This window comes from Lithobates pipiens, unplaced genomic scaffold, assembly GCF_037356315.1.
Source record: "Lithobates pipiens isolate NorthernLeopardFrog02 unplaced genomic scaffold, aLitPip1_a1.2 Scaffold_19, whole genome shotgun sequence".
NCBI lineage: Eukaryota > Metazoa > Chordata > Amphibia > Anura > Ranidae > Lithobates > Lithobates pipiens.
In genome coordinates, this window is record NW_027507764.1 from 518,746,484 (window position 1) to 518,799,840 (window position 53,357).

The following is a 53,357-nucleotide window of genomic DNA, read 5'->3' on the forward strand; positions in this document are numbered from 1 at the left end:
ATTGGGAAGGGATATCACCGGGTTTGAGAGTGAGAATAGCAAGTCGTCAGCGTAGGCTGACACTTTGTATTGAGTATGCTTAATCGGTATCCCCGTTATGTTCTGATTTGATCTGATGCGGCATAGGAATGGCTCTAGTGACAGCGCGAAAAGGAGGGGTGAAAGTGGGCATCCCTGTCGCGTACCGTTGGTAATCTGAAAGGGTTCGGAAATTACCCCATTAGCCCTAACCCTGGCCGACGGTGTCGTATATAGGGCGGAAATCCATTGCAGCATGTTATTACCCAGTCCTATATGGCGTAGTGTGGCCGACATGAAAGCCCAGTTCACCCTGTCAAAGGCCTTCTCAGCATCTGTGCTGAGAAAGACACATGGCTTGTCTCCCAAGATGGCAGCATGCAGCAGGTTCAGGACTTTGGTGGTATTATCCCTAGCCTCCCTGGTGGGGACAAATCCTACCTGGTCTAGGTGTATCAGGTCGGGGAGATATGGCTGCAGCCTTAAAGCTATAATTTTGGTAAACAGCTTAAGATCTGTATTCAGTAAGGAAATCGGACGATAGCTCCCACACTGGGACGGGTCCTTGCGGATTGGGATTGGGGATCACTGCTATATGGGCCTGCAACATGGCCTCATGGAGTTTACTTCCCTTCGGAAGGTCATTAAAAAGATGAAGTAGATGATGCCCGAGGGATGGGAGTAAAGTCTTGTAATATTGTATTGTTAAGCCATCAGGCCCCGGGGCCTTCCCTCGCTTGGTATTACTTATTGCCAGTTGGAGTTCGGACAATGTTATAGGTGCTTCTAGAGTGTCCTGGATTTCCATCGTCAGGGTGGGCATGTTGGAAGAGGTTATGTAGTCGGCTATATGTTCTTGGGTAGGCTGGGTCACGTTTAGGTTGTATAGAGTCTCGTAAAAGGACTTAAAAGTGTTGGTAATTTGGTGGGGCAACGTTTCTCGACTCCCGGAGGAAGAGAAGACGTGAGGTATATAAGAAGCTGTCCGTTGGGCTTTCAGGGATTGCGCCAACAGTCTGCCACATTTATTGCCCGATTCGTAGATTCTTTTACGGGAAATCTGGAGCGCTGCCTTAGCTTTAAAGTGGAGAAGGTCGGTTATTTGAGTTCGTATCGTGTCCAGGGCACTACCTAAGGGAGTAGTCGGCGTCTGTTTGTGGTTTGCTTCTAGGATCTGAAGTTTATGGAATAGCTCGGATAATTGAGCGGTTCGTTGTCGTTTGATCCGTGCGCCGTGTTTTATCAATACCCCTCGAATCAGCGCCTTATGCGCCTCCCAAACTAGGCCCGCGTCGCAGTCCCCCGTGTTGTTAGAGTGAAAGTAATGTGATAATTCTGTCGTTACGTCTGTTAGAACCTCTGCGTCCTGGAGGAGGCCTTCATTTAGCCTCCACGGCTTCCTTTGCCCCCTATAAAATTCGGTTAAAGCGTAGTGTAATGTTACAGGGGCATGATCTGACCACGTGATAGACCCGATAGTGGAGCCTTTGACCACCTGAAGTTGGTTATGTGGCATCAAAAAATAATCGAGACGTGAATAACCGAGGTGCGGCCTAGAGAAAAAAGTGTAGTCCCGTTCGCCGGAATGCAAGAGGCGCCAAACATCCACTAGTTGTGAGGCATGTAGGGCAGTCTGTACAGCTTTCCGTGTGCTACTGGGGGCGGAGGACAGCCCAGTAGAGGTGTCCTCTGCGGGTATTAATGGGATATTTAGGTCCCCGCCTACGATCAGTTGTCCTTCCGTAAAGCCTTGAAGCAAGTTTAACTGTTTTTTCACAAACCGGTCCTGTCTGCTATTAGGGGCATAGAGATTAGCGATGGTAACCTTCACACTACCTATCAGGCCTTTGAGAAATAAAAACCATCCCTCAGGGTCTGTCATTAGAGCTATCAGAGTCCGTGGGACCTTGGCAGATATTTGAATGGAGACCCTCTAGATTTGGCCTCAGAGTATGTGGAATGATAGACTATCGGGTAAAATCTGTTTGTTAGGATAGGGAACCTGTTCTCCCTAAAGTGCGTCTCCTGTATCAAGACAATATCAGCGTTTTGCCGTTTCATATCGTTTAGCAGCATGCGTCTCTTCTCTGGGACATTGAGTCCCTTTGCATTAAGGGTAACAATTTTAAGCACGTCCATGATCGTGACAGGATGGATGGTATGGGAAGGGGGAAGAGAGGGAGGGGAAAAGCGGAAGGGAGGAAGAGTGCAGTATCGGGGTGTGAAAATGAAAGGTTAAAGAAGTGGGGGATAGACTTTCCAGAAAATGGGTTTCGACTGAGAGGGAAGGACTCCCAGCCGATACTGTCCAGCGGAGCTGGATCACTAAAGTGCAGCCAATTGCCGCTTCAACGCCCATCTGGAGTGCCTGGATGAAAAGCGTCAACCTAATTGGGGGAACGATCAGTGCGGGCCGACGGGGAGCTCCCGGAGCCACCCCAAAGCCACGGGCCCTATGTGTATATGTAGATGTGGGCAATAAAGTGACGTCTGTATAGGCAGGACAATATGCGCAGAAGAATAGGGGTCGTCCAGGATTCATGAGCACAAAACATGTCATACAATTAAACACATTATAAAGTTGCACAGGCGTCTACAAGGTAACTACACTGGCTGGAAACACATTACGCTAACTAAAGCAAAAAAACATATAACAGCTACAAACAAACATCCCCCATACATTGCCCCATATGTGGCACTGCGACACATCCCCCCCCGCCACCCGGGGAGCACCCACATGTCCCGGAGAGAGGGAGATAGATAGAGGGGGGGGCGGGAAGAGAGGACGGGAAGAGAGGAAGGCTGGGAAAGAGGGGACGGAGGAGGGAGGAAAAACAGGCCCCACCCCAACAGCCCCCACCCCACAACACAAAGTCCAGAGCCACCACCCAGCCCCCCCCAACTGCTGTGCAGGGCCCGCCACAGTAATCTACCCGGATCCCCAAAAGTTCTGATATGTCACCCCACTCCGAGCCTCCGCAGGAGCACCATAGTCTTGGGGTCCATGTGGATGGGTCGCGGAAGGCCCTGAGGGTGGGGGCCGCCCAGGTCCACCGAGGGACCGAAAGCGTCTCCCCAGGGCATTGCAAAAGTGACCCCGCCCTCTCCCCGGATGGTGACACACATATGGAAGCGTCCAGGGATGGCACAGCACGTCTCCTCAGGTCCCCAGCATGCCGCCAGGGTCCAGGACAGCCACACGGCCGGGGATAATCCTGATTGGGGGGGATGTAGAGCACAGGAAAATATCGTGGATGAGCGGTGAAAAAATCAGCCAGTGTAGAACAACATAGTAGGTGCTGAAGGGAGCTGTTATGACTCACGTGACCTGGTCACTGAAGCGGACGTAGTGCGGGATCGACCTCTGGACCTCTGGGAGCTAGCCGGTGGGGCGGCGCTGCCCGACGTTGGGCCCAAACGGCCTGCCGGGCGCGGGATCCTCACCAGCCAGTTTGGCACCTGGACAGGATCTGTGCCCAGGAAAGCAAAGAGGGCGGGGAGGTCCGCCGGTGTGCGTAATGTAAAGGTGCCGCTATCCGTGTGGAAGATGACTGTTAGGGGGTAGCCCCATCTGTACGTGCAACCCTGGCGTCTAGCAGCTTCCAGAGCCGGTTTCAGCATGGCGCGGCGTTTTAGCGTGGCCCTGGAGAGATCCGGGAGTATCTGAACCTGTGCACCGTCAAAGTCAATGGCCCCGTGGTCCCATGCCCTCTTTAGAAGCGCTTCCTTCTGTACGTTTCTGTGTAAACGGCACAGAACATCACGAGGTCATGCCGGATCGGTGGATCTGGGGCCCAGCGTCCGGTGAACACGGTCAATTTCCAGGGAGGGAGGCGGGTCACCCAGGAGCCTGTGAAAGATAGCAGTGACAGTCTCTGCCAGATCTTCTTGACCCATAGCCTCTGGGATACCCCGCAGTCGCAAGTTATTGCGGCGACTACGGTCCTCCATTTCCTCCAGATGGAGTTGCATCTCCTGCGCCACCACCGCCTGGGTATTCTGTGCGTGTTCCAGTGCTTGCACCCTAGACGCCAATGAAGTGAGCTGGGTTTCCCCTGAGGAGACTCGGTCTTCTATGGCATGCAGCTCAGTCCTCACCTCTTGGATATCCCTGTTATGTGCCTCCTCTATCCGCAGGATCAGGGTTTCGATGTCTGCCCTCGTAGGGAGGGCCTCAATGTCCGCCCTCGTAGGCAGAGCACGCAGCATACTGCGGAGGTCGTCATCAAGGTTTTCCTGGTTTGAGGAAGAGCCTGCCATCTCCGATCTGAACACCGCCGGAGTCCCTGAAAGATAGTCTGATGCGGGTGTACCTGGGAGGTTCTGCGTCCCAGTGGGGACTGTTTCCAATCGGGGTACCCGAGGCGTATCTGCGGTGTCACCAGGTGAAGTGCGTGGGTTTCCCCTGAAGAAACGTTGAATACCGGGCTGTGAAGGTCGATTAGGGGTACCGCGGGTTGCTGATCTTGTCCTGTAACTTTTGGGGGTGGTCATGCCGAGGTCACATCAGATGAAGTTGCGTTGTGGCCCATATGGTCCGGGTCAGGCATGGGGTCCCCCCAGGGCTTGTCTTCACCCAGCCATCTTCAAGCCACAGCCCCCGGGGAGGGGAGCTGTCATGCTATGGTCCACAGGAATTCCTCTGGGAGCGCCCCCTCTCTGCCGCACCCGGTCCCGGGCTGTTGTTGGGTGGCAGTCGGGTAGGTCGCTAGGCGGCCACAGGCCCACCAGGGCACGCTAGTAGGCCCGAGGAGACGGCCAGGCAGTAAGGCCCCAGGGCTGGGATCTCCCCAGGAAACAGCGGGGATCCGCAGGCTCCACTAGGCAGCACTAGGCCGGACCGGGCCGCGGCGTCCCCGGGACCCGGAGAGGCCCTCCTGTGATGCCTGGACAGTCCCCTGACAGGGTTGGGGTGAAGAAAAGGTCCCCTACCTCCAGATGAGTGTCGTTGTCCCCGGGAGGCCTGGGAGTAGCAAGATGGCGGCGGCCGCGGGAGTACCGGTGCGGCCTCTCCCAGGTATCATCAGCCGAATCCTCGGACAATAATCACTCTGGGCACCGCTGGGGAGCCCGGGCTATCGTGCAGGCAGGTTTTTATGCAGCCAGCCGCTGTGTAGGAGCCCGATGGCGGCGGATAGGCACCGGTGCACTCGGAGCCCTCCAGAGAGACGTCCGCCATCGTCCACGCCCAGACACGCCCCCTTCCCAGTCCCGTTTTTTAAGCAAGCTCAACCCCTGCTCACTCAATTTAACTGGGCCCACAAAAATCCCAGACTTAAGTGGTCACAGCTGACATTGTCTAAACAACAGGGAGGGTTGGTTCTCCCTGACTTGCGATGCTACTACCTGGCCTCCCATCTGGGGCGTGTATTGGACTAGAATGGACACAAACTTTCTAAGCTCTGGGTGCAAGTAGGACAATCTCACTCCCGAATTCCGCTAAGAAGCGCCATGTGGTGCTATAAGGGTTTACCCACAGAATTGACGTCACATCCCACTATAGGGGCTTCATTGAAAGTCAGTCACCTGATCGCTACCCAAAACACACTCACGTCTTTGACTTCCCCCCTATTCCCTATACGTGACCATCCGAACTTTGAACCGGGGACCCAATTAGAAATTCCAACCTAGACCATGCGTCTAAATTCGTCATTGATGGAAAATGGCCTTCTTTCTCAACCCTAACAGATCCGACAGGGCTTTTCCAACTGCCTTTTTGGAGAGCGGCGCAACAACTTCATTTTCTCCATTCCATCCCCAATCCTCAAACTTTCGCCTGCCCTCAGACGGAGTTTGAGACTCTATGCAGGAGCGAAGGCCCTTTGGTCCACATTCTCTCTCAACAGATCACCCACACTTAACCTGTCTGTCCAACTGGGAAAAGGACCTTAATTGCTCGTTTTCCCCAGCACAGAGACAACGCATTATCACTTTGCCTCTCAAAACCTCGCTGTGCACGAAGATACAGGAGACAAATTTTAAACTTCTCACCAGTTGATATTTGACACCATCAAAGCTGCATAAATGTTTCCCCTCTTCCTCGAACATATGCTGGAGGTGTGGAGAAGAAGAGGGCACGTTGCTCCACATTTTTTGGTCCTGCCCCAGCTTCGTGGACTTCTGGACAGAGATCCGATGCATAACACAAAAATTCACAGACTTCTCCATCCCGAAAGAGGCTGCATTCTTTCTCTTGCAACATTCACAGACTCCCATTAAGAAGTACAAAAAATCTATTTTACGGCATGTGATAAATGCGGCGAAATCCTGCATCCCTCTCTATTGGAAAAAATGTTCCCACCCTTTCATTACTCACTGGCTTAGGAAAATAGAGGACATTAAAAAAAATGAAGGACTTGATCCTCACATCACAAGGTAAACAACATTTTTTTAAACAAACCTGGGACATCTGGAATACCTTTATATTCTCGCTGGAAGGATGTCGCCTGCTATCGCCTTAGTGCTCTGAGCATTCCTTGACTGGCCCCTTGGACAGTGGCTGCCATCGTGTCTCGTCCCCTCTTCTCCTTTCCTGATCTTTCACCCCTTCTCTTTTCTGCCTTCCTCCCCTATCTCTCACCCCCTCCACTCCCTCTCTCTTTTGGAAAAAGTGGAAAATTGGGAATGACGGCCCCACACCCCCCTCTGGATAGATTATGCCGGAGGGACCTGGGGTTTGTGTGACCCTGGATCTTGGTACAGTACTTTATCCGTGCCTTGAATCATTATGATTGATGGAAGGCAGACTCACAATTGCGAATATACCTGTATCAAGTATTGTTCAGCTGCTTTTTGCTCTGTAATTCTTTGTTGCATTATGTACTCGGTGGACCGTCTTCCCCTGTTTGGAGAAAAAATTATATTTGAAAAAAAAAAAGAAGCCTACGACACCTGGAATTCCCAGGCGGTCTCCCATCCAGGCATTAACCAGGCCCGACCCTGCTTAGCTTCCAAGATCAGATGAGATGGAACAGATTCAGGGTGATGTGGCCATAGCCAATATCTTCAGGCACTCTCAACTCTCTTGACAAACGCCAAGATCGTCACCTTGGGAACAAGCGGAAAAAAATAGGTCAACTGCAACAACATAAAAAGAAGCCTACGGCATCTGGAAATCCCAGGCGGTCTCCCATCCAGGGATTAAACTGGTCCCAACCCTGCTTAGGCCTCTGAGATCAGATGAGATTGGGCTCTTTCAGGGTGATGTGGCCGTAGGAGATTTCTTCAGGCACTCTCAACCCTCTTGACTAACGCCAAGATGGTCACTTTGGGAAACAAACAAAAAAAAACAAGTCAATGCCAACAACATAAGAAGAAGTCTACAGCACCTGGTATTCCCAGGTGGTCTCCCATCAACGCCAACAACATAAAAAGAAGCCTACAATAACTGGTATTCCCAGGTGGTCTCCCATCCAGGTACTAACCAGGCCTTACTCTTCTTAGCCTCCAAGATCAGACAAGATTGGGTGCTTTCAGAGTGATGTGGCCATAGGCAATCTCTTCAGGCAATCTCTTCAGGCACTCTCAACCCTCTTGACAAACACCAAGATGGTCACCTTGGGAAACAAGCTAAAAAAAAAACAGGTCAACGCCAACAACATAAAAAGAAGCCTACGACACCTGGTATTCCCAGGCGGTCTCCCATCCACGTACTAACAAGGCCCGACTCTTCTTAGCCTCCAACATCAAACGAGATCGGGTGCTTTCAGGGTGATGTGCCCGTAGGCAAACCCTTCAGGCACTTTCAACCCTCTTGACAAATGCCAAGATGGTCACCTTGGGAAACAAGCAAAAAAAAAATAAGCCAATGCCAACAACTTAAAAAAAAAGCCTATGGCATTGAGAAATCCCAGGCGGTCTCCCATCCAGGTATTTACCAGGTCCCAACCCTGCTTAGCCTCTGAGATCAAATGAGATTGGGCTCTTTCAGGGTGATGCGGCCATAGTAGATTTTTTCAGGCACGCTCAACCCTCTTGACAAACGCCAAGATGGTCACCTTGGGAAGCAAACAAAAAATCAAGTCAACGCCAACAACATAAAAAGAAGCCTACAGCACCTAGTATTCCCAGGCGGTCTCCCATCCAGGTATTAACAAGGCGCGACCCTTTCTAGACTCTGAGATCAGAGGAGATTGGGTGCTTTCAGAGTGATGTGCCCATAGGCAAGCTCTTTGGGCACTCTCATCCCTCTTGAAAAATGGCAAGATAGTCACTCTGGGAAGCAAGCGAAAAAAAAACAGGTCAACGCCAACAACATGAAAAGAAGAATACGGCACCTGGTATTCCAAGGCCGTCTCCCATTCAAGTACTAACTAGGCCCAACCCTTCTTAGCCTCCGAGATCAGAAGAGATAGGGTGCTTTCAGGGTGATGCTGCTGTAAGCGATCTCTTTAGGCACTCTCAACCCTCTTGACAAATGCCAAGATGATCACTTTGGGGAAACAAGCGAAAAAAAACAGGTCAACACCAACAACATAAAAAGAAGCCTGTGGCATCTGGAAAACCCAGGCGGTCTCCCATCCAGGTACAAACCAGACCCAACCCTGCTTAGCCTCTGAGAGAAGACGAGATTGGGCGCTTTCAGGGTGTTGTGCCCATAGGCAATTTCTTTGTGCATTCTCAACCCTCTTGACAAATGCCAAGATGGTCACCTTGGGAAAAAGGGGAAAAAAAACAGGTGAAATCCGACAACATAATGAGAAGTCTACGGCACCTGGTATTCCCAGGCTGTCTCCCATCCAGGTACTAACCAGGCCCATCGCTGCTTAGCCTCTGAGATCAGATGAGATTGGGCTTTCTCAGGGTGATTTGGCCGTAGGCACTCTCTTTGGGCACTCTGAAGCCTCTTGACAAAGGCCAAGAAGGTCACCTTGGGAAACAAGCTAAAATAAACAGGTCAAAGCCAAAAACATAAAAAGAAGCCTACGGCATCCGGTATTCCCAGGCGATCTCCCAATCAAGACACTAACCAGGCCAGATCCTTCTATGGCACCTGGTCTTCCCAGGCAGTCTCCCATCCAGGTACTAACCAGGCCTGACACTGCTTAGCCTCTGAAATCAGATGAGATCGGGTACTTTCAGGGTGATGTGGCCGTAAGCGTTCTCTTCAAGAGACGCCCAACCCTCTTGACAAACGCCAAGATGGTCGCCTTGAGAAACAAGCGAAAAAAAACAGGTCAAAGTCAACAACATAAAAAGAAGCCTATGGCACCTGGTATTACCATCCAGGTACTAACCAGGCCCGACACTGTTTAGCCTCCGAGATCAGACGAGATTGGGCGCTTTCAGGGTGATGGGGCCGTAGGTGATCTCTTCAGGCACTCTCAACCCTCTTGACAAATGCCAAGATGTTCACCTTGGGAAACAAGTGAAAAAAAAAAACAGGTCAAGGCCAATAACATAAAAAGAAGCCTACGGCACCTGTTATTCCCAGACGTTCACCCATCCTGTTATTCCCAGACGTTCTCCCATCCTGGTATTAACCAGGCCCGAAACTGCTTAGCCTCCGAGATCAGACAAGATCGGGTGCTTTCAGGGTGATGGGGCCGTAGGTGATCTTTTTGGGCACTCTCGACCCTCTTGTTAAACGCCAAGATGGTCACCTTGGGAAACAAGCGAAAATAAACAGGTCAACACCAACAACATAAAAAGAAGCCTACGGCACCTGGTATTCACAGATGGTCTCCCATACAGGTATTAACCAGGCCGTACACTGCTAGGCCTCTGAGATCAGATGAGATTGTGCGCTTTCAGGGTGATGTGGCCATAGGTGTTCTATTCAGACACTCTCAACCCTCTTGACAAATGCCAAGATGGTCATCTTGGGAAACAAGTGAAAAAAAAACAGGTCAATGCCAACAACATAGACCCTGGCGGTCTCCCATCTGACCCTGACCCTGCTTAGCCTCTGAAATCGGGCGCTTTCAGGGTGATGTGGCCTTAGGCAAACGCTTCAGGACATACTCAAAACTCTTGACAGATGCTAAAATGGTCACCTTGGGAAACAAGCGAAAAAAAAACAGGTCAAAGCCAACAATATAAAAAGATTCCTACGGCACCTGTAATTAGGTACTATCCAGGCCGGACCCTGCTTAGCCTCTGAGATCAGATGAGATCGGGAGCTTTCAGGGTGATGTGGCCGTAGGAGATTTCTTTGGGCTCTCTCAGCCCTCTTGACAAATGAAAAGATGGTCACCTTGGGAAACAAGCGGAAAAAAAAACATGTCAACGCCAACAACATAAAAAGAAGCCTACGGCACCTGATATTCCCAGTCGGTCTCCCATCCAGTTACTAATCAGGCCTGGTTGGTCTGGGAAGTTCCTGGGAAGAGTCAAGAGGGTTAGGCGACCGTGGTACGCAGAGATCATGAAGTTGGCAATAGGCAGGCCGTGGATCTTCTGCCCAGAATTAGGCGCACCAGATCCACAATGGCCAAGGCTTTTGGCCTTGGTAGAAACACCTTGCCCTGAGCGGTGTCGATAACCATACCCAGGTATTCCAACCTGGTAGCAGGCTGTAGGGACGACTTTTCTAGGTTTATAATCCAACCTAGGCGTTCCAGGTGTTCTAGCGTTCTGGTAACACTGTGGTTCAGGAGCGCTACTGTTTTCTCTATGAGAAGCAAATCGTCTGTATAAGCCATGACGGCTATACCCTGAGCTCTTAGGTTCGCCAAGAGAGGGTCCAGAATCTTTGTGAAGACTCGAGGGGCCGTAGCGAGCCCGAACGGCAAGGCCACAAATTGAAAATGGTGCCGCTCTACCGCAAACCTTAGATACTTTTGGTGTGCGGGAAATATTGCCACATGGAGATATGCATCCTTGATGTCTATTGATGCCATAAACTCTCCCCCTTGCAGGGAGGAGACCACAGTGCGAATTGACTGCATTCGGAAGGACCGGATGCGTAAAAAACAGTTCAGATCTTTCAGATCCAGGATAGGTCTGACACTTAAATTTGGCTTTGGAACGGTGAAGAGATTAGAGTAAAACCCTGAACCCTACGGATCTTAAACTATTCACTAAGATCATAGCCATGAGGCTACAATCATACATCCCAGATCTGATACACCTTGACCAGGTAGGCTTCGTACCCACCAGAGAGGCTAGAGACAACACCACTAAAGTCTTGAACCTGCTGTATACTGCTAACATGGAGAACAGGCCAAGTGTCTTTCTCAGCACGGACGCTGAGAAAGCCTTTGACAGGGTTAGCTGGGATTTTATGTCTGCCACACTACGCCACATAGGACTGGGCAACACCATGTTAGGGTGGATCCAGGCCATATATACCACACCATCGGCCAGGGTTAGGGCCAATGGGGTGCTGTCCGAACCTTTCCGGATCATGAACGGGACGCGACAGGGATGCCCGCTTTCACCTCTCTTATTCGCGCTCTCCCTCAAACCGTTCCTCTGCCACATTAGATCAAATCCGAACATAGCGGGCATCGTGGTTAAACACACCCAACACAAAGGTATCGGCCTACGCGGACGACCTGTTGTTCTCAATCTCCAACCCAGTGGTATCCCTTCCAAATTTGATGGGGGAATTCGAAACGTACGGGACACTCTCAAATTTAAAAATTAATTTTCCCAAGTCTGAGGCAATGGGCGTGGGGATACCGGCGGCGCAGCTTACCCACCTCCAAGCTAGCTTTACCCTGAAGTGGACGAACACGGCTCTGAAGCACCTCGGTACGTATATCCCACATACACTCTCGAAACTGTATGAGTATAACTTCCCTCCGCTACTGTTTTTTTTTTTTTTTTTAAATCAAAAAGGTGTTTATTAAAGTTACAGGTATACAGCAATTTCCAGCGCACATGTACATCCATTTGATACATAGTTGTCAATGTATATACAGGCAATACATCATTCCAGTTCCTCCTCCCTCCACCCCGTGTTCGCACAGAGTTCCCCAGTAGGGTAGACATTTCCAAGCTAGGGCTCACATATCTGTCCTGCACCACACAACCTACAATATTCTGGACAATATTAGCTCGTTTGGACTTAGCCCAGGGGCATCCAGCCAACATGACCACAAGCGCTCAAACCTTCCCGGGCATCCCCTATGTTGATAAATGTATTTCTCCATGATAAAGGTCCTGCCCATATGGGATATCCATGCCGCCACCACCGGGGGTTCTACAGATTTCCAACCCAGCAAAATAAGTTTCCTAGCCTGGAATAGCGCCCTGGAGACTGCCACCCTGATGGGCTCTAACGCCACCACCCCCTCCAGTATCCCCAGAACACAGCATATGGGATCCATAGGTATCTGCGTGTGAAACACCGCATCCCTCCGCTACTGTTGGAAATAAAATCACTTTTGTCCAAATGGCAGTTGGGTATGCACTCCTGGATGGGATGTTGTAACATCTTAAAGATGTCCATCCTCCCGAAAATTCTCTACCTGATGCAGGCCCTACCTATACATATACCTTCCGCCTTCTTTAAAAGGGTTCGATCTGCATTCACAGAATTCGTATGGGCGAAAAAAAGACCTAGACTCACTCACAAACTCTTGGTGCTCCCCAAATTACGTGGCGGTCTAGCCCTACCAAATATACGAGCCTACTATCAGGCGGTTCATCTGGGGAGGCTCATAGACTGGTGCCGCCATCAGGACACCAAGCTGTGGGCCCAGCTGGAACAGGCACAAAGTGTGATTCCACTCTGGAGGATGCCATGGTGCTACTCAGATTTTCCGGGTGTGATCAAACGTCACCCACTGATTGGTAACTCGGCGAAGGTCTGCGCTCGGGATAGTTTCGCAAACGCCCCTTTCCTCCCCAAACTCGCCCCTGTACCCCATCATAGGTAACCCATTATTTACTCCAGGTCTTTACGATGGGAGTCTTCGGAACTTGGGGGAGGCGGGAATACATCAAGCATCCCACTTTAGTGCAGGGGGGCGCTGGAAAACAACGGCGGAGTTACTAGACCCTGCGGCCCCTTTCCGACTAGACTTCCTGAGGACGCTCCAACTCACACATTTCCTCTCTACGATCCCACCCCCCCGGGGAGACGCTCAGACGCTAACGGCCCTGGAGGTGCTCTGCACTGACGCAGGTGTCCTGTCACACACACTTTCACTGACTTATAATCTTCTAAACTCTCCCTCAGCAGACTTTATTCCTCCGGGCCTACTTAAATGGGAGAAAGAGTTAGATTGCCAATTCAACAGCACCAAGAGACAGCGTATACTCAGATTTGCCCACAAATCTTCGATCTGTGCCAAGATCCAAGAAACAAATTACAAAATTATCTCACGTTGGTATAGGACCCCTTCATTACTCCATCAGCTCTACCCGAATACATCAGACCTGTGTTGGCGATGCCTCGCAGAGAAAGGGACTCTGCTGCATATCTTTTGGTCATGTCCGAAACGCACACACTTTTGGAAAGTGGTGCGGGAGACAATTCAACAATTCACGGCCCTGCCTCTCACAGACAACCCAGCTCTTTATCTCTTGCATGCCTCCGACGTACCCGACAGGAAATACCAGAAATCGGTGATCTGCCACCTACTTGATGCGGCTAAGGCCTGCATACCACTCCATTGGAAATCGCCCCTCCCGCCGACCATTGACCTCTGGCTGCGTAAAGTGGAGGACATTAGGAAAATGGAGGATCTTATCCTCACAGCACAAAATAGAGAGGAGACTTTCACTAAAACCTGGCAAGGTTGGACTGCGTTCATATACTCGGCTGAGGGCCAGGCCCTGAGACGGGTGGACACAGAAGGGTGATACTGTATGCAACACCCAAGATCCGCTGAGCCTGGGGGCCATAGGGATGGGCCCCACATCTGTAATTCAGTATGGTCATATGCGCACTCCATGATTGGGTAGCACACCTTGCTCCCCCCCTTCTTACATTCCCTCCCCCCTTTATACCCCATACTCGATTTACCCCCCTGTCTTCTCTTCGCCCCTCTGTCCTTCCCTCCCCAATGTTTCACCTATCCCCCCTCCCCCCCGTACACTGGCAGTGGTATCGATAGGGATACCTAGTTAGTTTAAAAAGAAACTGGGAAGTGAGACCACAGGATGACGTGAAATCCCGAATCCACATACTGCTGTTTATTCTTCTTGGCGATAATGCCAGCAGGTTATTGATGTTGTACTTCAGATATTGCCTCGCTATCAGTAAACTATGTGGAAAGTTTGTACTCTGTTGGTCTGTGTGGACCCATTTCCTGATATAAATAAAAAAAAAAAACCCTGAACCCTGTTCTTTTGGGTCCACTTCTACTATCACCCCCTGGGATCTTCTGCCCCTGGACCCGGCCTTGAGCCTTTCCTGTAGAGGGGGGTTGAGAAGGCTGTCGCCACTGCTTAGAGCTTGATGCTCCGGGAGAGAGAGAACGCCTAAATGATGGACGTTTGCTCCTTTTGACTGGAAGGAGAGTAGATTTACCCCCTGAAATTTTTTGGACGAATTTGTCTAATTCTTCTCCAAACAAACGTTCCCCTTTAACCACTTCAGCCCCGGACCAATTAACAGCCTAAGGACCAGAGGTCTTTTTACAATTTCGCACTGCACTGCTTTAACTGGTAATTGCGCGGTCATGCAATGTTGTACCCAAACGGAATTTGCGTCCTTTTCTTACCACAAATAGAGCTTTGTTTTGGTGGTATTTGATTGCCTCTGCGATTTTAATTTTTTGCGATATAAATGGAAAAAGACCGAAAATTTTGAGAAAAAAATATATTTTCTACTTTTTGTTATAAGAAAAATCGAATAAACTAAATTTTAGTCATACATTTAGGGCAAAATGTATTCAGCCACATGTCTTTAGTAAAAAAAATGTCAATAAGCGTATATTTTTTGGTTTGCGCAAAAGTTATAGCGTCTACAAACTATACATTTTCTGGAATTTACACTGCTTTTAATTTATGACTGCCTATCTCATTTCTTGAGGTGCTAAAATGGCAGGGCAGTACAAACCCCCCCAAATGACCCCATTTTGTAAAGTAGACACCCCAAGGAAATTTCTGAGAGGCATGTTGAGCCCATTGAATATTTTTTTTTGTCCCAAGTGATTGAATAATGACACAAAAAAAAAAAAAGTTTACAAAAAGTTGTCACTAAATGATATATTGCTCACACATGCCATAGTTATATGTGGAATTGCACCCCAAATATATTCTGCTGCTTCTCCTGAGTATGGGGATACCACATATGTGGGACTTTTTGGGAGTCTAGCCGTGTACGGCACCCCGAAAACCAATCACTGCCTTCAGGATTTCTAAGGGTGCAAATTTTTGATTTCACTCCTCACTACCTATCAGAGTTTCGAAGGCCATAAAATGCCAAAATAACACAAAACCCCCCCCAAATGACCCCATTTTGGAAAGTAGACACCCCAAGGAAATTTCTGAGGGGCATGTTGAGCCCATTGAATATTTTTTTTTGTCCCAAGTGATTGAATAATGACACAAAAAAAAAAAAGCTTACAAAAAGTTGTCACTAAATGATATATTGCTCACACATGCCATAGTTATATGTGGAGTTGCACCCCAAAATATATTCTGCTGCTTCTCCTGAGTATGGGGATACCACATATGTGGGACTTTTTGGGAGTCTAGCCACGTACGGCACCCCGAAAACCAATCACTGCCTTCAGGGTTTCTAAGGGTGCAAATTTTTGATTTCACTCCTCACTACCTATCACAGTTTCGAAGGCCATAAAATGCCAAAATAACACAAAACCCCCCCAAATGACCCCATTTTGGAAAGTAGACACCCCAAGCTATTTACTGAGAGGCATGTTGAGTCCATGAAATATTTTAAATTTTGCCACAAGTTGCAGGAATATAATTTTTTTTTTTTTTTGCACAAAGTTGTCACTAAATGATATATTGCTCACACATGCTATGGGCATAAGTCAAATTACACCCCAAAATTAATTCTGCTGCTTCTCCTGAGTACGGGGATACCACATGTGGGGACTTTTTGGGAGCCTGGCCACGTACTGGACCCCGAAAACCAAGCACTGCCTTCCGGATTTAAATATAAAACGCTACCAAAAAAAACTGTTAGCGATCGCAGGGATCAGGCCTGACTCTGCAATCGCTGTAGTTATATGTTTAGTGTTTTGTAAGTGACAGTGATCGATCAATACTGCACTTGGGTGGGCTGGGCGGAGGGGCAAAACGCAGGTGCTAGCAGGTATCTGTGCTGATCCCGCTAACAATGTGTTTTTTTGGAACCCTAAACTGCTGGGGACGCTAGTATAGATCTGATCAGATCAGATATTGATCTGTTCAGATTCTATACCACTACGGGAGGTGTATGCTTTGAGCGTGGGTGTTAGCGGTACTGGCACTAACCTAGCACTGCATGGGGCGACGCAGACCCTGACCCTAAAACCTAATTGATATCACCCACCGGGTGATCAGGGGGTTAAACCTTTATTGGGTAATAAATGGTGGGTGCCCTGATGCTATAAAAAGCAAACTAACTAACCAGAGTCACCTGTAACACTTATACAGTGATCACTGGTGAAAGGGTTAACTAGGGGCAATCAGGGGGTTCAAATTTTTATTAGGTAGTATATGGGGGTCCCTGGCGCTATATAAAAACCTGACGGGGAACCTAAATAACTAACTGGCTAACCAGCGTCGCCAGTGACACTTATACGGTGATCGCTGGTGAAAGGGTTAACTAGGGGCAATCAGGGGGTTAAAACCATTATTGGTTAGTATATGGGGGTACCTAGCGCTATAAAAACCTGGCGGTGAACCTAAAAAAATAACTAGCTACCTAGGGAAACTAGTGACACTAATGCAGCGATCAGAAAAATGATCGCTTAGTGACACTGGCAAAAGGGGGTGAAAGGGTTAACTAGGGGCAATCAGGGGGTTAAAACCATTATTGGGTAGTATATTGGGGTACCTAGTGCTGTAAAAACCTGGTGATGAACCTAAAAAAATAACTAGCTACCTAGCGACACTAGCGACACTAATGCAGCAATCAGAAAAATGATCGCTTAGTGACACTGGCAAAAGGGGGTGAAAGGGTTAGCTAGGGGCAATCAGGGGGTTAAAACCATTATTGGGTAGTATATCGGGGTACCTAGCGCTATAAAAACCTGGCGGTGAACCTAAAAAAATAACTAGCTACCTAGCGACACTAATGCAGCGATCAGAAAAATGATCGCTTAGTGACACTGGCAAAAGGGGGGTGATCGGGGGGGGTTTGTGTGCTAGTTAGTGTCAGTGTAGTGTTTGGTGCAAACTTACTGTGTCCTCACCTCGTAGTCCGGTCAATAAGACCGCCCCGAGGAGAATGACATCACTTCCTCCCTGCCTGTGTATACAATACACAGTGGGAGGAAGCTTCTCATTCGCCAGGAGCAATCGAGAGGGGATGGCCAGAAAGCAACAGCCATCCCCTCATCCCGGATCGCTCCTGAAGTGAACTGGACCCCCCACCCGCTGGAATGCAAGCGTACTTGTGCCTGTACATGCCATTGTGATGACGTACAATGGCATGCGGCGGTCGTTAAGTGGTTAAACGGGAACCCAATCAAATGCTTCTTGCATGATAGCTCAGCTGCCCAGTTCTTTAGCCATAGGGCCCTTCGCATGTGTACCAACAGGAGAGACAAACGAGATGCTTGTTTGACAGAATCCAAAATCGCATCAATCATGAAACACAGAATTTGAGGTATTTCTGCATAATTCTCCACTTCCTCACTGGGAAGGAGGCCAAGCATCTGCTTAACCTGTTCCTTGAGGAACTGACACAACCCCACAGCTGCGACTGTAGGTTGCACTACAGCGCCAGTCATGGAAAAGGAGGCTTTTAATAATGTTTCCAGCTTCTTATCAGTTGGCTCTTTAAATACCTGAGCATTATCCAAAGGACAGGTCAGGTTTCTATTCACCCAAGAAACAGCCGCATCGACAGATGGGACCCCCCATTTCTTGGTGAAACTTTCCTCCAGAAGATAAAGCATAGAAAACCTTTTAGGAGGAGCAAACTGTTTATCGCGATGTCCCCAATCCTCATACAACAATTTATCCATTAAGGGATGAATTGGAAAGGAAAAGGCAGGTTGTGGGATTTTCCTGACTCCCAGGGAAGAAACAGAGGACGTAGCGATCTCAGCAGCAGGCATTCTGAATGTGGTACGCACCAATTCAGTATAATACTGCACCTGTTTTCTGAGCGCCTGGGAGGAAGGGACTCTCTCCTCTTCCTCTGATTCATCCAACTGCTCAAGATCCCTGTCCCAAGATAGGGATCTCTCCTTGTTGTCAGAAGTGTCATCTGAAAGAGAAATCTCAGCAGAGGGAGGGGATCTACCCCTTAACTGCTATCTTTCAGGGAAGCTGAAATAAAATTCATGATTCTCCCTTCAAAACCCTCCAATGTAGCCCTAAGGGAGTCTTCAGTGACGTATACCGGGGCCGAAATATTAGGAGAGGCTGCAAATCCTGACAGGGGCACTGACTCATCCTGTGAGGCTGACTCCAGTCTTGCAGGGGGGGGATGGTAACCTACAGGCATTTTTAGAACCCCTAGACCTAGGCGGTGACTTACCAGTGCCCTTGTTAGCTCCCCCTGAGACCCTCTTACGAGGAGACATAGTCCTCAGCTACAAAGCAGAGGTACTAGTACAAAGTGCAATCACTGTTGTGCTTAAAGTCTCACAATAAATATATATGCTTAAACTGCCCAACCTGATGCTGAGTAGGTGTCTTAGGTTTGCCTGGATCCAATCCCATGGGATGCTTACTGCCCACAGCTCCTGTCTCTCCACTTACAGCCCCCTGACGCTCTGGGCTGTAAAACTGCCGCCTGGCGCCTGCGGAGTACAGCGCCGTGCACACCGAACGACACGGCTCGCAAACACACTGTCAAAATATCGGCCCGAGATATGGATCCGGTTTGTTGTAGCCCTTAGGCCCCCGCAGGGACCTGCACAGAGCTTTCTTCATAGCACATGTTTTACGTGACCAACCACCATAGACACTGGCGAAAAAACTGAGGTGCCTCCCATATGGGAGGGGTTATATAGGGAAGGAATTTTCCTTAATTGGGGGTTAACCAGTGTCCAATCACCAGAGGTGCCTATATAACCCACTATGTAATGATCCTGTGTCCCGTGATGTATGATCAAGAAATAAGCATACGGCACCTGGTATTCCCAGTCGGTCTTCCATCCAGTTACTAATCAGGCCCGACAATGCTTAGACAAGATCGGGCACTTTCAAGGTGATGGGGCCATAGGCGATCTCTTCGGGCACTCTCAACCATCTTGACAAACGCCAACATGGTCATCTTGGGAAACAAGCGAAAAAATCCAAGTCATTGCCAACATTGGAGGCTAAGCAGGGTTGGGCAATCAGTTTCCTTGCCTGAAATAGGCATCTCAGAACTGCCATCTGGCTGCTTCCCGGGTTTCCAACTCCTTCAACTAATCCCAGGAGACAATACTTCGCCTCCATCCTGGTGGAGGTTCCAAACACCCGATCAATGGTTCCTGTCACCTCCGTCCAGTAGCAAATCAACTTCGGGCATCTCCAAAACATGCGCATCATGTCTCCCCCCATGTTCCCGCACCGGGGGCAACTTGCGTCCGGCCGTTCGGCCAAATTGAAAAAGTTTACGAGGAGCATAATAAGTTCTATATAATAAGAACAGATGTGACATCCTCTGAGAGGAGAGCCACAATTGACCACAGGCAGTATTCCTGTGGCCAATTATATCTCAAGGGGGTTTAGTACACACCCCACACTATGTAAGGCTGCCAGCACGGCGGCCTTGTATAGTGTGTTGTGGCAGTCAGGGAAAGAGGACGATAGGGATGGACAGTGTCTTTACTGCTCGGGAACCTAGCACTGTTATGTGCCTCCTGCACAGTACACACCTGAAGCTACCCTTTATTACTGGTGTTCAATTTCTGCAATACAGGCATCTGCAGTGCAGAAATTAGAGTGGGTGTTGTGTGCCTCCTGCACAGTATACACCTGAAGATACCCCTTATTGCTGGTGTTCTGTTTCTGTAATGCAGGAACCTAGCACTATTACAGTGGGTGTTGTGTGCCTCCCACGCTTGTCCTTATTTTCGGCAGCTGGATGTGTTGAGCCACATCATGCCGAACACTTGGTCGGATGTGAAAGACCAAGCCCTCCTAATGCTCCTCATCCTCTCTCACCCAGGCTCAGGGTACTAGCCTGTGTTCTGTATTCACTAGGCTTTCTTCTGTATACCCTATCCTCTCTTTATACTCTAGCCTGTCGTTTATGTACACTAGACTCTTTGTTTACCTCATAAATGGCAGTGTATATAGAAGGAAGGCTAGTGAATACAGATAGGGTGATGTATACAGAAATGCTAGTGTATACAGAGAGGCTAGAGTATAAAGTTATTCTGGGGTATACAGAGAGGCTAGTTTAAAGAGAGGCTAGTGTATACAGAATACAGACTCGTGTATGCAGATAGGCGTGAGTATACAGAGATGCTAGAGTAAACAGTGAGGCTGGGGTACACAGAGAGGCTAGTTTAAAGAGAGGCTAGTTTAAAGAGAGGCTAGTATATATAAAGATGTTAGTGTATATAGAGAGGTTAGTGTATAGAGAGAGTCGAGTGTATACAGAAAGGACAGTGCATATAGAGAAACTAGTGTATACAGAAGACAGGCTTGGGTATACATCAAAGCTGACAGTGTATACAGAAGACTGGGTAGTGTATATAGAGAGTCTAGTGGGGACAAAAGACAGGCTGGTGTATTCTAGCTAATTTTTACAGTCTAGTGTATACAGAAGACAGGCTGTGGTATACAGAGGGTTTAGTGTATTCAGAGAGCCTGGTGTATACAGTCGGCGAGTGTATACATAAGACTGGCTAGTTTACACAGTGTTTACAGAGATGCAAGGGTGTATAGAGAAACTAGTATATATAGAAGACTACAGCATACAGAAGAAAGGCTAGTGAATACAGAACAAAGGCTGGCTTCTACGGAGAGGCTAGTGTATGCAGAACACTATCTAGGGTATAAAGAGAGGCTAGATTATACAGAGAGGCTAGTGCATACAGTGAAGCTATTTTAGTGTATACAGAGAAGCTAGTGTGTACAGAAGAAAGGCTAGACAGGCTATAAAGAGAGACAAGTGTTTACAGAGGACAGTTTGGGGTATAGAGAGATGCTAGTTTATACAGAGAGACAAATGTATACAGAAGACAGTTTAGGGCATACAGAAGACAGAAGACGGGCTAGTGTATTCAGAAAATAGGCTAGTGTATACCGAAGACAGGCTATTGTATGCAGAAGACCGGCTAGTGTATACAGAGAGGGTAGTGTATATAGAAGACAGGCCAGGGTATAAAGAAGACAGAGTAATGTATACAGAAAACAGAAAACATGCTCGTGTATATAGAGAGGCTAGTGAATTTAGAGGGTAGGCTAAGTGATAACAGAAGACAATCTTGGATATACAGAGACATTTCATCATTTCATCTAGCTCACATCTCTAATGGAGTTTGTCTCATTGCCATGTTATGCCTTTTCATTCTTATGCTAAATATAGATTATACTCACTACACGATTTTAATAATCCACATCAAGCATGAAATAAAACTATCATACATCAAAATAAACCATGTACTGCCAAAACAATAACAGCCAATAACTTAACGTCTATCAGTCAATGACTTAACAAAATAAACCTAGCACTCTTTTGCTCTATTTTGTATATTTGTAGTTCTCCACATTCACTGTCACATTGATATCACCACTGACAACACACCACTGACCTTTTAACAGCACCAAAATATGAAAAAAGCACTGTAACTCTTTACATGATTTAGAAGTAGTTGCATTAGCAAAAAATAAAGTCCTGTCTTCTGTACACGCTAGCCTTTCTGTATACATTAATCTTTCTGTGTACACCAGTCCCTCTATATAGACTAGCCTCTCTGTCTTCTGTATACACGTGCCCGTAACCTATATACACTAGCCTGCCTTCTTTTTACAATAGTCTCTGTGTCCCAGCCTCTCTGCATACACTAGCCTCACTGAATTCCTCAGACTCTCTTCTGTATACATAAGCCTATCTGTAAACAATAGCTTGTCATCTGTACACACTAGCCCTCTATATACACTAGCCATTCTTCTGTATACACTAGGCTCAGGGGAATAACATTAGCCTATCTGTATTACCTTGTTTGACTTTTCTGATTTCTGTTTCTTTTCTAGGGTGTACCTCGCCGTATACCCAAGCCAATCTTATTACCCCAGCCTCATTCCAATTATAATAGCCTCACTGTATACCCCAGGCGGTCTTGTGTTGGGTTTTTTCAGTCTGCTCAGCCATCTTCTTGCAGGGGTTCTTCGGGTCAGCCCTTGCTCCCCTTTCCCCACGTATCCTCTCATTCACAAGAAGTTCATTCTCATATCTGGGTTACCTTGGGCATCAGGCTCATCCTATCCTTCACGGGACATTCATTTGGGTTTGCGTAGATTGCAGACTCTTAGGGGGTTCCTTCTCATCTCCAGGTCAAGAGTCGGTGGGTTCTACTCTCACAGCGGTAACGTACCGGTTACTTACAGTTGGCGTTTGGGCATACGTCATTTTATGGATGGTATCTTTACCTTCCCTTTTTCACCTATACTTGTGTTTTTTTGCCCTCTTTTCAAGCATACTGACCATCCAGGCCATGGTACACCTCAGGCCTTGGTTCTTAAGTAATATCGCATTTCCCACTTGAAGACTCCGATTACAAGTGGGAAGGCTGGCCGCAGGCCAGCCTGTATTTGTGGGAGGAGTCTTAGGGACTATTTAACGCTCTTCCTCTGTCAGGGCCAGGGTTGGTGTTTTCTAGGGAGAGAGAGACTGGGATACACAGACTTGCTAGTGTATACAGACGGAATAGTGTATACAGAAGACCGGCTAGTTTATACAGAGAGGCTAATGTGTACAAAAGACAGGCTAGATTATACAGAAGAATGTCCTGGATATGCAGAGATGGAGGCGAGGTTATACAGAGGGAGAGGCTGTTTTACACAAAGAGGCTAGTGTATGCAGACTTGTATACGGACAGACTAGTGTATACAGAGAGGCTATTTTATACAGAGAGACTAGGGAAAACAGAGAGGCTAGTGTACAGAGACAAGCTGACAGTGAGGCCGGGGTATAATGAGAAGCTAGGTTATACAGTAGACAGGCTAGTTTATATAAAAGACAAAATTGGGTAAACAGAATACAGGCTGGGGTATAATGAGAGGCAAGATTATACAGAGAGGCTAGGGTACACAGAGAGGCTAGTGTATAAAGATGTATACAGAAAGGCGGGGTATACCGAGAGACTAGGTGTATAAAAGACAAGCTAGGGACGGACTAGTGTATACAGAGGATCGGCTAGTTGATACAGAGAGGCTAATGTGTACAAAAGACAGGCTAATGTATACAGATAGGCTAGATTATACAGAAGAACGTCCTGGGTATGCAGAGCGCTCAGCTTCAAGGGATGGCTAACGTGACTTTCTGACAGATCTGACTTTCATCCCCTTACCCTCTCTGCCCCGGTCATCTGATGGCAGTTTTATGCAATTCCCTGGCCCCCACCTATTCATAATCCTTACCGACCTTTCCTTCCGCTGCTCACAGGAACACACTGGATGACTTGTCTAATTAACCAACTTGTACAAGACACCGCTATCCTCCTGTCTGACACCGGTCCCCCTTGGAGGCTTTACCCCTCACTGTTTGGATGGTCCCTGCCTCCCCCTGGATGTTCCACATATACACCACTAGACAGGACACGGGGCTGTCATGCCGGTGGCATCTCCCATTGGAGGAAGGGATGATGGCCACAACCCCTTGGCAGCAGGTTCTTTCATGTACAGACCGCCCTGGCTCATCTTCCCTTCTGGAGTCTTGACCTTAGAGGGGGGAGTTGCACTTTGGGGGGTCTGAGTGATACCTAGTGCACTGTACTGGAAGGGCTTGACATTCCCGCATATTTGTCCCCTCTCCCTGGTTGCGCCCCTTGTCCCCCCCCCTCTGGCCCCCACCTACTCTTTGCCGACACTGTCTTCTGCAGCTTTCGGGGACACCCTGGTTGACTTATTTATTGAGCCTATTGGTACGAGACACTGCTTCCCTCCAGTTTGATTCTGGACCCCCCTGGAGGATTTACCCCTTACTGTTTGGGTGGTCCCAGCCTCCCTCTGGATGCTGTACACAGCCCCCGATGGCGATGCAGGAGAGACACTAATTGGCGGGCCCCAGGACTGCTGCTCGGGTGAAGTCTCCCGTTGGATGGAGGGATGGTGGCCCCAGCCCCTTGCCTGCCGGATTCTCCATGCACCGACCAGGGCTGCTCCTCTTTCATCTTGATGTGGTGACCATGGAGGGGAGGAGTTGAAACTTATGGGGTCCGGGTGGTTGCTGGTGTGAGTGCGCTAAAGGACTTGACATTTCCGCATGTTTGTCCCCTCTCCCTTGCTGCCCCCCCTTCCCTCCCTTACCTCCTTCCCTTCCCTCCCCCCTTCCCTCCCCCTTTCCCTCCCCCTTTCCCCCCTTCCCCCCCTCTTTTCCCCCCTTCCCTCCCCCTTTTCCCCCGGGGCGTGGACGGAGGAGAGGGGGTACTGAGAGGACAATCTGCCAAAGGGAGAAATGCATTTGTTCAGGGGCTGCATGTACTTTTGGGGTATGGGACGGGAGGTGGTGGATCCCATTCTGTGATGCCTTTTCTGTTGTGACGGGCTCCCTCGTGCATGCCTACGTTTAGGGCGAGCTGAGGAGACCCCTCAGTGCTGACAGTTATATGCTCTACCTCTGTTTTGATTATACTATTGTTTTTTGGTTCTATGATGTTACTGATTGTCTTATATTTGCATACCGGTATCAGACGTGACATTTACCACTGCCGGGACTGGGGGGACTGGGATCCGGTTCTACCTCTCCGACCTGTCTACCCACCAACCCAAGTAGGACTGCGCTTTAAACCCAGTGTACATCTCGTAAGCGCTATAGCATAATTGTGCTGTTTTAGTATACAATTCCTGTATAGTTGAGTGCGGACAACCCTTAATTTCCCACTCCCCCTGGGGTTGAGGTGCCCGACCTCTTTTTCCCCTTACCTTTCCTTCCATTTGCCCTTCCTTTCTCCCCCTTAGTTCCTGCCATCCATTACCTACCCAATACCTACCTTGGTTCAACTTTCTTTGCTTTTCTCTGACGTCCCCCTTCCCCTCCCCGAGGAGCGATGGCAGACTCAGTCAAGGTCACCTCTCTAAACGTTAAGGGACTGAACTCCTCTGAAAAACGGTGGATCCTCCTGTGAGAACTGAATACTTCCTGTACTGATGTGGCCTTTATACAAGAAACACATTTTAAAAATACTAGCCTCCCCTTTCTACGGTCAAGATCCTTCCCTAAGGTCTACCACTCTACTAACCCCTCCTCTAAGACCAAGGGAATCTCCATTCTGATCTCTAGCAGGCTCCCCTCGGTTCTCCAGGATTCTCTGGTGGACCCTGGGGACCGATATCTTTTTCTTAGGGGCCACATTGGAGAGCTCCTTTTTACATTTTCCACTGTGTACGCTCCTAATGATCACCAAGACACATTCCTCAGAACTACCCTGCACAGATTATGTGACTTTCGGGAGGGCCAGTTGATATTAGGTGGGGACTTTAATGTCCCCTTTCGCCATCGGTTGACACTTCTGCCTCTTGCTCCTCGCTCCTCATTTCCTCTAGAAAGCGGATTACTAAGTGTTTACTGAATGACCAATTAGTTGATGTCTGGTGTCTGCAACACTCTGGGGAAAGGGACTACTCTTTTTGCTCTTCCCCTCACAAATCATACTTGAGGATAGACTTCTTCTTGATTCCACATGACCAACTGCACTTGGTGAGCTCTTCCTCCATCGGCCATAGTACTTGGTCCGACCACGCTCCTGTAGCCCTTACCTACACCCTCTCTAGGAACCCCTCACCTAGGTCTCTATTCTGGCACCTTAATGAGAGCCTCCTCCAGATACCGGAAGTTTTAGCAGATGTGACCAGGGAATTGGACCTTTATTTCCAAGAAAACTAAATGCAGGACTGCGACCCGGGGATAATTTGGGAGGCTCACGAGTCAGTACTCCGCAGGGTACTTATCAGGCACGGGGCGCGCATCAAACGAACACGGAAGGAACAGCTTGCTAATCTGTTTTGTGAACTTGCCTCTGTGGAAGCAAAACATAAACATGCCCCCTCACGGACCTTAGAGATTGAATTGGGGACACTCCGTACCCAGATTACTGACCTACTCCATTATAAAGCGAAAGTAGGAGTCAGGGGACAAATGCAGAAAAATCTTAGCCAGGTCGGTAAAGGAGTTGAAATCTGCCTCTTACATACCACAGTTGATAGATGAGAATGGCTAGAGGGCCTCTACCCCAACCCAAATAGCCAAAGTCTTTGAAAAATGTTACTCTGATCTGTACAACCTGCCCGATTCAGGGTCCGGACAGGACAATATAGACAGATATAAAACCGGTTCTGGTCTACCAACCCTCTCATCAGAATCACGGGAGTACTTGGAGGACCCGATCACACTGAAAGAAGTCCAGATAGCCGTGGGACCTCCGAAGGTGGGTAAGGCTCCGGGCCCTGACGGATATACCGCACAATACTATAAGACCTTCCTCCCTATTCTCGGCCCGCGCTTGGTGAATTTATTTAATACTCTGAGCTCGAATGGGGATTTTCCTGAGGATACCCTTAGAGCCCCCATCTCGTTGATACCTAAGGAGGGCAAAGACCCGGGCCTATGTGGGAGCTACAGACCCATTTCCCTCCTAAATTCGGTCCTAAAACTATTCTCTAAAATCCTCGCCACATGATTGGCACAGCACTTGCAGTCCCTTATACATATTGACCAGTTAGGTTTTATTCCCACCAGGGAAGATAGGGACAACACCATTAAGGTGCTTACCCTGGTCTATAAAGCAAAGTCATCTGGGACCCCTTGTCTTTTCGTGAGTACTGATACCGAGAAGGCTTTTGATCGGGTCAAATGGACATTCATGTTCTCGGTCCTTCGCCATATAGGTCTGAGTGAACGGATGCTGGCATGGATAAGTAAGATATACTCACGCCCTTCAGCTCAACTCAAAGCGAATGGGGTGCTCTCATCTCCCCTTGACATCGGGAATGGGACCAGACAGGGTTTCCCCCCTGTCGCCCCTATTATTCGCACTGTCATTGGAACCCTTTCTCTCCACAATTCGACAAAACTCAGACATAACGGGACTCCTAATGGGTACTATTGAGTGCAAGATATCTGCCTACATGGATGACATGCTGTTCTCGCTGACGAATCCCAGAGTTTCCCTACCAAATCTCCTTCGGGAATTCCAAATATACGGGATACTTCTTGAAATCAGAGGCCATGGGGGTCGAAGTCCCCCCGCAAATGTTACTAGACTTGCAGTCCAATTTTCGATTTAAATGGACCCATACAGCCCTTAAGTACTTAGGTACTTACATTCTGCGCGTACGTTTATGTTGAGCTTCCCCCCACCCCTTGTCACTAAGATCTGCAGTTTGCTTCACGGGTGGCATTCTGGCCTCCATTCCTGGTTCAGGGGATGCAATCTCATTAAAATGAACATACTCCCTAAATTTACCTATCTTTTCCAAGCTCTCCCGATCCAGATTCCAGTCCCGTTTTTTAAGCAAGCTCAATCTCTGCTCACTCAATTTAACTGGGCCCACAAAAATCCCAGACTTAAGTGGTCACAGCTGACATTGTCTAAACAACAGGGAGGGTTGGTTCTCCCTGACTTGCGATGCTACTACCTGGCCTCCCATCTGGGACGTGTATTGTACTGGAATGGAAACAAACTTTCTAAGCTCTGGGTGCAAGTAGGACAATCTCACTCCCGAATTCCGCTAAGAAGCGCCATGTGGTGCTATAAGGATTTACCCACAGAATTGACGTCACATCCCACTATAGGGGCTTCATTGAAAGTCAGTCACCTGATCGCTACCCAAAACACACTCACGTCTTTGACTTCGCCCCTATTCCCTATACGTGGCCATCCGAACTTTGAACCGGGGACCCAATTAGAAATTCCAATCTAGACCATGCGTCTAAATTCGTCATTGATGGAAAATGGCCTTCTTTCTCATCCTGACAGGGCTTTTCCAACTGCCTTTTTGGAGAGCGGCGCAACAACATCATTTTCTCCATTCCATCCCCAATACTAAAGCTTTCGCCTGCCCTCAGACGGAGTTTGAGACTCTATGCAGGAGCGAAGGCCCTTTGGTCCACATTCTCTCTCAAACAGATCACCCACACTTAACCTGTTGGTCCAACTGGGAAAAGGACCTTAATTGCTCGTTTTCCCCAGCACAGAGACAACGCATTATCACTTTGGCTCTCAAAACCTCGCTGTGCACGAAGATACAGGAGACAAATTTTAAACTTCTCACCAGTTGATATTTGACACCATCAAAGCTGCATAAATGTTTCCCCTCTTCCTCGAACATATGCTGGAGGTGTGGAGAAGAAGAGGGCACGTTGCTCCACATTTTTTGGTCCTGCCCCAGCTTGGTGGACTTCTGGACAGAGATCCGATGCATAACACAAATATTCACAGACTTCTCTATCCCGGAAGAGGCTGCATTCTTTCTCTTGTACCATTCACAGATTCCCATTAAGAAGTACAAAAAATCAATTTTACGGCATGTGATAAATGCGGCGAAATCCTGCATCCCTCTCTATTGGAAAAAATGTTCCCCCCCCCCTTTCATTACTCACTGGCTTAGGAAAATAGAGGACATTAAAAAAAATGGAGGACTTGATCCTCACATCACAAGGTAAACAAGAATTTTTTAAACAAACCTGGGACATCTGGAATACCTTTATATTCTCGCTGGAAGGATGTCGCCTGCTATCGCCTTAGTGCTCTGAGCTTTCCTTGACTGGCCCCTTGGACAGTGGCTGCCATCGTGTCTCGTCCCCTCTTCTCCTTTCCTGATCTTTCACCCCTTCTCTTTTCTGCCTTCCTCCCCTATCTCTCACCCCCTCCACCCCCTCTCTCTTTTGGAAAAAGTGGAAAATTGGGAATGACGGCCCCACACCCCCCTCTGGATGGATTATGCCGGAGGGACCTGGGGTTTGTGTGACCCTGGATCTTGGTACAGTACTTTATCCGTGCCTTGAATCATTATGATTGATGGAAGGCAGACTCACATTTGCGAATATACCTCTATCAAGTATTGTTCAGCTGCTTTTTGCTCTGTATTTCTCTGTTGCATTATGTACTCGGGGGACCGTCTTCCCCTGTTTGGAGAAAAAATTATATTTGAAAAAAAAAAAGAAGCCTACGACACCTGGTATTCCCAGGCGGTCTCCCATCCAGGCATTAACCAGGCCCGACCCTGCTTAGCCTCCAAGATCAGAGGAGATGGAACAGATTCAGGGTGATGTGGCCGTAGCCAATATCTTCAGGTACTCTCAACTCTCTTGACAAACGCCAAGATGGTCACTTAGGAAACAAGCGGAAAAAAATAGGTCAACGGCAACAACATACAAAGAAGCCTACGGCATCTGGAAATCCCAGGCGGTCTCTCATCCAGGGATTAAACTGGTCCCAACCCTGCTTAGCCTCTGAGATCAGATGAGATTGGGCTCTTTCAGGGTGATGTGGCCGTAGGAGATTTCTTCAGGCACTCTCAACCCTCTTGACTAACGCCAAGATGGTCACCTTGGGAAACAAATAAAAAAAACAAGTCAACATAAGAAGAAGTCTACAGCACCTAGTATTCCCAGGTGGTCTCCCATCCAGGTATTAACAAGGCCCGACCCTGTTTAGTCTCTGAGATCAGACGAGATCTGGTGCTTTCCGGGTTATGTGGCCATAGGCAAGCTCTTCAGGCACTCTCAACCCTCTTGACAAACACCAAGATGGTCACCTTGGTAAACAAACAAAACAAAAACAAGTCAACGCCAACAACATAAAAAGAAGCCTACAGCACCTAGTATTCCCAGGTTGTCTCCAATCCAGGTACTAGCAAGGCCCAACCCTGTTTAGCCTCTGAGATCAGAGGAGATCGGGCGCTTTCAGGGTTATGTGCCCATAGGCAATCTCTTTGGGCACTCTTAACCCTCTTGACAAATGCCAAGATAGTCACCTTGAGATACAAGCAAAAAAGACAGGTCAATGTCAACAACATAAAAATAATACGGCACCTGGTATTCCAACGCCATCTCCCATACAGGTATTAACTAGGCCCAACCCTTCTTAGCCTCAGAGATGAGAAGAGATAGGGCTCTTTCAGGGTGATGCTGCTGTAAGCAATCTCTTTGGGCACTCTTAACCCTCTTGACAAATGCCAAGATGGTCACCTTGGGAAACAAGCGGGAAAAAAAAACGAATCAACGCCAACAACATAAAAAGAAGCCTACAATAACTGGTATTCCCAGGTGGTCTCCCATCCAGGTACTAACCAGGCCTGACTCTTCTTAGCCTCCAAGATCAGACAAGATTGGGTGCTTTCAGAGTGATGTGGCCATAGGCAATCTCTTCAGGCACTCTCAACCCTCTCGACAAACACCAAGATGGTGACCTTGGGAAACAAGCTAAAAAAAAATCAGGTCAACGCCAACAACATAAAAAGAAGCCTACGACACCTGGTATTCCCAGGCGGTCTCCCATCCAGGTACTAACAAGGCCCGAGTCTTCTTAGCCTCCAACATCAAACGAGATCGGGTGCTTTGAGGGTGATGTGCCCATAGGCAATCCCTTCAGGCACTTTCAACCCTCTTGACAAACGCCAAGATGGTCACCTTGGGCAACAAGCAAAAAAAATAAGTCAATGCCAACAACTTAAAAAAAAAAGCCTATGGCATTGAGAAATCCCAGGCGGTCTCCCATCCAAGTACTAACCAGGTCCCAACCCTGCTTAGCCTCTGAGATCAAATGAGATTGGGCTCTTTCAGGGTGAGGCAGCCATAGTAGATTTTTTCAGGCACGCTCAACCCTCTTGACAAACGCCAAGATGGTCACCTTGGGGAGCAAACAAAAAATCAAGTCAACGCCAACAACATAAAAAGAAGCCTACAGCACCTAATATTCCCAGGCGGTCTCCCATCCAGGTATTAACAAGGTGCGACCCTTTCTAGCCTCTGAGATCAGAGGAGATTGGGTGCTTTCAGGGTGATGTGCCCATAGGCAATCTCTTTAGGCACTCTCATCCCTCTTGAAAAATGCCAAGATAGTCACCCTGGGAAACAAGCGAAAAAAAACAGGTCAACGCCAACAACATGAAAGAGAATACGGCACCTGGTATTCCAAGTACTAACTAGGCCCAACCCTTCTTAGCCTCCGAGATCAGAAGAGATAGGGTGCTTTCAGGGTGATGCTGCTGTAAGCGATCTCTTTAGGCACTCTCAACCCTCTTGACAAATGCCAAGATGATCACTTTGGGAAACAAGCGAAAAAAAACATGTCAACACCAACATAAAAAGAAGCCTGTGGCATCTGGAAAACCCAGGCGGTCTCCCATCCAGGTACAAACCAGGCCCAACCCTGCTTAGCCTCTGAGACCAGACAAGATTGGGCGCTTTCAGGGTGTTGTGCCCGTAGGCAATTTCTTTGTGCACTCTCAACCCTCTTGACAAATGGCAAGATGGTCACCTTGGGAAAAAAGGGAAAAAAAACAGGTCAACGCCGACAACATAATGAGAAGCCTGCGGCACCTGGTATTCCGAGGCTATCTCCCATCCAGGTACTAACCAGGCCCATCGCTGCTTAGCCTCCAAGATCAGATGAGATTGGGCTCTCTCAGGGTGATTTGGCCGTAGGCACTCTCTTTGGGCACTCTGAAGCCTCTTGACAAAGGCCAAGATGCTCACCTTGGGAAACAAGCTAAAAAAAACAGGTCAAAGCCAAAAACATAAAAAGATGCCTACGGCATCCGGTATTCCAAGGCGATCTCCCAATCAAGACACTAACCAGGCCAGATCCTTCTATGGCACCTGGTCTTCCCAGGCAGTCTCCCATCCAGGTACTAACCAGGCCTGACACTGCTTAGCCTCTGAAATCAGGCGAGATCGGGTGCTTTCAGGGTGATGTGGCCGTAAGCGTTCTCTTCCAGACACGCCCAACCCTCTGTGTCCCGTGATGTATTCTCAAGAAAAGGATTTTACAGGTAAGCTGTATATAAAAATCCTATTTTCTTGATCATACATCACGGGACACAGGAGCTTCATTACATAGTGGGATGAGCCAAAGGAATGCTCAGATTGAGGGGAGGGAGACACAGATCATAATATATAGACCGCCAAGGACCGGAGGACCTAAACTGCAGCCTGCAGTACACTGCGCCCAAAGGCGATATCCTCTTGCCCTCTGACATCCACCTGATAGAATCTGGTGAATGTGTGGACTGATGACCAAGTTGCAGCCTTACAGATCTGAGCCAGGGAGGCCTGGTGATGCACTGCCCAAGAAGCACTTACAGCCCTAGTTGAGTGCACTTTCACTTGAAAAGGAGGGATCTTCCCTTTAACACTATAGGCCTGAGAAATAATCTGTCTAATCCACTTTGAGAGAGTGGATTTTGATGCCGCCTGACCTTTCCTAGGGCCTTCCGGCAAAATAAATAAGCAATCAGTTTTCCTTATCTGAGCAGTTGCCTGAAGATAGATACTGATTGCCCTTACCACATCCAAAGTGTGCAATGATTCTTCTTCTGCGGACTGTGGGTCCGGAAAAAAGGATGGTAGGCTTACATCTTGATTCAAATGGAATCCTGAAACCACCTTAGGCAGAAAGGACCTGTTGGGACGCATTACCACCAGGTCCTTATAAATAATTAGATACGGTTCTTTACTGGAGAGAGCTGCTAGTTCTGACACTCTTCTAGCCGTGGATATGGCTACCAAGAAAACCAATTTTTTAGTAAAAAGAACTAACGAAGCCTGATGCAAAGGTTCAAAAGGTTGCCCCTGCAAAGCTGAGAGAACCAAATTCAGATCCCATGGGCATACCGGAGGTTGGACTGGCGGCCTTATCCGCATAGCCCCCTGGATGAAAGCCCGCACCAGGGAATGCGATGCAAGTGGTTTCTGAAAAAATACTGACAAGGCCGAAATATGCACCTTGATAGTGCTTACGGCCAAATTCATTTCTAGGCCTGACTGGAGGAAGGCCAAGATCCTGCTAATGACATACTTTCTAGGATGACATTCCCTGAGTTCACAACAGGAAACATATGCCCTCCAGATTTTGTAGTAAATAAGCCTGGAGGCCGGCTTTCTGGCATTGACCAGAGTAGAAAGGACTGGCCCCGAAAGCCCACGGTCTCTCAGAATGTGGGTTTCAGCAGCCAAACCGTCAAATTCAGACTGTGTAAAGCAGGATGGTAAATTGGACCCTGTGAGAGCAGATCTGGCCGGAGAGGGAGGATCCACGGCCTGCCTACTGCCAACTTCATGATCTCTGCGTACCACGGTCGCCTGGGCCAAGCCGGGGCTACCAAAAGAAGCGACTTTGTTTCCCTCTAGACTCTTCCCAGGAACAGCGACAGAAGCGGGCACGGGGGGAAGGCATAAATCAAATTGTACTGATCCCAGGGAACTGTCAGAGCATCCGACCCCTGAGCGAGTGTATCTCTTGTCCTTGACACGAATTTGTCCAGTTTTCTGTTGAACCTGGACGCAAACAGATCTACGTCTGGAGTACCCCACCTGCGACATATTTTCCAAAACACGACGGGGTGCAGAGCCCATTCTCCTGGGCACAACTGCTGGCGGCACAGAAAATCTGCCTGCCAATTTTCCACTCCTGGAATGAAGACTGCAGAAAGGCATGGAACATGCCTTTCTGCCCAGACAAGTATGTGATTCACCTCTTTTTGCGCAACCAGACTCCTGGTACCGCCCTGGTGATTGATATAGACCACTGCTGTGGCATTGTCGGACTGAACCTGAACAGGGAGACCCCGTAGTCTGAAAGACCAGTTTATGAGAGCCATATAAACTGGCCGGATCTCCAAGACATTTATGGGCAATAGCTTCTCGATCGCAGACCATTTCCACTGCGAGCACATCTCCTCCAACACTGCTCCCAGCCTGTCAGGCTGCCATTTGTCATAATAATCTTCCATGGAAGAGGAAGAAAAGTTTTGCCTTTCAGCAAATTCTCGGTTTGTAACCAGACTCTTAGACTCGTTAGACGAGACTCTTGCGTGTCCCTGGGGATAGACGCATAGGAAGATCCAAGGACTGGGGCTTCCTGTTCCAAGCCGCAAGGATGCATCTTTGCAGAGGCCTTGAGTGGAACTGGGCGAATGGAACGGCCTCGAAGGAGGCGACCATTTTCCCTAACAGTCTCATGCACAACAGAATGGGGGAAGATCTTCTGCCCAGAATTAGGCGCACCAGATCCCCAATGGCCAAGGCTTTTGGCCTTGGTAGAAACACCTTGCCCTGAGCAGTGTCGATAACCATACCCAGGTATTCCAACCTGGTAGCAGGCTGTAGGGGTGACTTTTCTAGGTTTATAATCCAACCTAGGCGTTCCAGGTGTTCTAGCATTCTGGTAACACTGTGGTTAAGGAGCGCTACTGTTTTCTCTATGAGAAGCAAATCCTCTAGATAAGCCATGACGGCTATACCCTGAGCTCTTAGGTTAGCCAAGAGAGGGTCCAGAATCTTTGTGAAGACTCGAGGGGCCGTAGCTAGCCCGAACGGCAAGGCCACAAATTGAAAATGGCGCCGCTCTACCGCGAACCTTAGATACTTTTGGTGTGCGGGAAAAATTGGCACATGGAGATATGCATCCTTGATGTCTATTGATGCCATAAACTCTCCCCCTTGCAGGGAGGAGACCACAGTGCGAATTGACTGTATTCGGAAGGACCGGATGCGTAAAAAACGGTTCAGATCCTTCAGATCCAGGATAGGTCTGACACTTCCATTTGGCTTTGGAACGGTGAAGAGATTCGAGTAAAACCCTGAACCCTGTTCTTTTGGGTCCACTTCTACTATCACCCCCTGGGATAGTAAGTGATCTAAGGCCAGAAACTCCAGCTTGTAGCCCAGAGATACCGAAGAGACCACCCACTCGTCCCGGATCTCTTCCCGCCAGGCTTCTGCAAACTGCAGGAGCCTTCCCCCCACTTGGCCGAGCGGGGGCGCCCCTTCACAATGAATCTTTCGGGCTCTGCTTGGCAGGCTTTCGCCCCCAGGATTTCTTCTGCCCCTGGGCCCGGCCTTGAGCCTTTCCTGTAGAGGGGGGTTGAGAAGGCCGTCGCCACTGCTTAGAGCTTGATGCTCCGGGAGAGAGAGAACGCCTAAATGATGGACGTTTGCTCCTTTTGACTGGAAGGAGAGTAGATTTACCCCCTGAAATTTTTTGGACGAATTTGTCGAATTCTTCTCCGAACAAACGTTCCCCTTTAAACGGGAAGCCAATCAAATGCTTCTTGCATGATAGCTCAGCTGCCCAATTCTTTAGCCATAGGGCCCTTCGCATGTGTACCAACAGGAGAGACAAACAAGATGCTTGTTGGACAGAATCCAAAATCGCATCAATCATGAAACACAGAATTTGAGGTATTTCTGCATAATTCTCCACTTCCTCACTGGGAAGGAGGCCAAGCATCTGCTTAACCTGTTCCTTGAGGAACTGACACAACCCCACAGCTGCGACTGTAGGTTGCACTACAGTGCCAGTCATGGAAAAGGAGGCTTTTAATAATGTTTCCAGCTTCTTACCAGTTGGATCTTTAAATACCTGAGCATTATCCAAAGGACAGGTCAGGTTTCTATTCACGCAAGAAACAGCCGCATCGACAGATGGGACCCCCCATTTCTTGGTGAAACTTTCCTCCAGAGGATAAAGCATAGAAAACCTTTTAGGAGGAGCAAACAGTTTATTGGGATGTCCCCAATCCTCATACAACAATTTATCCATTAAGGGATGAATTGGAAAGGAAAAGGCAGGTTGATTTTCCTGACTCCCAGGGAAGAAACAGAGGACGTAGCGATCTCACCAGCAGGCATTCTGAATGTGGTACGCACCAATTCAGTATAATACTGCACCTGTTTTCTGAGCGCCTGGGAGGAGGGGACTCTCTCCTCTTCCTCTGATTCATCCGACTGCTCAAGATCCCTGTCCCAAGATAGGGATCTCTCCTCATTGTCAGAAGTGTCATCTGAAAGAGGAATCTCAGCAGAGGGAGGGGATCTACCCCTTTTCCTGCTATCTTTCAGGGAAGCTGAAAAAAAATTCATGATTCTCCCTTCAAAACCCTCCAATGTAGCCCTAAGGGAGTCCTCAGTGACGTATACCGGGGCTGAAAAATTAGGAGAGGCTGCAAATCCTGACAGGGGCACTGACTCATCCTGTGAGGCTGACTCCAGTCTTGCAGGGGGGGGGGGGGGGTGGTAACCTACAGGCATTTTTAGAACCCCTAGACCTAAGCGTTGACTTACCAGTGCCCTTGTTATCTCCCCCTGAGACCCTCTTACAAGGAGACATAGTCCTAAGCTACAAAGCAGAGGTACTAGTACAAAGTGCAATCACTGTTGTACTTAAAGTCTCACAATAAATATATATGCTTAAACTGCACAACCTGATGCTGAGTAGGTGTCTTAGGTTTGCCTGGATCCAATCCCTCGGGATGCTTACTGCCCACAGCTCCTGTGTCTCCACTTACAGCCCCCTGACGCTCTGGGCTGTAAAACTGCCGCCTGGCGCCTGCGCAGTACAGCGCCGTGCACACCGAACGACGCGGCTCGCAAACACATTCCTCCATTAGCACGGGAGCATGCTCGGCGCGCGTGCACGAGGACCGCCGGTATCCAGGGGGGAAGGGAATTGCCATCGGAGCTGCCTGGGACCCCCAGACTACGTGGGACCCCTGTATTACCTTCATTGTGGCAGAGATTGCAGTGGAGACATGAGTCATCTGGGAGAACCAAGCTTCACTGAGCGTGTGTATCTGAAAGGCATGTAAATATGCATCAGGCTGCTCTTACTCCCCCTAGTGGTGGAAACCAGGTAAGACATACAACTACTCAATGAAGAAATCCATAATATAATTTATACAGGATTAACTTCCCTTACCTGTCCTCGCCGCAGGAATTGCTGAAAACAGACAGATTCCAGCCTTCACCCATCACGGCGGGCAGAGTTGTGCCAACCTTCAGGTTTTTTTTGGGGTTCCTTCTCAGAAGAACCTCCTACCTGGACCTTATAAAAGACTCTGCCGGAAACTTTCGTGCCACTATGTAAATAGTACAGTAAGTCTGGTTTTCCCAGAGCCCAGTCTTCCAATAGGAGAGGACTTACAGGCAAAACCTCGTTTCTTCAGATGACGAGGCCCGGATACCATATCATCTTGGGAGTCAAAATATCGGCCCCAGATATGGATCCGGTTAGTTGTAGCCCTTAGGCCCCCACAGGGACCTGCACAGAACTTTTTTCATAGCACATGTTTTACGTGACCAACCACCATAGACACTGGCGAAGAAAAAAATGAGGTGCCTCCCATATGGGAGGGGTTATATAGGGAAGGAATTCTCCTTAATTGGGGGTTAACCAGTGTCCAATCACCAGAGGTGCCTATATAACCCACTATGTAATGATCCTGTGTCCCGTGATGTATGATCAGGAAATAAGCATACGGCACCTGGTATTCCCAGTCGGTCTTCCATCCAGTTACTAATCAGGCCCGACAATGCTTAGCCTCCGAGATCAGACAAGATCGGGCACTTTCAAGGTGATGGGGCCATAGGCGATCTCTTTGGGCACTCTCTTGGGCAATCTCTTTGGGCACTCTCAACCATCTTGACAAACGCCAACATGGTCATCTTGGGAAACAAGCGAAAAAAAACAAGTCATTGCCAACATTGGAGACTAAGCAGGGTTGGGCAATCAGTTTCCTTGCCTGAAATAGGCATCTCAGAACTGCCATCTGGCTGCTTCCCAGGTTTCCAACTCCTTCAACTAATCCCAGGAGACAATACTTCGCCTCCATCCTGGTGGAGGTTCCAAACACCCGATCAATGGTTCCTGTCACCTCCGTCCAGTAGCAGATCAACTTCGGGCATCTCCAAAACATGTACATGTACAAAACATGTACATCATGTCTCCCCCCATGTTCCCGCACCGGGGGCAACTTGTGTGCGGCCGTTCGGCCAAATTGAAAAAGTTTACGAGGAGCATAATAAGTTCTATATAATAAGAACAGATGTGACATCCTCTGAGAGGAGAGCCACAATTGACCACAGGCAGTATTCCTGTGGCCAATTATATCTCACACTATATAAGGCCACCAGCGCGGCGGCCTTGTATAGTGTGTTGCGGCGGTCAGGGAAAGAGGACGATAGGCATGGACAGTGTCTTTACTGCTTGGGAACCTAGCACTGTTACAGTGGGTGTTATGGGCCTCCTGCACAGTACACACCTGAAGCTACCCTTTATTACTGGTGTTCAATTTTTGCAATACAGGCATCTGCAGTGCAGAAGTTAGAGTGGGTGTTGTGTGCCTCCTGCACAGTATACACCTGAAGATACCCCTTATTGCTGGTGTTCTGTTTCTGTAATGCAGGAACCTAGCACTGTTACAGTGGGTGTTGTGTGCCTCCCACGCTTGTCCTTATTTTCGGCAGCTGGACGTGTTGAGCCACATCATGCTGAACACTTGGTCGGATGTGAAAGACCAAGCCCTCCTAATGCTCCTCATCCTCTCTCACCCAGGCTCAGGGTACTAGCCTGTGTTCTGTATATACTAGGCTTTCTTCTGTATACTCTATCCTCTCTTTATACTCTAGCCTGTCGTTTATGTACACTAGACTCTTTGTTTACCTCATAAATGGCAGTGTATATAGAAGGAAGGCAAGTTTATACAGAGAGGCTAAGGTATACAGAAGGTAGGCTAGAGAATAAAGAAGAAAGGCTAGTGTATACAGGACACATGCTAATGTATACAGAAAACAGGCTTGTTTATAGAGAGAGACTGAGACTATTATATTCAGAAGAAAAGCTAGTGTATATAGAGAGGCAGGCTGGGGTATACAGAGATGCTAGTGTATACAGATAGGGTGATGTATACAGAAATGCTAGTGTATAAAGAGAGGCTAGAGTATGCAGTTATTCTGGGGTATACAGAGAGGCTAGTTTAAAGAGAGGCTAGTGTATACAGAATACAGACTCGTTTATGCAGATAGAGTAAACAGTTAGGCTGGGGTACACAGAGAGGCTAGTTTAAAGAGAGGCTAGTATATACAAAGATGTTAGTGTATAGAGAGAGTCGAGTGTATACAGATAGGACAGTGCATATAGAGAGACTAGTGTATACAGAAGACAGGCTTGGGTATTCAGAGAGTCTAGTGTATGCAGTCGGCGAGTGTATAAATAAGACTGGCTAGTTTACACAGTGTTTACAGAGATGCAATGGTGTACAGAGAATCTGGAATATATAGAAGACTACAGCATACAGAAGAAAGGCTAGTGAATACAGAATACAGACTTGTGCATGCAGGTAGGCTTGTGTATACAGAGATGCTAGAGTAAAGAGTGAGGCTGGGGTGCACAGAGAGGCTAGTTTAAAGAGAGGCTAGTATATATAAAGATGTTAGTGTATATAGAGAGGTTAGTGTATACAGAGGGTCGAGTGTATACAGAAAGGACAGTGCATATAGAGAAACTAGTGTATACAGAAGACAGGCTTGGGTATACATGAAAGCTGACAGTGTATACAGAAGACTGGGTAGTGTATACAGAGAGTCTAGTGGGTACAGAAGACAGGCTGTTGTATTCTAGCTAGTTTTTACAGTCTAGTGTATACAGAAGAGAGGCTGTGGTATACAGAGGGTTTAGTGTAATCAGAGAGTCTAGTGTATACAGTCGGCGAGTATATACATAATACTGGCTAGTTCACACAGTGTTTACAGAGATGCAAGGGTTTACAGAGAAGCTAGTGTATATAGAAGACTACAGCATACAGAAGAAAGGTTAGTGAATACAGAATACTGACTTGTGTATGCAGATAGGCTTGAGTATACAGAGATGCTAGAGTAAACAGTGAGGCTGGGGTACACAGAGAGGCTAGTTTAAAGAGAGTCTGGAGTATACAGTCGGCGAGTGTAGACATAAGACTGGCTAGTTTACACAGTGTTTACAGAGATGCAAGGGTGTACAGAGAAGCTAGTATATATAGAAGACTACAGCATACAGAAGAAAGGCTAGTGAAAGCAGAATAAAGGCTGGCTTCTACGGAGAGGCTAGTGTATGCAGAACACTATCTAGGGTATAAAGAGAGGCTAGATTATACAGAGAGGCTAGTGCATACAGTGAAGCTATTTTGTATAGAAGCCTGGTTAGTGTACACAGAGAAGCTAGTGTGTACAGAAGAAAGGCTAGACAGGCTATAAAGAGAGACAAGTGTTTACAGAGGACAGTTTGGGGTATAGAGAGATGCTAGTTAATACAGAGAGGGCATACAGAAGACAGAAGATGGGCTAGTGTATTCAGAACATAGGCTAGGTATTCAGAGAGTCTAGTGTATACAGTCGGCGAGTGTATAAATAAGACTGGCTAGTTTACACAGTGTTTACAGAGATGCAATGGTGTACAGAGAATCTGGTATATATAGAAGACTACAGCATACAGAAGAAAGGCTAGTGAATACAGAATACAGACTTGTGCATGCAGGTAGGCTTGTGTATACAGAGATGCTAGAGTAAAGAGTGAGGCTGGGGTGCACAGAGAGGCTAGTTTAAAGAGAGGCTAGTATATATAAAGATGTTAGTGTATATAGAGAGGTTAGTGTATACAGAGGGTCGAGTGTATACAGCAAGGACAGTGCATATAGAGAAACTAGTGTATACAGAAGACAGGCTTGGGTATACATGAAAGCTGACAGTGTATACAGAAGACTGGGTAGTGTATACAGAGAGTCTAGTGGGTACAGAAGACAGGCTGTTGTATTCTAGCTAGTTTTTACAGTCTAGTGTATACAGAAGAGAGGCTGTGGTATACAGAGGGTTTAGTGTAATCAGAGAGTCTAGTGTATACAGTCGGCGAGTGTATACATAATACTGGCTAGTTCACACAGTGTTTACAGAGATGCAAGGGTGTACAAAGAAGCTGAAGACTACAGCATACAGAAGAAAGGCTAATGAATACAGAATACAGACTCGTGTATGCAGATAGGCTTGAGTATACAGAGATGCTAGAGTAAACAGTGAGGCTGGGGTACACAGAGAGGCTAGTTTAAAGATAGGCTAGTATATACAAAGATGTTAGTGTATACAGAGAGGTTAGGGTATAGAGAGAGTCGAGTGTATACAGAAAGGACAGTGCATATACAGAAGACAGGCTTGGGTATACATCAAAGCTGACAGTGTATACAGAAGCCTGGGTAGTGTATACAGAGAGTGTAGTGGGTACAGAAGACAGGCTGGTGTATTCTAGCTAATTTTTACAGTCTAGTGTATACAGAAGACAGGCTGTGGTATACAGAGGGTTTAGTGTATTCAGAGAGTCTGGTGTATACAGTCGGCGAGTGTATACATAAGACTGGCTAGTTTACACAGGGTTTACAGAGATGCAAGGGTGTACAGAGAAGCTAGTATACATAGAAGACTACAGCATACAGAAGAAAGGCTAGTGAATACAGAATAAAGTCTGGCTTCTACGGAGAGGCTAGTGTATGCAGAACACTATCTAGGGTATAAAGAGAGGCTAGATTATACAGAGAGGCTAGTGCATACAGTGAAGCTATTTTATATAGAAGCCTGGTTAGTGTATACAGAGAAACTAGTGTGTACAGAAGAAAGGCTAGACAGGCTATAAAGAGAGACAAGTGTTTACAGAGGACAGTTTAGGGTATATAGAGATGCTAGTTTATACAGAGAGACAAATGTATACAGAAGACAGTTTAGGGCATACAGAAGACAGAAAACGGGCTAGTGTATTCAGAAAATTGGCTAGTGTATACTAGCCTATTGTATGCAGAAGACCGGCTAGTGTATACAGAGAAACTAGTGTATAACAGAATGTATATAGAAGACAGGCCAGGGTATAAAGAAGAGTAATGTATACAGAAAACAGAAAACATGCTGGTGTATATAGAGAGGCTAGTGAATTTAGAGGGTAGGCTAAGTGATAACAGAAGACAATCCTTGATATACAGAGACATTTAATCATTTCATCTAGCTCACATCTCTAATGGAGTTATGCCTTTTCATTCTTATGCTAAATATAGATTATACTCACTACACGATTTTAATCATCCACATCAAGCATGCAATAAAACTATCATACATCAAAATAAACCATGTACTGCCAAAACAATAACAGCCAATAACTTAAAAATTACTTAACAAAATAAACTTTGCACTCTTTTTCTCTATTTGGCATATTTGTAATTCTCCACATCAACTGTCACATTGATATCACCACTGACGACACACCATCCTGACTTATTTTGCTTTATTTAATATTAGAAATAGAGAGTACTATCTCAAAACCAGTTAAATCTATTCACTTCAATGAGGTCTACAACTAATTGTACGGTAATGCAAAATGTTCACAAAACCATCCATTTGCTACCAGACATGCTGCACATATTATTAGTAATGTAACTATCGCTCGCTAACGATGTAAACAGGTTTATTGCTTTTCTGACATTAACCGAGTATCTTTGATATTAACTGAGTATCTCTCTGCATTAGAATCTTAATAATAATAATAGGATTGTGTAAGGCAAAGATCAACTAGTCGAATATAAGCTTTCTCAGTGGTACCGGCATATCATTTAAAATTAGACTATCAAGCTAATTTTTCAATCTCTTACCGTTGAACAGCGATACATCCTCCCTGCAATATTAAGCCATTTAAATGTCCTTTTGGTCGCCTATATTATACAACTCTCTGGAAAGCATATATGTAGAGAATAAAACTAGTCTTACATCTTAATAAAACTGTTTTATTGCTCAACCAGTATCAAGCTGTCATGACATAAGCAAATAAGTCACAGTTAAAACACAGTGACAAAACATTTATTTTTACCGCAGCAAAATGTGAGAAAAGCAGTGTAAGCCGTCTTTCTGCCATATGCTTCAGAAAATTAATGTACCGCTTTTAAATCCATATCAATTCCACATCCTATTGTAAACCGTCTTAAAATTTTCACATTTACTGATAGCAATTACTGATATTACATTATGATTATACCAGTAAAATGGACCGCGTAATGGAATTGTCAAATTAATCATAATCTCAGAATTAACTTAGCTGATAAATTTACGATTTACTCAACGATTTAAACTTAGATTTTTTCAAGCTAAGTCAATTTAATCTTAAATAATTTATACTATATTCTACTGTACTCTTAAATAATGTACTGTTTTTCTGTATTTTAGCCGTGCTCATATTTCGTGTTATGTTGCAACCATCTAATCTCATTGCTATTCCGACATTCTGCCTTAATGAGGATATTACTTTGCAACTATCCCTTGATCCCTTTTGTGTATTCACTTTATCTCGACCTATATTGACTGCCTCAATATACTTATTATTATTATATTATAGAGATTACTATCTCTAAAACATTGTAAACGTAACCATAGTTATAATGTCTACAGCTAATTTTACGTTAAAGCAAAATTCACACAAACACACTGCACATTAAGCGTAATGAAACCATCTCTCTACCTCTATGCAATAGGATTCTCTTTCTGACTCTATTTTGTGTATTTCTTCTTCTCCACATTAACTGTAACACTGATAACCATTTGTAACACATAACACTGGCAACACATTTTTTAACAGCAGCAAAATGTGAGAAAAGCAGTGGGACGGTTTACTTGATTGAGAAGTGGTTGCAGTAGCAAAGGATAGCAATTAAGTTTGATTACATTAATGACACATAATGCAACTATTTTACATTCACATCAAGCCGCGTTAACTCTATTAATGGTTACATATAAGAAACCAATGGGGATTGACATTTCATGTCTGTCTCACATCTCTAATGCAATTTGTCTCTTTAAAATGTCATACTTTTCCAGTTATTATACTTTCTCATCCTTAATGACACGTTGCTGATATTTCATGATTACAGCAATCATCTCATCTAATTGCTATTCCGACATTCTGCCTTGGTATTACTTTGCAACGCTCTATTGAACAATGTAAAGGTAAGCAAGATATTTTGTGTATTTCCACTTAAACTCGACCTGTATATACTGTCTCAATATTATCCTTTCTAATTTTGCTATCTTTGCTAATTTTAGGAAAATACAAAACCATATTTTGCTTCTTTACACGCTTGCACATATTAAGAGTAATGCAATGGGTAATGCATAGTGTTATGGGCCTCCTGCACAGTACACACCTGAAACTACCCTTTATTACTGGTGTTCAATTTTTGCAATACAGGCATCTGCAGTGCAGAAGTTAGAGTGGGTGTTGTGTGCCTCCTGCACAGTATACACCTGAAGATACCCCTTATTGCTGGTGTTCTGTTTCTGTAATGCAGGAACCTAGCACTGTTACAGTGGGTGTTGTGTGCCTCCCACGCTTGTCCTTATTTTCGGCAGCTGGACGTGTTGAGCCACATCATGCTGAACACTTGGTCGGATGTGAAAGACCAAGCCCTCCTAATGCTCCTCATCCTCTCTCACCCAGGCTCAGGGTACTAGCCTGTGTTCTGTATACACTAGGCTTTCTTCTGTATACTCTATCCTCTCTTTATACTCTAGCCTGTCGTTTATGTACACTAGACTCTTTGTTTACCTCATAAATGGCAGTGTATATAGAAGGAAGGCAAGTTTATACAGAGAGGCTAAGGTATACAGAAGGTAGGCTAGAGAATAAAGAAGAAAGGCTAGTGTATACAGGACACATGCTAATGTATACAGAAAACAGGCTTGTTTATAGAGAGAGACTGAGACTATTATATTCAGAAGAAAAGCTAGTGTATATAGAGAGGCAGGCTGGGGTATACAGAGATGCTAGTGTATACAGATAGGGTGATGTATACAGAAATGCTAGTGTATAAAGAGAGGCTAGAGTATGCAGTTATTCTGGGGTATACAGAGAGGCTAGTTTAAAGAGAGGCTAGTGTATACAGAATACAGACTCGTTTATGCAGATAGAGTAAACAGTTAGGCTGGGGTACACAGAGAGGCTAGTTTAAAGAGAGGCTAGTATATACAAAGATGTTAGTGTATAGAGAGAGTCGAGTGTATACAGATAGGACAGTGCATATAGAGAGACTAGTGTATACAGAAGACAGGCTTGGGTATTCAGAGAGTCTAGTGTATGCAGTCGGCGAGTGTATAAATAAGACTGGCTAGTTTACACAGTGTTTACAGAGATGCAATGGTGTACAGAGAATCTGGAATATATAGAAGACTACAGCATACAGAAGAAAGGCTAGTGAATACAGAATACAGACTTGTGCATGCAGGTAGGCTTGTGTATACAGAGATGCTAGAGTAAAGAGTGAGGCTGGGGTGCACAGAGAGGCTAGTTTAAAGAGAGGCTAGTATATATAAAGATGTTAGTGTATATAGAGAGGTTAGTGTATACAGAGGGTCGAGTGTATACAGAAAGGACAGTGCATATAGAGAAACTAGTGTATACAGAAGACAGGCTTGGGTATACATGAAAGCTGACAGTGTATACAGAAGACTGGGTAGTGTATACAGAGAGTCTAGTGGGTACAGAAGACAGGCTGTTGTATTCTAGCTAGTTTTTACAGTCTAGTGTATACAGAAGAGAGGCTGTGGTATACAGAGGGTTTAGTGTAATCAGAGAGTCTAGTGTATACAGTCGGCGAGTATATACATAATACTGGCTAGTTCACACAGTGTTTACAGAGATGCAAGGGTTTACAGAGAAGCTAGTGTATATAGAAGACTACAGCATACAGAAGAAAGGTTAGTGAATACAGAATACTGACTTGTGTATGCAGATAGGCTTGAGTATACAGAGATGCTAGAGTAAACAGTGAGGCTGGGGTACACAGAGAGGCTAGTTTAAAGAGAGTCTGGAGTATACAGTCGGCGAGTGTAGACATAAGACTGGCTAGTTTACACAGTGTTTACAGAGATGCAAGGGTGTACAGAGAAGCTAGTATATATAGAAGACTACAGCATACAGAAGAAAGGCTAGTGAAAGCAGAATAAAGGCTGGCTTCTACGGAGAGGCTAGTGTATGCAGAACACTATCTAGGGTATAAAGAGAGGCTAGATTATACAGAGAGGCTAGTGCATACAGTGAAGCTATTTTGTATAGAAGCCTGGTTAGTGTACACAGAGAAGCTAGTGTGTACAGAAGAAAGGCTAGACAGGCTATAAAGAGAGACAAGTGTTTACAGAGGACAGTTTGGGGTATAGAGAGATGCTAGTTTATACAGAGAGGGCATACAGAAGACAGAAGATGGGCTAGTGTATTCAGAACATAGGCTAGGTATTCAGAGAGTCTAGTGTATACAGTCGGCGAGTGTATAAATAAGACTGGCTAGTTTACACAGTGTTTACAGAGATGCAATGGTGTACAGAGAATCTGGTATATATTGAAGACTACAGCATACAGAAGAAAGGCTAGTGAATACAGAATACAGACTTGTGCATGCAGGTAGGCTTGTGTATACAGAGATGCTAGAGTAAAGAGTGAGGCTGGGGTGCACAGAGAGGCTAGTTTAAAGAGAGGCTAGTATATATAAAGATGTTAGTGTATATAGAGAGGTTAGTGTATACAGAGGGTCGAGTGTATACAGCAAGGACAGTGCATATAGAGAAACTAGTGTATACAGAAGACAGGCTTGGGTATACATGAAAGCTGACAGTGTATACAGAAGACTGGGTAGTGTATACAGAGAGTCTAGTGGGTACAGAAGACAGGCTGTTGTATTCTAGCTAGTTTTTACAGTCTAGTGTATACAGAAGAGAGGCTGTGGTATACAGAGGGTTTAGTGTAATCAGAGAGTCTAGTGTATACAGTCGGCGAGTGTATACATAATACTGGCTAGTTCACACAGTGTTTACAGAGATGCAAGGGTGTACAAAGAAGCTGAAGACTACAGCATACAGAAGAAAGGCTAATGAATACAGAATACAGACTCGTGTATGCAGATAGGCTTGAGTATACAGAGATGCTAGAGTAAACAGTGAGGCTGGGGTACACAGAGAGGCTAGTTTAAAGATAGGCTAGTATATACAAAGATGTTAGTGTATACAGAGAGGTTAGGGTATAGAGAGAGTCGAGTGTATACAGAAAGGACAGTGCATATACAGAAGACAGGCTTGGGTATACATCAAAGCTGACAGTGTATACAGAAGCCTGGGTAGTGTATACAGAGAGTGTAGTGGGTACAGAAGACAGGCTGGTGTATTCTAGCTAATTTTTACAGTCTAGTGTATACAGAAGACAGGCTGTGGTATACAGAGGGTTTAGTGTATTCAGAGAGTCTGGTGTATACAGTCGGCGAGTGTATACATAAGACTGGCTAGTTTACACAGGGTTTACAGAGATGCAAGGGTGTACAGAGAAGCTAGTATACATAGAAGACTACAGCATACAGAAGAAAGGCTAGTGAATACAGAATAAAGTCTGGCTTCTACGGAGAGGCTAGTGTATGCAGAACACTATCTAGGGTATAAAGAGAGGCTAGATTATACAGAGAGGCTAGTGCATACAGTGAAGCTATTTTATATAGAAGCCTGGTTAGTGTATACAGAGAAACTAGTGTGTACAGAAGAAAGGCTAGACAGGCTATAAAGAGAGACAAGTGTTTACAGAGGACAGTTTAGGGTATATAGAGATGCTAGTTTATACAGAGAGACAAATGTATACAGAAGACAGTTTAGGGCATACAGAAGACAGAAAACGGGCTAGTGTATTCAGAAAATTGGCTAGTGTATACTAGCCTATTGTATGCAGAAGACCGGCTAGTGTATACAGAGAAACTAGTGTATAACAGAATGTATATAGAAGACAGGCCAGGGTATAAAGAAGAGTAATGTATACAGAAAACAGAAAACATGCTGGTGTATATAGAGAGGCTAGTGAATTTAGAGGGTAGGCTAAGTGATAACAGAAGACAATCCTTGATATACAGAGACATTTAATCATTTCATCTAGCTCACATCTCTAATGGAGTTATGCCTTTTCATTCTTATGCTAAATATAGATTATACTCACTACACGATTTTAATCATCCACATCAAGCATGCAATAAAACTATCATACATCAAAATAAACCATGTACTGCCAAAACAATAACGGCCAATAACTTAAAAATTACTTAACAAAATAAACTTTGCACTCTTTTTCTCTATTTGGCATATTTGTAATTCTCCACATCAACTGTCACATTGATATCACCACTGACGACACACCATCCTGACTTATTTTGCTTTATTTAATATTAGAAATAGAGAGTACTATCTCAAAACCAGTTAAATCTATTCACTTCAATGAGGTCTACAACTAATTGTACGGTAATGCAAAATGTTCACAAAACCATCCATTTGCTACCAGACATGCTGCACATATTATTAGTAATGTAACTATCGCTCGCTAACGATGTAAACAGGTTTATTGCTTTTCTGACATTAACCGAGTATCTTTGACATTAACTGAGTATCTCTCTGCATTAGAATCTTAATAATAATAATAGGATTGTGTAAGGCAAAGATCAACTAGTCGAATATAAGCTTTCTCAGTGGTACCGGCATATCATTTAAAATTAGACTATCAAGCTAATTTTTCAATCTCTTACCGTTGAACAGCGATACATCCTCCCTGCAATATTAAGCCATTTAAATGTCCTTTTGGTCGCCTATATTATACAACTCTTTGGAAAGCATATATGTAGAGAATAAAACTAGTCTTACATCTTAATAAAACTGTTTTATTGCTCAACCAGTATCAAGCTGTCATGACATAAGCAAATAAGTCACAGTTAAAACACAGTGACAAAACATTTATTTTTACCGCAGCAAAATGTGAGAAAAGCAGTGTAAGCCGTCTTTCTGCCATATGCTTCAGAAAATTAATGTACCGCTTTTAAATCCATATCAATTCCACATCCTATTGTAAACCGTCTTAAAATTTTCACATTTACTGATAGCAATTACTGATATTACATTATGATTATACCAGTAAAATGGACCGCGTAATGGAATTGTCAAATTAATCATAATCTCAGAATTAACTTAGCTGATAAATTTACGATTTACTCAACGATTTAAACTTAGATTTTTTCAAGCTAAGTCAATTTAATCTTAAATAATTTATACTATATTCTACTGTACTCTTAAATAATGTACTGTTTTTCTGTATTTTAGCCGTGCTCATATTTCGTGTTATGTTTCAACCATCTAATCTCATTGCTATTCCGACATTCTGCCTTAATGAGGATATTACTTTGCAACTATCCCTTGATCCCTTTTGTGTATTCACTTTATCTCGACCTATATTGACTGCCTCAATATACTTATTATTATTATATTATAGAGATTACTATCTCTAAAACATTGTAAACGTAACCATAGTTATAATGTCTACAGCTAATTTTACGTTAAAGCAAAATTCACACAAACACACTGCACATTAAGCGTAATGAAACCATCTCTCTACCTCTATGCAATAGGATTCTCTTTCTGACTCTATTTTGTGTATTTCTTCTTCTCCACATTAACTGTAACACTGATAACCATTTGTAACACATAACACTGGCAGCACATTTTTTAACAGCAGCAAAATGTGAGAAAAGCAGTGGGACGGTTTACTTGATTGAGAAGTGGTTGCAGTAGCAAAGGATAGCAATTAAGTTTGATTACATTAATGACACATAATGCAACTATTTTACATTCACATCAAGCCGCGTTAACTCTATTAATGGTTACATATAAGAAACCAATGGGGATTGACATTTCATGTCTGTCTCACATCTCTAATGCAATTTGTCTCTTTAAAATGTCATACTTTTCCAGTTATTATACTTTCTCATCCTTAATGACACGTTGCTGATATTTCATGATTACAGCAATCATCTCATCTAATTGCTATTCCGACATTCTGCCTTGGTATTACTTTGCAACGCTCTATTGAACAATGTAAAGGTAAGCAAGATATTTTGTGTATTTCCACTTAAACTCGACCTGTATATACTGTCTCAATATTATCCTTTCTAATTTTGCTATCTTTGCTAATTTTAGGAAAATACAAAACCATATTTTGCTTCTTTACACGCTGCACATATTAAGAGTAATGCAATGGGTAATGCATAGTGTTATGGGCCTCCTGCACAGTACACACCTGAAGCTACCCTTTATTACTGGTGTTCAATTTTTGCAATACAGGCATCTGCAGTGCAGAAGTTAGAGTGGGTGTTGTGTGCCTCCTGCACAGTATACACCTGAAGATACCCCTTATTGCTGGTGTTCTGTTTCTGTAATGCAGGAACCTAGCACTGTTACAGTGGGTGTTGTGTGCCTCCCACGCTTGTCCTTATTTTCGGCAGCTGGACGTGTTGAGCCACATCATGCTGAACACTTGGTCGGATGTGAAAGACCAAGCCCTCCTAATGCTCCTCATCCTCTCTCACCCAGGCTCAGGGTACTAGCCTGTGTTCTGTATACACTAGGCTTTCTTCTGTATACTCTATCCTCTCTTTATACTCTAGCCTGTCGTTTATGTACACTAGACTCTTTGTTTACCTCATAAATGGCAGTGTATATAGAAGGAAGGCAAGTTTATACAGAGAGGCTAAGGTATACAGAAGGTAGGCTAGAGAATAAAGAAGAAAGGCTAGTGTATACAGGACACATGCTAATGTATACAGAAAACAGGCTTGTTTATAGAGAGAGACTGAGACTATTATATTCAGAAGAAAAGCTAGTGTATATAGAGAGGCAGGCTGGGGTATACAGAGATGCTAGTGTATACAGATAGGGTGATGTATACAGAAGTGTATAAAGAGAGGCTAGAGTATGCAGTTATTCTGGGGTATACAGAGAGGCTAGTTTAAAGAGAGGCTAGTGTATACAGAATACAGACTCGTTTATGCAGATAGAGTAAACAGTTAGGCTGGGGTACACAGAGAGGCTAGTTTAAAGAGAGGCTAGTATATACAAAGATGTTAGTGTATAGAGAGAGTCGAGTGTATACAGATAGGACAGTGCATATAGAGAGACTAGTGTATACAGAAGACAGGCTTGGGTATTCAGAGAGTCTAGTGTATGCAGTCGGCGAGTGTATAAATAAGACTGGCTAGTTTACACAGTGTTTACAGAGATGCAATGGTGTACAGAGAATCTGGAATATATAGAAGACTACAGCATACAGAAGAAAGGCTAGTGAATACAGAATACAGACTTGTGCATGCAGGTAGGCTTGTGTATACAGAGATGCTAGAGTAAAGAGTGAGGCTGGGGTGCACAGAGAGGCTAGTTTAAAGAGAGGCTAGTATATATAAAGATGTTAGTGTATATAGAGAGGTTAGTGTATACAGAGGGTCGAGTGTATACAGAAAGGACAGTGCATATAGAGAAACTAGTGTATACAGAAGACAGGCTTGGGTATACATGAAAGCTGACAGTGTATACAGAAGACTGGGTAGTGTATACAGAGAGTCTAGTGGGTACAGAAGACAGGCTGTTGTATTCTAGCTAGTTTTTACAGTCTAGTGTATACAGAAGAGAGGCTGTGGTATACAGAGGGTTTAGTGTAATCAGAGAGTCTAGTGTATACAGTCGGCGAGTATATACATAATACTGGCTAGTTCACACAGTGTTTACAGAGATGCAAGGGTTTACAGAGAAGCTAGTGTATATAGAAGACTACAGCATACAGAAGAAAGGTTAGTGAATACAGAATACTGACTTGTGTATGCAGATAGGCTTGAGTATTCAGAGATGCTAGAGTAAACAGTGAGGCTGGGGTACACAGAGAGGCTAGTTTAAAGAGAGTCTGGAGTATACAGTCGGCGAGTGTAGACATAAGACTGGCTAGTTTACACAGTGTTTACAGAGATGCAAGGGTGTACAGAGAAGCTAGTATATATAGAAGACTACAGCATACAGAAGAAAGGCTAGTGAAAGCAGAATAAAGGCTGGCTTCTACGGAGAGGCTAGTGTATGCAGAACACTATCTAGGGTATAAAGAGAGGCTAGATTATACAGAGAGGCTAGTGCATACAGTGAAGCTATTTTGTATAGAAGCCTGGTTAGTGTACACAGAGAAGCTAGTGTGTACAGAAGAAAGGCTAGACAGGCTATAAAGAGAGACAAGTGTTTACAGAGGACAGTTTGGGGTATAGAGAGATGCTAGTTAATACAGAGAGGGCATACAGAAGACAGAAGATGGGCTAGTGTATTCAGAACATAGGCTAGGTATTCAGAGAGTCTAGTGTATACAGTCGGCGAGTGTATAAATAAGACTGGCTAGTTTACACAGTGTTTACAGAGATGCAATGGTGTACAGAGAATCTGGTATATATAGAAGACTACAGCATACAGAAGAAAGGCTAGTGAATACAGAATACAGACTTGTGCATGCAGGTAGGCTTGTGTATACAGAGATGCTAGAGTAAAGAGTGAGGCTGGGGTGCACAGAGAGGCTAGTTTAAAGAGAGGCTAGTATATATAAAGATGTTAGTGTATATAGAGAGGTTAGTGTATACAGAGGGTCGAGTGTATACAGCAAGGACAGTGCATATAGAGAAACTAGTGTATACAGAAGACAGGCTTGGGTATACATGAAAGCTGACAGTGTATACAGAAGACTGGGTAGTGTATACAGAGAGTCTAGTGGGTACAGAAGACAGGCTGTTGTATTCTAGCTAGTTTTTACAGTCTAGTGTATACAGAAGAGAGGCTGTGGTATACAGAGGGTTTAGTGTAATCAGAGAGTCTAGTGTATACAGTCGGCGAGTGTATACATAATACTGGCTAGTTCACACAGTGTTTACAGAGATGCAAGGGTGTACAAAGAAGCTGAAGACTACAGCATACAGAAGAAAGGCTAATGAATACAGAATACAGACTCGTGTATGCAGATAGGCTTGAGTATACAGAGATGCTAGAGTAAACAGTGAGGCTGGGGTACACAGAGAGGCTAGTTTAAAGATAGGCTAGTATATACAAAGATGTTAGTGTATACAGAGAGGTTAGGGTATAGAGAGAGTCGAGTGTATACAGAAAGGACAGTGCATATACAGAAGACAGGCTTGGGTATACATCAAAGCTGACAGTGGGTACAGAAGACAGGCTGGTGTATTCTAGCTAATTTTTACAGTCTAGTGTATACAGAAGACAGGCTGTGGTATACAGAGGGTTT

General features: G+C 45.8%; 13 pseudogenes; all 13 read right to left on the reverse strand.

Annotated features, from left to right (window-relative positions):
* Positions 1 to 6,897: 6,897 nt before the first annotated feature.
* On the reverse strand, positions 6,898 to 7,016 carry LOC143998725 (5S ribosomal RNA; annotated as a pseudogene).
* Positions 7,017 to 7,393: 377 nt separating this feature from the next.
* LOC144000132 (5S ribosomal RNA) lies at positions 7,394 to 7,512 on the reverse strand (annotated as a pseudogene).
* A 114-nt stretch (positions 7,513 to 7,626) lies between these two features.
* On the reverse strand, positions 7,627 to 7,745 carry LOC143998931 (5S ribosomal RNA; annotated as a pseudogene).
* Positions 7,746 to 8,719: 974 nt separating this feature from the next.
* Positions 8,720 to 8,838, reverse strand: LOC143998902 (5S ribosomal RNA; annotated as a pseudogene).
* Positions 8,839 to 8,998: 160 nt separating this feature from the next.
* On the reverse strand, positions 8,999 to 9,117 carry LOC143999139 (5S ribosomal RNA; annotated as a pseudogene).
* A 20,247-nt stretch (positions 9,118 to 29,364) lies between these two features.
* LOC143999470 (5S ribosomal RNA) lies at positions 29,365 to 29,483 on the reverse strand (annotated as a pseudogene).
* Positions 29,484 to 29,790: 307 nt separating this feature from the next.
* Positions 29,791 to 29,909, reverse strand: LOC143999155 (5S ribosomal RNA; annotated as a pseudogene).
* A 100-nt stretch (positions 29,910 to 30,009) lies between these two features.
* LOC143998582 (5S ribosomal RNA) lies at positions 30,010 to 30,128 on the reverse strand (annotated as a pseudogene).
* A 316-nt stretch (positions 30,129 to 30,444) lies between these two features.
* On the reverse strand, positions 30,445 to 30,563 carry LOC143998482 (5S ribosomal RNA; annotated as a pseudogene).
* A 101-nt stretch (positions 30,564 to 30,664) lies between these two features.
* Positions 30,665 to 30,783, reverse strand: LOC143999458 (5S ribosomal RNA; annotated as a pseudogene).
* A 949-nt stretch (positions 30,784 to 31,732) lies between these two features.
* LOC143998714 (5S ribosomal RNA) lies at positions 31,733 to 31,851 on the reverse strand (annotated as a pseudogene).
* A 160-nt stretch (positions 31,852 to 32,011) lies between these two features.
* LOC143999499 (5S ribosomal RNA) lies at positions 32,012 to 32,130 on the reverse strand (annotated as a pseudogene).
* A 5,544-nt stretch (positions 32,131 to 37,674) lies between these two features.
* On the reverse strand, positions 37,675 to 37,793 carry LOC143999143 (5S ribosomal RNA; annotated as a pseudogene).
* Positions 37,794 to 53,357: the final 15,564 nt, after the last annotated feature.